This window comes from Salvia hispanica, chromosome 4, assembly GCF_023119035.1.
Source record: "Salvia hispanica cultivar TCC Black 2014 chromosome 4, UniMelb_Shisp_WGS_1.0, whole genome shotgun sequence".
NCBI lineage: Eukaryota > Viridiplantae > Streptophyta > Magnoliopsida > Lamiales > Lamiaceae > Salvia > Salvia hispanica.
In genome coordinates this window covers 23,640,596-23,712,684 of record NC_062968.1, presented here as the reverse complement: position 1 = coordinate 23,712,684, position 72,089 = coordinate 23,640,596, and the positions used below count along the sequence as shown (strand labels likewise).

The 72,089-nt window shown below is 36.4% G+C and overlaps 4 protein-coding genes across 5 annotated transcripts; all 4 read right to left on the bottom strand.

Annotated features, from left to right (window-relative positions):
* Window positions 1-11,064: 11,064 nt before the first annotated feature.
* On the bottom strand, window positions 11,065-11,673 carry LOC125220706. The gene has a single exon (XM_048122855.1). The coding sequence runs from the start codon at window positions 11,671-11,673 to the stop codon at window positions 11,065-11,067; it is 609 nt and encodes a 202-aa protein (XP_047978812.1).
* Window positions 11,674-36,442: 24,769 nt separating this feature from the next.
* On the bottom strand, window positions 36,443-41,168 carry LOC125223193. Of its 2 annotated transcripts, none has more exons than XM_048126214.1 (14): window positions 40,922-41,168; window positions 40,198-40,458; window positions 40,074-40,108; window positions 39,907-39,985; window positions 39,708-39,786; window positions 38,966-39,037; window positions 38,741-38,889; window positions 38,498-38,554; window positions 37,956-38,148; window positions 37,612-37,831; window positions 37,375-37,482; window positions 37,111-37,233; window positions 36,936-36,987; window positions 36,443-36,793 (listed from the first exon to the last, which is right to left on the bottom strand). In XM_048126214.1, the coding sequence occupies exons 2-14, from the start codon at window positions 40,453-40,455 to the stop codon at window positions 36,641-36,643; spliced, it is 1,578 nt and encodes a 525-aa protein (XP_047982171.1). In that variant the 5' UTR covers window positions 40,456-40,458; window positions 40,922-41,168; the 3' UTR covers window positions 36,443-36,640. The 2 variants fall into 2 exon arrangements, with proteins under 2 accessions (XP_047982171.1, XP_047982172.1); XM_048126215.1 differs by having other exon boundaries at window positions 41,011-41,165.
* A 6,208-nt stretch (window positions 41,169-47,376) lies between these two features.
* On the bottom strand, window positions 47,377-50,606 carry LOC125218334 (putative late blight resistance protein homolog R1B-16). The gene is made up of 2 exons (XM_048119985.1): window positions 47,847-50,606; window positions 47,377-47,713 (listed from the first exon to the last, which is right to left on the bottom strand). The coding sequence occupies exon 1, from the start codon at window positions 50,529-50,531 to the stop codon at window positions 47,862-47,864; it is 2,670 nt and encodes an 889-aa protein (XP_047975942.1). The 5' UTR covers window positions 50,532-50,606; the 3' UTR covers window positions 47,377-47,713; window positions 47,847-47,861.
* A 1,413-nt stretch (window positions 50,607-52,019) lies between these two features.
* Window positions 52,020-54,506, bottom strand: LOC125217981 (amino acid permease 3-like). Its single transcript, XM_048119566.1, has 6 exons — window positions 54,256-54,506; window positions 53,705-53,938; window positions 53,517-53,610; window positions 53,218-53,432; window positions 53,001-53,140; window positions 52,020-52,910 (listed from the first exon to the last, which is right to left on the bottom strand). The coding sequence occupies exons 1-6, from the start codon at window positions 54,362-54,364 to the stop codon at window positions 52,248-52,250; spliced, it is 1,455 nt and encodes a 484-aa protein (XP_047975523.1). The 5' UTR covers window positions 54,365-54,506; the 3' UTR covers window positions 52,020-52,247.
* Window positions 54,507-72,089: the final 17,583 nt, after the last annotated feature.

Here is a 72,089-nt window from a genome sequence, read left to right as displayed (position 1 = left end):
GTCAATATCACTATTTTAACAAAATGTCAATAATACAGTATTATCATTTCAAAATTTATAGCTATTGATATACTTTGTAATCCTCTGACCCTTCACATATGAATTCACGTTTGTTTTTACAGAACATATCTATTTTATTAGAACCATATGACTATGTCAACAGACAATTCAAACAAGCATACATTATGTTAACATTTATTTTATAAAATGTCAATACTACTATGTCAACAGACATCTTTTAATGTCAATAATCATAAAAATTTAAATACATACTACTTAACCTCAGAAATATTCTGCTGTTGTTTTAAAAAAGCAAAAGTCGAACTCATCAGATAATTAAATAATGAAACCTAAAAATAAAATCTTTTGAATAATCAAACTGTGTTTTTCAAAAGTGAAATTGAAGTCATACAATTAATAAACGAAAGAAATCTTTAACCTGAATGAGTCGTTTCAGTACTATTTGTTGATTTGCTGTTGACCTCCATTTCTGACGTCGTTTTTCCAGGAACGGTCGACGATACTGAATCACTTGTGTTTCTTTCTTCTGTTGACATTCCTAATACTCTAAATCGATTTAGAAACCTAGAAAAGAGATGAAATCGGTTAGACGAAGGGTTTGAATATGAGAGAGTAGCAGAAATTTCTTTGAGCGGTAATCTATGTGTGAGAGAGTAGGTGGTAGAGAAATATTTATTATTCTGCTTTTTTATGACTTAGCGGAATAGTTTGTAGAGTAGATGGTTTTGAATTATATTTTTTTTCATCCATTTTATTAGAAAAAAAGGCAGTTGACATTGTTAATATTTGAAAAAAAGGCAGTTGACATGACAATTATTTAGTTATTGGCATTACATAGAGTTTATTTATATTTTCTTTTTTGTTTTTCACGTTTAATTTGCTTTATACTGAAATGTATTGTATGACCATAATTCATCAATATGTTCAAAATATTGAGTTATCTGAAATTTTATATGAAGCCTATTGACAAGCTGTTCACATTTGTTGAGTTTTTATATGGAAACTATTAACATGTTTTTTATGATAATGATGCCAGTACATATTTAAAATTAAAAAATGAAGAAAAATAGTTGTACATTTTTTTAGTTAAAACAATTGTTTTTGAGCTGTTGACATAAAATTCAAGTTGTTGACATTACTATTGAAGTTGCTTTACTGATTTCATAGTTGATATATTATTACAGGCTGCGTAGTTCAAATCGATATATAATAATTGTTTTACACATCCATCTAAAAAACATGATAACATCAAATATTCAAACCAGTCTTTGTTCAAATCAAAATAAAACAGTTGTTTACTTATTGGTTCTACGGCTAAACCATTCCTTGTACTTGTTCTGTAACGCAGATAATCTTTGCTTGTTTGCATTCATCCAGATGTTAGCATGACATATCATATCCATACACTTCTTGTTGCTCTCTGATGTAAGCATTGCTTCGCAATATCTTCCTCTGAGTACCTGTAGAATCTTCAAGCCGCGTGGAGTAAAGCCAATATCCCAATCCCTTCCCTTCCTGCCAAAGTATGTCTCCATATGTCTCATCGTATAAACACCGCTGTCTTCTTTATTGGTGCTTGTGGCCCAATCTAAAGGAATAACCTTGTAAGGAGACTGTTATTCTCTATAAAGTATGCCTCAAACATATCTTTCTGCAAATATATAAACAACTAAATTAAAATTAGCATACAATGCATTTTAGCAAGATACGTAAATTATGTCAACAAAAATCAAAACATAATGTTAGCTATATTTAAAAAAGCATACCATTATTGCAACATCAAAGCTATACTTTTCCAAGGGATTCTTGTCTCTAGGTGGTTTGGCACTATCAATTATCTCAATTTGGTTCTACGGCTAAACCATTCCTTGTACTTGTTCTATAACGCAGATAATCTTTGCTTGTTTGCATTCATCCAGATGTTAGCATGACATATCATATCCATACACTTCTTGTTTCTCTCTGACGTAAGCATTGCTTCGCAATATCTTCCTATGAGTACCTGTAGAATCTTCAAGCCGCGTGGAGTAAAGCTAATATCCCAATCCCTTCCCTTCCTGCCAAAGTATGTCTCCATATGTCTCATCGTATAAACACCGATGTCTTCTTTATTGGTGCTTGTGGCCCAATCTAAAGGAATAACCTTGTAAGGAGACTTCTTTATATTTTGTGATAGATCTGTCATGTTATTCTCTATAAAGTATGCCTCAAACATATCTTTCTGCAAATATATAAAGAACTAAATTAAATTTTGCATACAAAGCATTTTAGCAAGATACATAAATTATGTCAACAAAAATCTAAACATAATGTTAGCTATATTTAAAAAAAGCATACCAGTATTGCAACATCAAAGCTATACTTTTCCAAGGGATTCTTGTCTCTAGGTGGTTTGGCACTATCAATTATCTCAATTTTGTTCATCCTCATCCAGAATACCACAAGATAGTAATAGCCACTTTTAAAAACAGGGAAGAATACCTGTATTATATGTTAGATAAAATTAGAGAAAAGAATTTGACAACTCCTGTCAAAAACTATGCAGGTGAAACTGTGAGATCTTTGCACAAAAATAAATTTGTTACCAAATCAATCTTTCTCCAATCGAAATCTTCACGAGTCCGTTTCTCTCTAGCTTCAGCCAGTGGAATCTCAGAGATCGGAACAGGGTTCGGATGCTGTTGTCAGTGAATTTAATGTTAGTTGCAATTACAAATCATGTCAACTATATTACACTAACTGTTTCAATAACTAATATGATTATGTCAACTACACTACATATTTTTTCTTTTTCCTCATGCATCTTCTCTTTCCCTTTATGTTCTTGTATTTGTATGTTGGATTCAGGAGGAGTGTCATCCAGTGTTTCAATACCCTCTCTCATCATATACTCAACAATTGAGCATGCAGCTGCATCCTCCCTGTCTTCCTGAAACTCCATGCTATACCATGTCAATTATATTTTTATCTATGTCAACTATGATATCCACAATGTCAATAACTAATATAAAATTATATAAAAATATTCAAGAGTTTAATATAATCATTATAAACTGTACCTGTTCATTTATGATATCAACAATAACATTTGTTGCCTTGATTGCTTCTTCATTGTTGCTGATTTCAAAGTCAGTACATGCTTTTGATAATAGATGCAAGGCATTTTGTGTTCTTAAGTCTATATCAGCTTCATCTTCTGCTTGAATTTCAAACTCACTTTTCCTGTTCTCAAATCCTATAATTGATGCTTCAATATTGACATGTGCAGGAGATTCATTTGTTGGTGATGTCCTATCAGCTTCATCTTCTGCTTGAATTTCCAACTCACTACTCCTGTTTTCAAATTCTATAAGTGATGATTGATTATTGACTTGTCCAGGAGATTCAGTTGTTGGTGATGCCCTATCAGCTTCAACTTCTTCTTGCATTTCCAACTCAGTTCCACTGTTCTCAGATTCCATAATTGATTCTTGAGTATTGACATGTCCAGCATATTCAGTAGTTGGTGATGCCCTATCAGCTTGAACTTGTACTTGAATTTCCATCTCACTTCCTCTGTTCTCAGATCCTAAAACTGATGCTTGATTGTTGACATGCTCTGAAGCATTGGCTTCTTGTTGTTGGAGAGATGGGGATGCTGTGTGTGGAGATCCTAATACGGCTGTCAAGATAGGAGAGTTTGATTCATTATCACCATCACACATCATGTTCTCCTTGCTTTGTTCATCTTCTTCAACAGTTTGTCTGACCTCTTCAGGATTATCAACTGGTGATGTAGGTAAATTTTCTCTATTTCTTTCTTCTACAGCCTGTTCAAAAATTAGTTCAACAATGTATCAACAAAATGATGTATTAATCTAAATATAGGTTGATTATGTGCTTACTTTATCGAAGAAATCTCCCAATCTGAAAGTTGGAAATTCATTCAAATCTTCAAGTGTTTCGTTTTCTTTTTCAGCATTCCGTATTGAGTCAAATACCGCTTTCCAGTTATGAACAGCAACATTGTCGTCTATATGAAATGACTGGGACAAATGCAGGAAAGTGTCACTCACAGATACAACCGGAGATTTTTGGCTTCCAATTGCGCTTCTAGCAATGTCACAAACAAATCCGAATAAATCATTATTCTTGATCTGTGAAGAAGCTTCTTTGAGGACTCTAACAAGATTGGTCCTTCCATCATTTATCTGATTGATGTATTTTAAAACATTTTTCACCATATCTGATGGGAGTATGTTCTGAGAAGAAGACCCCACTCCACTGTCATCTACATCAACTCTTTGTTCTTCATTCTCTTGCTGCTGCTCTTCATTTCGAATGTATCTCTTCTTTACATTTCCTAAACCAAAAACTCCTGCACTAATCTCTCTATCTTCTCTAGCCTGAAGATGCTCACTTTTCCATCCTTTCATTAATGGAAATGTCCGAGGAACAGGACGCTTGTCTTGTATAACTCTGTCTAAGTAGCAGAGCTGCATATGTTAAAAAATGCATGTCAATTACTATTGTGTCGTGTCAACTAAATACAAAAGCCACTTAAAATAACTAATACAGCTTATGTCAACTATAGTACGAGCTATATCAACTACACACACAACCTAATGTAATAATGTTAATAATCAACAATGCAAAATGTAAAACATACCATAAGGAAGGGAAGTGGTCCAGCAAATGCATTCTTCTCTGTGATTGACCAATTTTGTTTTGCAAATTTGAGAACAGATATTACATACGAACACCAATTTACATTTCTCACGTTATCCAGATCATCAATTATCTCTCCAATCTTAGATTTTACCATTCCACATGTTGATTGCTCAATCAATGTTGATTCTAGCAATAACAAAAACATTGTCTTAAACTGCCTTCCTCCTTGAAGATCATTCAACATAACCTTTAAAACATCGTTATGGTTCACACTTTCTTTTTTCGTACCACATTTCTTTGCTATCTTCCTCATGAAAGCTGCATTACTTTTACACTTATCTCTAGAATAAGTAATGTCACCTCTTGGGAATCCATATACAAGCTCCACATCCTCTTCAGTGATATGAATTTTTTTACCATTGTTAAGCTTTATCTTGCACTTATTCTCTTCAAAAATTTTTAATAATACTAATGCTAATCTGCTAGGAATGTAATCAATCTTGAAATGTAGGACACTCTCGAAACCCAACTCCTTCACAGAATTAATCTGTTCCTCATTCAGTCTGCTTATTGCATCAACAAAATACATCGGCTTCCTTTTCACTAGAAGTCTTTGAGATAGATTTTCAGCAATAACAATCTGTTTTCCATCCTCTACACTTTTCTTTTGCTTTTTGTTAACAATAATTAACTCTTTCTGAGATACTGAGGTACTCCTTTTTCGCTTGGATGTTCTTCTGTTTTCTGGTTTAAAATCAAACATAATAAATCTATATCAATTATACAAAGTATCATGACAATAACAAGTGTACTCTGTTGACATCAAGTGTGTGTATATTACTAAAATTATTTCATTAGATATACCAATCACAATTAACAGAATTTCAGGCATTAAGTATGCTCTGTCATTAAAAGGTATTTTCCATATATAGTTAGAACAATTATATTATTACTATTATGTCAACAGTTAAAGTTGACATAACCTGTTGATTATCTTATAAAGTTTATGGCAAGTATACTCTGTTTATATAAATATGACTATGTCAACTATTATTTAAACAAGCTTAGAATATGTCAATAGCTATTGACATACTACTACAACCATACATATGTTTTCTACAGCCATCCTAACAGCCATTGAAACAAGCATACCCTATGTCTATAGTTGTTGACATACTACTACAGCCATACATTTGTATGTTTTCTACGGTCACTCTAACAAGCATACAATATGTCAATACCTATTCAAACAAGCATACACTACTGTCATTACTGTCAACAGTATATTATTATAGTTATGTCAATAGCTAGTATATAGAATGTCAATAATCTTAAAAATTTAAACAAATCCTTAACTGGAAGGTGAAGCTTCTTCTCTTCCTTTTTTTACAGCAGCATTTTTCGTTGCCATCTTTTCCGATTCTACAATCGCAAATCAACAAAAAAATTCAGCAAGTATCGAATTCATAAAAAACGAAATCGAGATGTTTATTAAAATACCAAAATCAAAGCAATATACTTAAAATTTGAATCAATTTCTTAACCTGAAGAAGTGGCTTCATGCATCGCCGATTTTGACTTCTGTTCCTTAGCTTCAATTGATTTTTCAACCGATTCTTTCCGATTTTCCTCTTCATTCGTCATTTAGAGCAGCGAGATTTTGAATATCAGCGAGATTTTGCAGAATTTGAAGGGATTCGAATTGTATGAAGATCAGCGAGATTTGAGATTTTTGAAGAGAGATTTTAGAGAAACTTTTAGAAGCTGGTTTGAAATCAGTTTTGTGTTTTACGCTTTTTTTATTAATGAAATTACGATTTTACCCCCTTGTTGACATAATGTTGTATTTGTTGACATTTTGTTTAGCTTGTGGATTAGTGGCCCATATTGCATCTCATTTCTCAATTTAGCTAAATAATCTCAACCTAACAAGACCCTAATATATATATATATAGGGAGTTTTGATCTATGTAAAACTCATTCTTAATACAAAAATACAGAACCAAGCATACATATGTCATACATGACCTCAAACCCAAATTTTATAATATGACCTAAAACTGCTTTATAATGACCCACTGTGTTTTTCTTTAATTATTGACCATTAGATTGAAAAATCTCATGGTCATGATTTGGTCTGGATTTTGTATTGAGACGCATTTTGTATTGATCATTTTCCTACAGGGATGTATTCATATCCTTTTTCTATATATTGTTCAAACATTCAACTGAATTTCAGCCCCACGATTTTGTTATCTAACGGTTAGATTAATGCCACGTGTCATTTAATAATGCACATTTTCATTCTAATAATGTACATCGACTAATAATGTAGCATTATAATCTAATAATGTAGATTTTCATTCTAATAATGTACACCGACTAATAATGCAACATTATAGTCTAATAATGCATTGATCACAACCATCCAATTCAATGATCCAAGGGCTGTGATTTGTTTGAAGCTTAACACCAAAGAGCTGTGAAGGACCCTAATACACCCCTATATATATATATATATATATATATATATATATATATATATATATATATATATATATATGGGAGCATTAGGGTCCAATTCACCCTTAAGTGTTAAGTTCAAATATAATTACAGCCTTAGGATTAAGCAGATGTACGGTGTAGATTCGTAATGTACATCATGCTCCGTGTTACATTATTAAGACTTCCGAATTACATTGTGGGGGTATATTGGGAACATCAATTACATCAGACGGTTTTAATTAAGGAACCTCCGAAACAAGCGCCAATTAATTTCAACCAACCTCCCACATTCCCCTCACTCTCCATTTCTCACTCCAAAGAAGCCCAATCGATGCAAAAACTAATTCCCTAAAAATCTCTTCACATTCAACCCTAGTCTTCTTTCTATTGACGGCGGAAGAATCAACCGAAAATCATAGACAGAAATTGACGTTTACAGTTCGAAAATTCCTCCCACTTCGGTTTGAATCCTCTTATAATCAAGCAAGTCGACTCTGCAAGTTTAGGATCCGACCCATTCCTCAAGCTCGCTTCTCATTCGGGCCGATATTCCGGTAAATTTCGAAACTTTATATGGATTCGCAGTGTTTCGTGGTTGGTTGTTATTGATGTTTCTTGTAGAAACCCTCAGATGGAAAAATTTGGTTTTTGCCGGTTGAATTTAATTTTGTTTTTGCCAGTTGTTTACATTGTTGACATTCGATGAGTTGTTGAGGGCAAATATGATTACATTATTATAAATACAGTGTGAGTTGTAGCAAGAATTTGAAGCTTCCTCTGCGGACTGAGTTGTCGTTTTCAGAAGAAAACTGTAGTAAGATGTTGCGTAGGAAACCAGATTTAATAAGATTGGTTACATTATTCATTATAAATGAGGGTTGGTTGCTTGGTTGTTTTGTTTGAATTTTTTTTTCCAGCAATTTATTGTTCGAGTTTATAATCATTTTTCGTTCAATTTCAACAGATGGAAAAAGGGAAAAACGTGGTCAAAAGAGGTCGAGCCTTCAAGACCAATCCAAACACCGAAAATGGTAAGCTTTGTGTCTTTGAACTCTGAATAATGTAACATATTAAGCCTTTTGGATGCATTATTGGCATGTTCTCTGTTTCATTGTTCACAAATGTCTGATACATTATGCAATCGTGTAACCGAGTGTAATGTATGATACTTAATGCAATAATGTAAATTAATGTGTGTAACACTATAAAGCTCATTCAGTAAGTTAAAACAGAGCGTAGGCAGTAATGTATGATACTTAATTGAATAATGTAAATTAATGTGTGTTCAGTTTGATGTGTATATACATTATTCACTTAGTGTTGTTATATTATGCAGGGTCTAAGAGGGCAAGAGTAGGAGATGATAAAGATGATTCATGGGAAGACAAGCAACCAACCCTCATTTATAATGAATAATGTAATCATCTCCTACTCTTGTTGTAACAGCCCGAATTTCTAGGGTACAATAACTACGGGAGCTGCTACCAAAGCGGACTTAAAAGCACCAAGAATAAAGCCTAGGGTTTCAATTAAAGAGGTTTGACCAAGGTATTGAACGAACTACTAGGAATTTAGTCAACGATTAAATCGAGAGAAATAAATGAAGGATAAATATTATAATTGTGATAAAAAACAAGGGTTCAACATAATTCCAACGAAAAACCACAACAAGTCTCAAACTCCGAATTCAAAAGGAATAAGCTCAAAGTAACCAAGTGATGCTAAAGTGTTCAAAGATTCAGCGGAAAAAGGCCAAGAGAAAGTGGAGCCATGTATGAAGACATAACTACACTCGATTGTTCAAAATAACCATCTTAATTAATTAATGTGCTCAACACCCGCCACCGCTCGTCGCCATTCAACCTGCACATAAGGAAAACACATGCAGGGCTGAGTATTTTGAAATACTCAGTGAGCTCGTTGCCAAAACATTTTACAAGTTATGCCACCCTTACCATAGTGAACTCGAGGTTTTACACTTTTCAAAATAAATATTCAACGAGTATCACAAAAATATTTCCATAGATTGGCCAATCAAACAATCCCCCATTTTCTCATCAAATTCCACAATCACAATCATATCCATGGTGCGACGAAAGTGTGGCCACACTTTTCGCCCACGAGACCGGCCGACTAGCAAGGACGGCTCCCGATCCCCACGTGTACACAGCCTGGTAGGGTTTGCGGCCCGTACTCAGACCCGAATTCGTATAACATATCCACAGCCCTAGCCCAATGGAGCGAACTCACAAACTAGGCATCAGGCGCACAATATCACAACAAAACAAACATAGGCATGGCATAACAGTTAAACCACCCTTATAACACCAATCAATATTTTTGCAAGAAGTAAAAGAGTTTAAGAATAAAGCCCACCTCGACTGCTTAGATTTCAAGTAGTTTCGCTTTTCCGTTATCCGGCTTCGCAACCAAAGTTTCACCTTTTAATCACATAGGCACATATCACGAATTAGGTTCAACACTACTCTTACTCATGCATGTCTCAATACTTTTCCCTTTTCCCAACGATTTATCTTATCATTACTAATCAATAAAAATCATGTTTATCACACAAGAATATTTAGCCATCAAACACACACTACACAAACACAACACACACACACACGACACGCATACACACACACGCCACACACATACACGCCACACACATGTAACATATTCCCACATCCCTTTTATCCCACTTTCACTCAACCAAGATGCATGAGGGTTCAAGAAGACCGATTAATCGGTTAGAAAGAAGAGGAATCGAGTAGAAACGAAGAAGATGAATATAAAATACCTTATGAGAAAAACGATCGGTAGGAATTAAGTATTAGCCTTGGTTCTTCAAGATTCTTGGATTGAACTTCAATTCTTCTTCAAAAGATGACAAAAATATTGGAGAATGGAAGAAAAATTGGAGAGGGTGGGAGAGAGGAGAGGGGCGAAATTTATTGCAGCTAGGGTTAGGGGTTCTCTTATTTATAGTGCTCAACAAGATCTTTAGGTAATTAAAATAGAATATTTGGTAAGATTTTATTCTCCACAATTAAATAAATAAATATTGTGAAGTAGGGAAGAAGAATTAACAAAAATAGACTAGGGTATCAAGGCATGTAATTTTCAAAATATATGGCTCCCAATTAGCCAAGATTTTGTTTTGGTATATTTTACGGAGTAGAATAAAATATCACGGAGCAAAATAAAATATTAAATCACCCACTTAGAGATTGGAAATAGGCGTGTAGTATGGTTGATATATAAGGAATGGATATTTTTTTTTATATTAACTAAAATAAGATATGGCAAGATCTCTTGAGGTATGGAAAGATTTGGTAGAATATTTAAATTCTAGGTATGGAAGGAAATCAATAAGGGATCAATTAAAAATGAAATAAATTCCTCCTTTCCAAAGCTAGGTGATTTTCGAAAATCACCTTAATATTAATAGGGCTCGATTTTTCCCATTAAGAAATAGGGAAAAAATTGGGTTTTGGATTTAATTCGGATAAATATCCCAAGAATTAAATTAAATCCGGAAAAAATAGAATTCCTTCTCCAAAAGTCCAAAGGTTCGAAAATCTCACTATTTAGGTGGCTAGTATTTATGGAAAAAAATTTCCCAAATATTCTCACTCACCCTTAAACAAATAATTCACCTCATAATTTAATAAATCACATGCCACTTCACATAGTCAACAAGTTTGACTTTTCAAACTTCCCGGTCAAAGAAACTCATGCAATAAATTCATTTATCAAATAATTCACATCTCACATCTCCCACGTCATCAATAATAAATTTTAGGGCTCTAAAATTAGGGTTCGGAAATTCGGGATGTTACATCCTACCACACTTAAAAGAAATTTCATCCCGAAATTTTGGTACCTCTATGGAAAGAGTTTCGGGTATAGTTCTATCATCTTATCCTCAAGCTCCCACGTGGCTTCCTCGGGCCCGTGGTTTCTCCTTTGTATTTTCACGAAGGCAGTGGATTTATTTCTCGAGGTTTGGACCTTTTGATCCAAGATCATCTGGGGTTGCTCCTCGTAGCCCAGATCCGGGTGTACGGCAACATCCTCATAGCGAATCACATGCTTCGGGTCGAACACGTGTATTCGTAACTGCGACGCATGGAAAACATTGTGCACGTTCCCAAGGCTGGGCGGCAACGCTAATCTATAAGCTACGAGTCCTACTCCTTCAAGAATTCCGTATGGTCTGATGAAACGTGGCTTCAGTTTCCCTTTAACTCCAAAACGCGTTATCCCTTTCGACGGGGATACCTTGAGGAAAACTTTGTCACCAGCGTGGAACTGTAAGTCCGTCCGTTGGACGTCGGCGTACGATTTTTGTCTGTCCTGGGCTTTCTTCATTCGCGCACGGATTTGTCGAACGATTTCGACCATCTCTTCGACTGCATCAAGTCCAAGTGCCCTTCGTTCATCAACTGCATCAAGTCTACACTTTCTTCCATATAGTGCTTCATACGGTGCCATGCCGATCGTTGCTTGAAAGTTATTGTTGTAAGCGAACTCGATCAGAGGGAATGCGGTCTCCCAACTTCCGTCTCGGTCGAGCACCACGGCTCTTAGCATATCCTCGAGAGTTTGTATCGTTCTTTCGGATTGTCCATCGGACTGTGGGTGAAAAGTCATGCTAAAGTTTAAGCGTGTTCCAAGCTCGCGCTGTAAACTAATCCAAAATTTTGAGGTAAAATTCGGGTCACGATCAGACGTAATCGTCACTGGGACTCCATGAAATCGTACGATCTCTTGAATGTAGATCCGAGCTAGCCTATCCGATCCATGGGTTACGGGGATTGGTATGAAGTGTGCACTCTTGGTAAGTCGATCTATGATCACCCAGATCGCGGTGTTCCCTTTTAGGGTCCTCGGCAACGCCGTCACGAAGTCAATGGCGATGTGCTCCCATTTCCACTAGGGTATCTCAAGCGGTTGTAGCTTCCCGTACGGCCGTTGGTGTAAGGCTTTCACCTGTTGGCAGGCTAAGCAGTGCTCCACAAATGTTGCGACGTCCCTCTTCATGCCGTTCCACCAAAAGGACTTCTTCAGATCCTGGTACATCTTTGTGCTCCCGGGGTGAGCAGTGTATGGGGTTTCGTGGGCTTCGCTCATGATCACGTTCTTGAGTCCTTCGTCGTTCGGCACGCACAATCTCCCTTCAAAGGTGAGAGCGTTGTCGGAAGCCTCGCTGAAATTTCCGGATTCACCGGTTCTTACTTCGACTCGAATCTCCTCCAATCTCACATCTAGCCGTTGTGCTGCAACGATCCTCGTCCTTAGATCAGGTTCTACTACTAACGCGACAATTCGGCCCTCTACGGTTTCGGGTGTCCTAACTACTTCTATCTGCAACCTACTCAACTCATGTACTAACTTTCCTCTTCTGTCAGAAAAACAGCGAGTTGCGAATGGTCTCTACGGCTTAAAGCATCTGCTACTACGTTTGCCTTGCCAGGGTGGTAGTTGATGCCACAATCGTAATCCTTCACCAGCTCGAGCCACCTCCGTTGTCGCATGTTCAGGTCCTTCTGCTCGAAAAAGTACTTCAAACTCTTATGGTCCGTAAAGATTTCACACCTAACTCCGTAGAGATGGTGCCTCCAAATCATTAGGGCATGCACTACAGGGTTAACTCTAAGTCGTGGGTGGGGTAGTTCAACTCGTGCGGTTTCAATTGTCGTGACGCGTAGGCGATCACCTTGTTGTTCTGCATCAACACGCATCCCTATCCGACCTTCGAAGCGTCGGTGTAAACTATGTAGTTTGCTCCAAGCTCTGGCACAGCTAACACTGGTGCGGTGGTCAATTTCTCATTCAAGAGTTGAAAGCTCGCCTCACACTCCGGCGTCCAGTTCACCTTGATCCCTTTCTTGAGTTGTTGGGTCATCGGTCTCGCTATCTTGGAGAACCCTTTTATGAACCTTCGGTAGTATCCTGCCAAACCCAGGAAACTCCGAATCTCGTTCGGTGTCTATGGCGACTTCCATTGTTGCACCGCCTCAACCTTGGCGGGGTCCACTCGAATTCCTTCTGCCGACACAATGTGTCCTAAAAAGTTCACTTCTTTCAACCAGAACTCACACTTGCTGAATTTGGTGTACAGCTTCTCCTTCCTCAGCGTCTCCAGCGCGATTCGTAGGTGTTCCGCGTGCTCCTCCTCGTCCTTCGAGTAGACTAAGATATCATCTATGAACACTAAGACGAACGTATCTAGGTACGGGTGGAAAACTCGGTTCATCAAGTCCATAAATACGGCTGGGGCGTTGGTCAGTCCAAACGGCATCACGACGAACTCATAGTGACCATATCTGGTACGGAATGCGGTCTTAGGTATATCCTCCTTTCGCACTTTCAGCTGGTGGTATCCTGACTTCAGATCCATCTTGGAAAACACTCCGGCTCCTCGGAGTTGATCGAACAGGTCGTCTATCCTTGGCAATGGGTACTTGTTCTTGAGGGTCAATTTGTTCAACTCTTTATAGTCGATACACATTCTCATTGACCCATCTTTCTTCTTAACGAAGAGCACCGGTGCGCCCCATGGCGAAACACTGGGCCTAACGAAACCTAAATCCATGAGCTCTTGTAGTTGTATCTTTAGTTCCTTCAATTCCTTTGGCGTCATTCGGTATGGTGCCTTGGACACAGGTGCGGCTCCTGGTTTGAGATCGGTCGTGAATTCCAGTTGTCGATCTGGCGGCGGTCCTGGTAACGCTTCGAGGGAAAAAAGTCGGGAAAAATATCGTACGGCAGCGACGTCTTTGATCCTTCTTTCCTCCTTCTCCTCTCCGTTGAGATAGACAAGGTAGGCGGGGCGTCCTTTCTTTATCATCGCGGTGGCTTGTAGTGCAGAGATTATAGCGGTTCGCCGGTTCATTGAGATTTTATGGTATACGATGGGTTCCTTATTCGGGGCGTGTAGGGATATTTGCCTCCCCTCACAACGAATCGTCGCAAAGTTCGCGGTCAACCAGTCCATTCCTAAGATTACGTCGATATCTCCCATCGCCATAACTCGCAGATCGTGAGCAACTAACCTAAGTTCTCCTAGTACGATTTCTACGTTCGAGCAAGTTCGGGAAAATTCTATAACACGACATTCGATTTCCTAGCAGCTCGATATGAGCAGTTCGTAAATGCGAAATATTTCTCGTCTCGCTCTATTGGCCATGTCTACACCTCTTGTTGGTGAATCATTTCAGCGCGTGTCTGTCTGTAGAACTTATTTCCCACGTGTATCCTAAAAGATTTAAGCTTTCCCCTTCCCTTGCTTTGTCGCATCAAGAACTCAGAATATGTATTAAGAACTCAAATTTTAATCAAACAGTCTTAACTTGGATATGTACCGATTTCAATTCGAGGAAGCACCACAAAATGTCTTTCATCGGAAAGGCTCCAAACTTTATCAAGGAAACAAAATTAACATTTCTAACTTGACACTTTCAAATCTCATCATTGACAATTGGTTTGAAACTGAGCGAGGACTAAGTTCCATTGAACATAACTCGTCCATTCTGAGAATTAAATAGTTTAGAGGTATCAAGAAAAACCCATAGAGCTTGAGAATTTAATTCTGATGAGAGCTCGAAAGAACATGGGATGGGTCATGAAAACAGGGTGAAACCCATTCTGATGTACTTGTAAAATTATGATTCTTCCTATAAGTAGGGTTCAAGGAATGATCACACAGTAGCATTGAAAGAAGGCAGTTGCGCAAGAAAGGACATGGGACAGTTGCACAACAAGATGAAAGGTTCTTGGAGAAAACAAAATGGGCAAGTACATTCACGAAATAAGGTAGTAAAAAGTGGAAATGGCTTATTGCAAGATAAGATAATAAGAAGGTGCGAATTCCCACATTCACGCAATAAGGTAGAAAAGAGTGGGAAAAGCTCATTGCAAGGTAAGATAATAAGAAGGTGCGAATTCCCATAAATCTCAAAAATGTGGTCTCAAAGGGGTCTCAGTACAACGAACGAAAAGGAGTAATGCAAATGCGAAAGTAAAATGGTAAGGTGAATAAAAGCTTTAGAAATCTTAAATCTCATACCAGACTGCCCGATCAAAATTTGCAAAAACTTTGGACAGCGGTTATTGATCAAACATGTCAAGGCCGAAAACAATCAGTCGCGTCAGAATTTAGAAATATAGACAAATGTCATGAAGTAGCACTAATAATGGTTCAACGGGTTTGTTGAGGGCAACTCAAAGTGATTGGAACTTTTCAGAACCGTTAAGGAAGAAGAGAACATGATAGCCTTAACTTGGTGTTGAAGAAAGAAAAAAAAATCATTGGGTGTGAAACAAAATATGTAGTGGAACCGAGCTAAAAAGAATTTCACTTCTGCCAAAAAGAGCTTGCCACAAACATGGTTACAAAATAAAGGGGTGAACCAAAGTTCCAAGAAGAATATTCCATCCTTTGAAGAAAAACAGGTCTGGAGATGTGATCATACTGAAGGTCATAACTACAAACAACTTTAGGAATGAGGTTCAATGACGGAAGCTCATAAAATCAAATATCGTTCTATGAATTTGAAGAATACTACTCAAGCAAGAGGTCCAAAGTTATAAGGGCAAACACAAATTTCACGCCAAGTGAGTCATGACTCGATATAGGAAAAGAAATAATGGGTATCACTTGCAAATTGCGAGTCAACCAAGGTGTTTAAATAGATAAGGGCTCATGGTTATTCAAAACTTCCCGAAAAGAACTTAGGATCCAAGTAAGTACTGTTGATTTAAAAAAAATCGGTCATTCTAATCACGAAGGTCGCACTCCCTTGCACATTTCTCCCGAGCCTGATCATGGTAACGTCGTTCTATGAAACCGTGGATTCCAAGTTGAGATTTATCGTATCGTCGAAAATAACTATTTTTGATGGTCGCATCTTCAAAGTCTTCTTCTTGACGTGTCACATAGTCTTTTCGATTGCCATTATACACGTGGTCTTAATGTGTCGTAAACGTCGTCGTATTTGTGTCGCGTCGCCACTTTGGCATGGTATGCAAGACTGCATAGTTTTATTTGATCTTGGTATGATCTCGCCATTGTAAGGGTACACCAAGGCTCGAAATATACTTATTTTCGTTGGTTCTATCACTCAGGAAAGTGATACTGCAGTTGTCAACCTACAACTAAGTTCTAGCACGCTTAGTTTGGCCTACTTCTTAGGCACTCTATAATTTCAAGTATAGCTTGAAGTCTCGTATATTCGATCATTACTTAAATGCTATGTAAGCTTCATAGGGTTTCTACGTTCGCAACAAAGTTCAAAAGTTCCCCATTACCACACAAACTTCATCCACATATTGCACAATTAACAAGCATATTTCACCACGTAAATCATTTGATGTTCCATAGCATATCAAGCATCGTACATTAATATATATATATATATATATGAATATCAACACTTAGTCAATCAAATCATTCATGGAATCGCATTTCATAAATCATGCAGTTCATGCTCATCTGTATCCCAATCACAACTCGCAACTACACGCGTACCATGCTTTGCATTTCACAGTTTCATAGTCATGAAATTTCGATCACATTGGCATAAAGGGTGGGAAGGAATAACAAGTGTGTGTGGTTCCAAATGGTGCAGCGAATAGGATGGACATGTATAAAGCAGAAGATGGCGGTACGAAGATAGTATCGTCGGATGTTCTCGTTCCTAAGGCAGCTATTCGCGCGTTCTCACAATTCGTCGAGTCCTCACATACACTAATGGCCTCATACTAGTCATTTCGCGTTTCTACTGTTAATATAAGCGCTGTGATTGTATAACTAAGGCATGCTAGGTTCAAAAGTCCGGGTCTAAGAATCGCAACATTATAATCTCACGTAATCATATTCGCATTTCACAATTGTCACAAGCTCGCATAGAATACTTGACAGATCACCATTCGGGAAGCATCGCTTCACAATCACACCATATATCCAATTTCTAAGGCATGCTTTTCACAAAGAAATACATTTTCCACTGAAATTCTCAAGGACATAAAATTTCAATCATAAATCATAGTAATACATTGTACCTCTTTCTCCATGGTTGAACGGGACGAGGTGCGGTGTTGAGCCTTCCATATTTAGTTCATTAGTAGAAGAGTACAAGGAATAGTTTCTATATTTTGAACAAAGACTCTTAGGTCCAGAGTGGAAAGAAACTGAGGCTCTGATACCAACTGTAACAGCCCGAATTTCTAGGGTACAATAACTACGGGGGCTGCTACCAAAGCGGATTTAAAAGCACCAAGAATAAAGCCTAGGGTTTCAATTAAAGAGGTTTGACCAAGGTATTGAACGAACTACTAGGAATTTAGTCAACGATTAAATCGAGAGAAATAAATGAAGGATAAATATTATAATTGTGATAAAAAACAAGGGTTCAACATAATTCCAACGAAAAACCACAACAAGTCTCAAACTCCGAATTCAAAAGGAATAAGCTCAAAGTAACCAAGTGATGCTAAAGTGTTCAAAGATTCAGCGGAAAAAGGCCAAGAGAAAGTGGAGCCATGTATGAAGACATAACTACACTCGATTGTTCAAAATAACCATCTTAATTAATTAATGTGCTCAACACCCGCCACCGCTCGTCGTCATTCAACCTGCACATAAGGAAAACACATGCAGGGCTGAGTATTTTGAAATACTCAGTGAGCTCGTTGCCAAAACATTTTACAAGTTATGCCACCCTTACCATAGTGAACTCGAGGTTTTACACTTTTCAAAATAAATATTCAACGAGTATCACAAAAATATTTCCATATTGGCCAATCAAACAATCCCCCATTTTCTCATCAAATTCCACAATCACAATCATATCCATGGTGCGACGAAAGTGTGGCCACACTTTTCGCCCACGAGACCGGCCGACTAGCAAGGACGGCTCCCGATCCCCACGTGTACACAGCCTGGTAGGGTTTGCGGCCCGTACTCAGACCCGAATTCGTATAACATATCCACAGCCCTAGCCCAATGGAGCGAACTCACAAACTAGGCATCAGACGCACAATATCACAACAAAACAAACATAGGCATGGCATAACAGTTAAACCACCCTTATAACACCAATCAATATTTTTGCAAGAAGTAAAAGAGTTTAAGAATAAAGCTCACCTCGACTGCTTAGATTTCTAGTAGTTTTGCTTTTCCGTTATCCGGCTTCGCAACCAAAGTTTCACCTTTTAATCACATAGGCACATATCACGAATTAGGTTCAACACTACTCTTACTCATGCATGTCTCAATACTTTTCCCTTTTCCCAACGATTTATCTTATCATTACTAATCAATAAAAATCATGTTTATCACACAAGAATATTTAGCCATCAAACACACACTACACAAACACAACACACACACACACGACACGCATACACACACACGCCACGCATACACACACACGCCACACACATACACGCCACACACATGTAACATATTCCCACATCCCTTTTATCCCACTTTCACTCAACCAAGATGCATGAGGGTTCAAGAAGACCGATTAATCGGTTAGAAAGAAGAGGAATCGAGTAGAAACGAAGAAGATGAATATAAAATACCTTATGAGAAAAACGATCGGTAGGAATTAAGTATTAGCCTTGGTTCTTCAAGATTCTTGGATTGAACTTCAATTCTTCTTCAAAAGATGACAAAAATATTGGAGAATGGAAGAAAAATTGGAGAGGGTGGGAGAGAGGAGAGGGGCGAAATTTATTGCAGCTAGGGTTAGGGGTTCTCTTATTTATAGTGCTCAACAAGATCTTTAGGTAATTAAAATAGAATATTTGGTAAGATTTTATTCTCCACAATTAAATAAATAAATATTGTGAAGTAGGGAAGAAGAATTAACAAAAATAGACTAGGGTATCAAGGCATGTAATTTTCGAAATATATGGCTCCCAATTAGCCAAGATTTTGTTTTGGTATATTTTACGGAGTAGAATAAAATATCACGGAGCAAAATAAAATATTAAATCACCCACTTAGAGATTGGAAATAGGCGTGTAGTATGGTTGATATATAAGGAATGGATTTTTTTTTATATATTAACTAAAATAAGATATGGTAAGATCTCTTGAGGTATGGAAAGATTTGGTAGAATATTTAAATTCTAGGTATGGAAGGATATCAATAAGGGATCAATTAAAAATGAAATAAATTCCTCCTTTCCAAAGCTAGGTGATTTTCGAAAATCACCTTAGTATTAATAGGGCTCGATTTTTTCCATTAAGAAATAGGGAAATAATTGGATTTTGGATTTAATTTGGATAAATATCCCAAGAATTAAATTAAATCCGGAAAAAATAGAATTCCTTCTCCAAAAGTCCAAAGGTTCGAAAATCTCACTATTTAGGTGGCTAGTATTTATGGAAAAAAATTTCCCAAATATTCTCACTCACCCTTAAACAAATAATTCACCTCATAATTTAATAAATCACATGCCACTTCACATAGTCAACAAGTTTGACTTTTCAAACTTCCCGGTCAAATAAACTCATGCAATAAATTCATTTATCAAATAATTCACATTCACATCTCCCACGTCATCAATAATAAATTTTAGGGCTCTAAAATTAGGGTTCGGAAATTCGGGATGTTTAGAAATTCGGGAAATTCGGGAAATTCGGAAATTTAGAAACGCGTCTGTGCTGCGTATGTTCTAAACTCAAAGATTATGGGCAAGTGACCAATATATCAATCCAAATGACATAAATAAATATATATAACAATAATCATGTATGTGGAAAATAATGTTTTAATCTTTATTAGTGTCCTGAAAACAAGAGTGCAAGTATGTTATATTTGATTTTTCTTCAAGTTAGTGCATTGTGTTTTAAATAATTTAAAGTCAAGTATCAACAAGTCTTTAATTATAGTGTTTACCATATTTATTTTTAATAATTCAATCCATATAAGCATACTAATATATTAATGTTGATATCAACACTATCATTCGTGATAAAAAAAGAAAACTTAATGCAAACTAGAATTATATCCAAATTTGTATCTCTATCCATTAAAAATAAATAAACCAGGGCTGTGTTGACGTGACTAAAAAAATCAACTCAGGTTGTATTGGCGTGATGGTAGAGTGATTAATTACTGAGGTCAAATTAAGGTACCTTGTTCAAGTCCATCGTGACACAACCTTTAAAATTCCAATTTATATTATACATCAAAAAAGAAAATTCAAATAAGTGTACGCGTGTTGACTTAGTGGTTGAGCAGTTAATATCTGGAGTCAAAGATTTCATGTTCGATTCTAAGAAATGTATATGTGTGATCTAATTCCCGAAGCCATGTTCAAATCCACCTTAACACGACCTTATAAGTTTCTCTTTACTCGTTCACCAATCCAAAATTGATTGGGCTTTGATACTCGCATTTGAGCCCATTAAGAAATTTCGTTATTAGGGGTTAATTACGCTGACCTTTCGAAATTAGGGGTTAATTTCACAGACCTTTCAGAACAAGGGATTTCTGATTTTTTATCCTTTTTCTATTCTTTTTTCCTATTATTTATTTCCCATCATTTATAAGTGGACTAAACTACCCTTTTTTATTTTTATCTAAATTCTAATAAATCAATAGAATCATCTTTCATATTTTTTCCGTATATTCTAATAAATCAAACAGAACATGTTTCAGTTGAGAGACGCCAAACTCCCATCTCTTTACTCTAGAAAACCAGACTTGCCTCCACCTATTTCATCCATCATGCATCCACTCTCCACCCTTTGCTGCTTCTTTTCCTTACTCCAGACCCGTCCCCACCCTCCTCGACGGGCACCTCCGCCGTTCGCCGCCTCCGTCTCCACCCTTCTCTTCCCGCCATCTCTTACGTATTTTATGTGTTCGATTAAATATCGTCTACTTTTTTCACATAGTTTGTTAGTTAATGATGATAAATTGTTTAGTGAACAAAATTGTTATTTAGAATAGTTCACGCAGAAAGACAACATGGAAAAGAGAAGATATTTCAAATCAATATTTTAATATTATTATATCATTGTATATGGAAAAGATTAAAAGAGAAGCTATTCAAAAGATTGACAAATCGGCTGATTTATTAGAGTTTAGGTGAAAATATGAAAAGGGTAGTTTAGTCCCCTTATAAATGATAGAAAATAAATAATAGGAAAAAAGAATAGAAAAAAGATTAAAAAAATCAGAAATTCCTTATTCTGAAAAATACGCACGCCTCGATTCCATATTTTGAAAGGTTGACGAAATTAACCTCTAATTTCGAAAGGTCAGCGTAGTTAACCCCTAATAACGATTCCATATTTTGAAAGGTCGGCGAAATTAACCCCTAATTTCGAAAGGTCACCGTAGTTAACCCCTAATAACGAAATTTCTCTTTATGCTAATACATTTACTTAGCCCAATAAATTCAGGCCCACTATCGATTAAGCAAAAATATCGTTTTCGTTTATTGAGCTGAATTAGAACTTCATGATTGTCGTCTTCGTTTGCATGTTCAATTTGCTTCAAAAAGTTCAACACACGGTGTCGTTTTTCTCTGGCATCATCAACGAATGTTCTTCAGTTAGGAGCCCCTCAAATTTTTTGTAATTAATACACACGCAGTTGGTAAAATTCGGCTTGAATTTCTCAATATATATCTGGGCAATCGATGTATGGATCTCTATTTCAAGTCGGGATCACCGAAAGATGCTTTGAAGATGTTCGACGATATGTCAAGCTAAAATATCGTTTCTTGGAACTTATTATACTTGAAAGTCTTGGTGAAATGTTTCGACATGGCGACGGCGCGCCGCGTGTTCGACGAAATGCCTGAACGAGATTGTGTGAGTAGGAATGATTGTTGTGTTTTTATGATTGTTTTTCAATTTTGTGAGGCGGGCGAGAATTTTATCCGAATTTTCCGAATTTTTTGGCAGTTTCTCTTTAACGAAACGACATTTTGAGTATCACTAAGAGATGTCATTTTGTACATAGACACACAACTGAGAAACATTGAATTTTCATGATATTATATTCCGCTTTCAATTATTGAGGAACCGGAATTTAATCAAATTTCATAATTTAAATATAAATAACCAAGTTACAATACTCCTAAAGACAAAACAAAATATCTAACAATAAAAAAACAGATTTTAAAGTCACATTTATTTATATTGTTGCCTAGACTAGTTGCAGAACTGTCCATCATATATATACCATTTTCACGACGGAGTTTTAATATTTCAAAGAGTCCAACGATTATGTAGAGATATTGTTTTGCAAAAATAAAACGCTCCAAATCAGACGTTGTTTTGTACTCCCTCCGTTCCATAGTAATAAAGGCGTTTCGTTTTGAGCTCTCGTTTTGAAAAAATGATAATAAATAGTTAAAGTGGAGAAAGAGTAAAGTAATAGAGAGAATAATGTAGTGAAGAGTCTTATCTACAATATTCCATTTCTTACTTTACTATTTCTCTACTTTAACTATTTATTATTATTTTTTCAAAATGAGTGCTCAAAACGAAACGCCTCTATTACTGTGGAACGGAGAGAGTATATATTATTCTCTCTATTACTTTATTTTCTCTCCGCTTTAACCATTTTTTATTATCTTCGCAAAATAATGGCAAAAAAAAAACATTTCGCTTATAGTGAGACAAATGGAGTAATAAATAAATTAAGTTTGACGCATACATTTATCAATTAAGTTTGACGGATACATTCTTAATTTATACTACCTCCGTCCCCCAAAGCTTGACACAGTTTACCATTTCGGTTCGTCCCCGAAAACTTGACACACTTCACTTTTTCCATTTTTGATAGTGGACCTCATATTCCACTAACTCATTCCTACTCACATTTATTATAAAACTAATACTTAAAAAGTAGGACCCACATCCCACCAACTTTTTCAACACACTTTCCATTACATTTCTTAAAACCCGTGCCGGGTCAAACCGTGTCAAGCTTTAGGGGACGGAGGTAGTACTATATAATTTGCAACAGGAGAAATAATCATTACCTATAGGATATAGTTACATATGTGACATATTCAAGGTTAGTTTGTCATTTTACCTTCTATGGATAATATACAAAACAAGGGGTGTGATCAAATACTAACTAAGTTACAGTAATAACAAATAACTAATATCAATTTTGTATGTTAAAATTATCAACACAAAGATATAAATTTATCAATCTTCTTGTGTTGATAAACTTATGTCTTTGTGTTGATAATTTTAATACACAGAATTATTGAAAGTTATTACTCCCTCCGTCCCGGATAATTCGTCCCAGTTTTCCATTTCGGTCCGTCCCACATAATTTGTCTCACTTCACTTTTACCATTTTTGGTAGTGGACCCCATATTCCACTAACTCATTCCTACTCACATTTTATTATAAAACTAATATATAAATGTAAGACCCACATTCCACTAACTTTTTCAACCCACTTTTCATTACAATTCTTAAAACCCGTGCCCGGTCAAAGTGACCCGAATTATCCGGGACAGGGGGAGTAGTTATTACTATAAATTAGTTAGCACACTAACGCAATCCTACAAAACAATGTAACAAATCTTGTCTTGGGACGATCACCTATGCGGCTGCGACGCCTCTATCCAGTATACACGGAGCACCAGTAGTGAGTAGTGGACAAGTCGGGCACAGCACGAAGCTGCCGTGCATGAACTGGACATCACATATGAAGGGGCTGAACAGGAAATCAGCTGAGATTACGGACATGAGATTCAACTGTGTTAAGTTAACACGGCAACTCTACAAAACTCCACAAACGACCCACGTGTCAGGCAGTCATTCAAGAACCTCGGACTCTCCGAAGCCACGTCTCAGGTCACCAGATCAAGAATCCTTCCACAAGCAGCAGAGATAGCCAATACTAATCCTTGACATCTGCAAAAATACTCCTTCCGACTGATAAAAATATATGCACTTTCTATTTTCTTCCATCCCATAAAAATATAAACATTTTCTTCTTTTCTCATTTACTTCACCAATTGTCTTAATTTCCGTGTAATATTATATGTCCATATTATTGGGACGGAGGGAGTGTATAAATCAATGAACTCGTTATATAGAGTAATTTAAACAAACATTGAGCAAACAATGACACAATATTAGTACCATAAACTCATTTTGAAATTAACAGTTCGCACCTAAAAAGATAATACTTCAAAAGGGTCCGAACAGTTAAAACTAAGGATTCATGCCAAGTATAAAACCTACGCAACTTAAGTTAAGAGCTAACCATGTGTAGTGCAAGCTCACAACAAAAGGATAGCAAAAGTTAGAGCATCTCAAAGGGAAAGATGAAGAGGTATTATATCTTCTTTCATTTTGAGAAGGTATCGTTACCTCTTCTTGGTGCAAAAGGTAAAAACTTGGCAATTTTTGTTTGCCTTTTTAATTCACCTTCTTTTCTCAGAGTCTATTACTTTTTGAGAAGGTAACAATTACCTACTTGGGAAGGTAAATGAGAAAAACACATTCTCAATTTACCTTTCCCCTTGGAGATGCTCTAATTAATTTATACCTGTAACAGCTTCTGTATCAGCAGCCGTACCAGCAACAATGAGGCCTTCAATGGCTTATGTGTCAGCTCCATAAATGTCACCATCCTAAAGCATATAAATTTTGTCAAGGAAAACATATAAAAGCAAATAATAAAATCATTCTTTGTCTTTAATAAGCTTCTGGCAAACAAGGAACAGCCAAATAGGAAGTATATAGACACTCATTTTCAATATTCAAGCAAATAATACACTCATATTCAATATATCAAGTTATTGTGTAGGAATTGCACAATTTAATATACAACTCGCAGCAAAGACTAAGTGAAGACAATTGCAACCTAGTGGAAAACATACTCATTCCATCCCACAAATATAGAGATGAATAGAGACTAAACAAGGTAAGAGAATAAATTAAAAGAGAAGAAATGAACTGTTTTTTGCTATAAAGGAAAATGACTCATGCTAAACGGGGATTTGGCTGCACTAGACGGTATAGACATAATTGAATGAAGGCAAGGGGTACTGGAGGCCAGTGGGCGATAGTTATTGGCAGTGGCGGACGCAGGAATTTTACAGTGGGGTTCCAAACAACATAACCCAAAGCCAAGAAAAATGAGTAATAAAAAGAAATTAAACAAGGAAAAACAGGAAATGAGTAATAAAAAGAAATTAAACAAGGAAAAACCAAAAAACAAAAAAACCAAAAAAAAAAACAAATTTTTAGATTTCTAGTCTAACTAGACAACCACTTAAGCTACAACTACAATTGGGAATTTTACATGTAATATATATAGATCATATGAAAATTGGTGGGGGTTCCAGTGGCCCCCCGCCCTAACATGTAGGTCCGCCACTGGTTATTGGTGGAGGTTCCGTTAGGGCTGATTTTGGGTAAGAGAGAAAAAAAGATTTAGAGGCTTCATGATATAATGGAGTTGAATGGAGATTTACTTCCATTCTTATGTTTCTTAAGTGCAATGAATACGAATGGAATGTAATTGTTACTCCTTGATTACATTCATATGCTTTAAAAACTACATATAATATAGCAATTGAATGAAATGTGCGTGTACAATGTACATGTGCAATGTATTGTGTAGTGTGGTGATTGTGTGCGTATAGTATGTGTTGTATGTGTGTGCAATATGTGTGTGTGGTGTATTATGTGTGTGCAATGTTGTTGTGTGTATGGGAGTGGTGTAGTGTATTGCGTATGTGGAGTGTGGGTGTAGTGTAACGTATTGTATGTAGAATGTGTGGTGTGGTATAGTGCAGTGTATTGTATGTGGAATGTGTGGTTTGGTGTGGTGTATTGTGCATGTGCAATGCTTGTAATGTGTGTGCAATATGTGAGTAAGTGGTGTATTGTAAGTGAGTGTGAAGTGTGTAGTATGTGTTATATGCATGCAATGTGTGTGGTATGTGTGTTGAATGTGTGTGAGTGTGGTGTAGTGTATTGTGTGTGTGGAATGAGTGGTCTGGTGTATTGTGTGTGTGTAAGTGGTGTATTGTAAGTGAGTGTGCAGTGTGTATTATGTAGTATGTGTTATATGCATGCAATGTGTGTGATGTGTGTTGAATGTGTGTGAGTATAGTGTTTTGGTGTAGTGTATTGTGTGTGTGGAATGAGTGGTTTGGTGTATTATGTATGGAATGAGTGGTCTGGTGTATTGTGTGTGTGCAATGTGTGTAAGTGGTGTATTGTAAGTGAGTGTGCAGTGTGTATTACGTAGTATGTGTTATATGCATGCAATGTGTGTGGTATGTGTGTTGAATGTGTGTGAGTGTAGTGTTGTGGTGTAGTGTATTGTGTGTGTGTGGAATGAGTGGTCTGGTGTATTATGTGTGTGCAATGTATGTAAGTGGTGTATTGTAAGTGAGTGTACAGTGTGTATTATGTAGTATGTGTTGTATGTATACAATGTGTGCTATGTGTGTGCTATGTGAATGTGAGTGTTAGTGTGGAGTGTGAATAGTATGTGTTGTGAGTGTGGAATGTGAATAGTATTTGTTGTGTGTATTGTATATGTATGCAGTGTGTGTTGTAAGTGAGGGGAGTGTGTGTTTGAGTAGTGTATCATGTGTGTAGTAAGTGGTGTGCATTTGTTCAGTGGGTAGTGTGGATTTTTTAATACCAAAACAATCATGAATACGCATCGGAAGTTTTGTGTGAATTGAAACCTCAAATTCAAAACATCGTAAAGTACAAATCTAGGAAACACTAAATTTTTTTTGAAACATTGGAGCTTGCATACAGAGGCAGCGTCTTACGAGATTTAGGCAGATGAGAAAGACAACAGCCGACACAGTTGAGAAGGGGGAGCAGCAGTGAAGAGTGGGAGGAGAAAGCATGAGGAGAGATTAGACATTTGCAGCATTGGAGGAGGGGAAGAAGGGCAGCAGAGGCAAGGAAGTAGAAGGAGCAGCCGCAGAAAAGACGAAAGGGAGTTGCGGCATACTGCAGCAACATCTACCTTATTCAACCGAAGAGAGAAGACATCTCTGGCAGAAGAGGGGCGACAGAGAGAAGTAGGTAAAAATAGCAACCGAAGCAAGGATAAGGTAATTTGCTGCATACGGAAACATCATCCTTGTTCGAGATATCATCAAAGAAGAGAGACACCACACTCTATTAAAGACCTATATTTAATATATCATCTTCTAAAGTAGAAAATTCAGGAGAATTAAATGAAAATAAGATAAGAAGACGAGATGAACTTTAGGTAGCATTACTACAATATGATCTCCATTATAGTGCAAAATATACGAAAGGTATTTCAAGAATACTCAAGTAGTATCATTCACACTTATATTTACACAACGTCAAAAAAACTCACCTTTACTCAAAAACATTCATTTCTCTCCGGGATGATCCACTGAATCCTCATATTCAGCAATACAAGCCATCATTGAAGCCTCATATACCACTTGCCTACAGAAAACAAGGCAAACAAAATGTGAAAAACTAAATCCATGCAGCTATACTTTCTTGTGCAATTTCATAACATATCTATTTAGTGAGTGTAAGAGGTGTATAGTAAGTGAGTGTGCAGTATGTGTTGTATGTATGCCATGTGTGTAGTGTGTGTGGGTGTGGTGTTGTGGTGGAGGGTATTATGTGTGTGGAATGTATGGTATAGTGTGTGTAAGTGGTGTATTATGTGTGTAGTGTGAATAGCATGATTTGTTTGTATGCAATGTGTGTTGCATGTGTAAGTAACATATTGTGCGTGAGTAGTGCAGGGAGTGCGTAGTAAGTGGTGTACATTTGTTCAGCATGAGGGAGTGTGGATTTTTTATATCAAACAATCATGAACAAAAAATGAATACGCATCAGAATTATTGTGTGAATAAATCTCCAATTCAAACAATGTAAAATACACGTTATCAAGGAAACACTAAATTATATTTAAAATATGGGAGCATGCATACAGAGGCAGCGTCTTACAAGATTTTAGCAGATGATATCGACAACAGCATCTCGACACGCTCCTCTTGCTCCCCACTCTCGCAGGAGATTCCCCCGGCCAGAGGTGGAGCTACGGTGGGGCCAGGGGCCCTTGGGCCCCTCACCCATTGACGTAATACCTATATATATTATATGTATGCAATTTCAAACATGCTATGAGCTAGCGCAGTTGGTCCGAATTTCAGCCTCATGTCCGGGAGGTTGTGTGGGTTCATTTCTATTATGGGTTCATTTTTGTTTATTAAATTCATATTTTATTAGATTTATAATTTATAATATTAGTAAAATTGTTTTTAAAGCTATACTTGCAGTTCATTTGCTTTATTTTTTCTTTTCTAATTAGTACCTTTTTGTTGATTTTTTCACATTCATTTATATTTCATGGATTTGCTATGCTTGCATTTCATTTGTTTTATTTTTTCTTTTCTAATTATTACCTTTCTGCTAATTTTTTCACAATCATTTATATTTCATGGATTTTCTCACGTCAGAAACTTCCATTAATGTTTTTTACAAGTAATTTTTTATAAATCATTTTATCAAAAAAATGATTTTTATAGTTTAAGAATAAAAAATAGTTCTTCTATTGCATAAATATTTTAAAATATTATATGATTAGTAAAATCAATTTTAATGTGATGCCCTTTATTACAAAATATTTGGAATAGAAAATAACACTTTGATGTAATAAATATATGTTATTATTAGTAAAATTGGTGCTATGCTCTAAAACTTTTAATCACTAATTACTTTTCTCGTCTTTCATTTTTCACGCGTGGCTTTTTATATTGCTCACATTCAAGTTATTTTCGTGTCGTTTGTATTGAACACACTCAATAAATTTTTTAGTGGTAGTTTGGGCCCCCCACCATTAAATTTCTGGCTCCGCCACTGCCCCCGGCAGCGGCGCGTGGGCCCCACTCCGGTGGTGCTCGACAGCTCGTATATTGATATTTTAAATTCTTTCATATGATATTTTTGATACAATAATGATACAAAATTTTCGATACAATATACTGGATTGACCCAGCCCTATTTATAACTCTATTTGTTAAAATACTAGACAGTGATTATGATGGCTACTCCTATTATTAACTCTTTCTCAATTGAATTCACTCTTATTAACTATTTTTAAATAAAATGTACACAATTAATTCACAGCATATGTGTTATAATGCAGTAAATGATTAAATTTTGAAAAAGATTGGCCAACCAAAGTGTCTATTTTAAATCGAATGTGAGGTCTCTTCTTCATTCTTAAGATTAATTATCATAAAAACAATTTATTGACATAATTCCTTGAAAATAAATCGTTTTCTTCTTCTTTTTTTGGTATTATACACCTCACCTCTGACTCTACTCTCTAAGCACTATTTTGTAAATCTTTTAAAGAAACGGATTTATATTTAGATGAGTAAAAACAATGAAGGCTCACTCACATATACAACAATGAAAATAATAAAATATAGTTTTTTTTAATGATGGAAAGGAGAGTTGAAAATTATGCCATGACAGGCATTAACGTTACCAATATTATTAATTTAAAAATTGATACTGTTGGCCCAAAATTCGGTGTGCCGATCATTGACATCCCTAATTCTAACGAGCTACTAGTATATACACGTATGTACGAAATTATATATACACAAACAATTCAAATTTGGTTCAGCCTTAATTTGTAAACTAAGAAAATAAAATCTTGGCGCTGAACCGCCATATAAGATTGAATTTTTGTGAGTGGATCAATCATTCTAATTTATAAATATATTAGACAAGATATAAGGTTGACACTAGCAAAATATTGAAAGCATATGAAAAAGCCACATTGAAGTAATGGAGATTGGCCGATTGGGTCATAAAATTAATTTATAAAATCAAGAATCGAAAAATTAAGTAGAAAAAATTATGTAATTAAAATTTTAAAAATATGAATTAAGAAATAGGTCCAGGCAATAATTCGAAAGTTCATTCTCACACTTCGACGGCGCCGTTCTCCCTCTCTCACTTCGGCGCCGTTCTTCGAGCGGCGTTAAGCAGAACGAGAGCTAAGCTTGTTGTCGTCTAACCCTAGTTTATTGGTCGAACGAAGAAACCCTAGATGGAGAAGGAGAAGGAGACGGAGAACGAGAAGGGGGAGGGGAAGGGGAAGAGCACCTGCCTCTCAAAATCTACCGCGACCACCACCTCCGACTGAAATTCCACCGCTTCGAAGACGTAATGTATGAGCCCCAACCGCTTATTTTGAAGGTGAAATTTTAATTAAAAGTAGATGATTAGGGTTGTTTCAGTTTCAAAGTGATTAAGGTTTCACTTGTCGGGGAAAAATTTTGATTTTGGATTCTGGGGCTATATATAGATGCATCAGCATGAAATTTTTTTTAGGAATGTGGATTGTGGAGGAATAGTGAACTCGAATTTGTTGTTGTTGTGTGTGTATGGCTTGTCAGGTGGGGTTTAATTTTTAGGTGGTGAGGGAAAATGTGGGGTTTATTCTTTTGTTTTTCTCAGCGAGGAAGAAGAAGCGAGGAAGAAGAAGTCCCGTCGGCAAAATGAATCTCAGATTCATTTTTTCTATTTATCATAAATAATTTATGATATTATTTTTAAAAAAAATTGATTATTAAATAATTAAAAATTTCTTAAGTTGGTCAAAATTGTGATTAAAATCGTTGACTGTTAAATATTAACGGAAATGTTGACAGAGGACCAAAATGATCAAATTTCCATATATGCAGGACCAAAAAATTCAAAAGATAAAGTTTAAGACCAAAATTGTAAAATGATCATAAGTTCATGACCAATTTTGGCCTTTACTCTCATAAATATTATGCAAAATCTCAAACAAAACTCATCAACCTAACAACAAACTAGCAACAACATAGACAAAATGGAAGATCAAGATACAAACAAGTAAATCTCAATCGTTGAGGAAAAAAATTAGTGGAACGTAAAATTCATTACTTAAAAATAAGATAGAAAAATAAAGTGAAATAATTAATAAAAATAGAAAATTAGGATCCAAGCTGTAAATTGGAGGGAGGGAGAACAACATACTCACATTTTGCTTAGGTTTCATGAGGCCATGATGACAAATTGTGTGCTTGTTTTTCCTCTTTCGTATTTTTGTTACATTAGTATTATTAAACAATATATATCCACAATAAGAAAATGTAAATATTAATATAAAATGCAAACGGAAAATTCCATATCGAATTATTTAGTCATAAAAGAGAGTGTCCGTTTTAGTTGGTGATCTTGTATTTTAGCTGATGAATGCAACATGTACATAATTTTTGGTAGACTAAATTAATAAATTTAAATAATAACAATAAGATCATACTCAACTTAACCCCAAAATTTGATATACAACTCTTATTAGAAGAGTCAGGATCTTTTCCAATTTAAAATAAGAGAAGAATAATTGAGATGAAATGCGGTAAGAGATCAATGAGGATCAAATAGTTATAGATAAAAAAAATAGGGAAAGGTTAGAGTGTCACAACCTCTTAAAATAACATTATACCACTATTTCTAGTCAATTATTTGTTTACGTGGACGAATAATAAGCTATCATGTGGCAAAAAAAACCTAAAAAAGACGGTCAGCAATATGGTATACACTATACAACAATTTTTCTTGGCCATCAATATCTGACACACTATACAGCAATCTATAGATTGATGTGTAGCGTTTATAATATTGTTGTATATGTGGTGTCACGGTATCACTTTAAGAGGTGTTGTTATTTTAACACAAACCTCAAAAAATATATTGATAACTTATTATAAATAATGAATTTAATTAATTCAATTTGTTTTTTTAAGGACATTGTGTGGCTGCCTAGGGATGTCAATTGGGCTAACCCGTTCGGGTTCGGGCCAACCCACTTGGGTTGTCGGGCTATTTGGGTGCGGGCTATTCGAGTTATGGATTTTTCGGGTTATAAATTTTCAACCCTAACCCTAAACCGTCGGGTTTTGGGCTAATCCATCGGGCTATTCGGGCCTAAAAGCTTTCGAAAATAATTTCTTGTATCTAAATTTTCTTCTATAATATGATTTTAAATTTTAGATACTTTTTTTTTTCTTTTTAGTCAGAATCATATAAAATCTTCATATTTTCATAGTATTCTATAATAATACTTGGAAAGAAGCATTTCATTTTGATCAACTACAACATAAATTAAAGCTTGTGTTGTCATTATTTTGGCATTGTTTCTAAATAATTCTTTATGATAATTAAAAATCATATCTTACATGAATCATTATTAAAATGATAAATATATTAAAATTTTGATGACTTATTTCTTAATTTTGTCTTGATTGACTTTGGTGGTGGTAAGACACTAATGGCAGATGATGAATGGTGGAATAATGAGTTGATGTGGAACTTGAAAGCTGACAATGATATTGTGGGATCAAGTGGAAAAGTATAGAATCAAGATTGAATGAGACTAATGATTATATAGAAAGATTGACCATTCAAAAATATAAAGAAAACCCCTAAAACTTAATAATTTTTAATTAAAAGTTGCAACCCATCGGGCCGGCCCACAATCCGTTCGGGCCAACCCTTTTAACCCGCCAACCCATTCGGGCCAACCCGTTTAGCCCGTTTTGTATTCGGGTAATAAAATTACAACCCTAACCTGCTCATTTTACCGGGTTATTCAGGCCGGCCCACGAATTTCAGGTTGGATTGACATCCATATGGCTGCCACCGTGCCCGCAACCCAGCCGCCCCGATTTTCCTTTCCTCGACTTTTCCTAACCCAAATCATTTATGTTTCTATTAGTTTCTCTCCAAACTTATAGCAACTTATTATATGGTTTATTTTAGACAAAAAAATAAAGATTGGAGACTATAGATAATTAAATGAAAATTCAATTTGTAGATATGTATATTATACAATTTAAATAAAATAAAAAAAATAAGATTAAAAAAATGATAAAAAGAAATATAAAAATGTATTCTTCAGTTTATGACCGTTTTATTGTGGAAATGGAGAAGTAAACACCCATGGATTCCGACCAACCATTTTCATGGTAATTCTTTTTTCCTTTCCCACATTTTTAGTTTTTTACTGTGAGTTTGTATTTACTAGTATTATTAAAATAATTTTAAAATATTGTTGTTTAGAATATAAATTAAATAAATAAATTAGAAACAATATCATTAATTATGTGAAAATTGTTATGAAACAATTAATCACAAACTATAATATTCTTATGTCAAATCATAGGAGATTAAAACCTATCAAAATAAAGAACTAAACAAAAGAAGAATCCACCCATAAAGTTTGGAAAACTTATTTATCACTACACTACTTGTAGAATTAAACGAACATTATTAAAGTTCTTTATCGATTAAATAGATCCATTCGCGTTTTCTATAAAATTCGAATCCAATTAATAATTAAAACATTAATTTAATACCATAAAAATTACAGCAATATTAGAAATAATCAAAATAAAACACATCTCAACGTACTACATTTTATATAAAATATTACCATGCAATAAATACATACAGTCACAGACATGTACAAAATAAATAAGAAACTGGTCAATTATAATTTCAATGTATTATTCCATACGTACATGCAATTTATTATAATTATAATTATGCTAAAATCATATTATAAGGCCAAGCATCAATACAGAGTAAATATAGTTCTTAAACAATATTTGTTTGATGCCATAAATAAACATGAAAATTTTAAAAGAAATTGAACAATAAAAAAATACTGATTAATTTTTATCCAACTACTATATTAATTTCTATACGTCGATGGTCCAGCGATGTTTCCATTTGTTGAGAGCTTTGTTCAAGTCAATGGAATTTCATGTATTGAGTAGGTGAAATCAAAACTTTTTCTGTCATTTTTTGTATAAATAAATTGTTAAGGTTTGCCATGTATGGATGAGTATTAATGTGTAGTATATTATTGATTCAACTTGATCATAACTCATAAGCAGGTGAAAGAAGAAAAAGATGGATGATGGAGACATGACTATAGCAGATGGACTCTATTGATTCGTCATGTTCGTACTCCCTCTCGGCTTTGGAAATCTCTTCGCCTTGGTTGTCCTCTTCACCTTTGGATTTGCAATTATTTTACGTATATATTTACCGACTCTTCTTCATAGCAAGTCTCCTATTGCTCATATCTCAAAGATCATATGAATTTGAATTGTGAAAATTCTGAATAAAATTCATTGTTATACCAACAAAAGATATCAAAATAAACCAAATCTACTGCCTCTCATTTTTGTTCATAGAATTCCATCCCTAGATGTCAACCCTACCAAACATGAACTAAATTTATAGCAAGTCTTATCTCACAAGTTTAAACTAGTTATAGAGTGGGGTTAGATGGATAATCATGAGATACAATGTATTTTTGATACTATGGTGACAGAGTGAGCTTTTGAGAAAAAGGCAACCGAAAATGAGATAAGATTAGACATGAGCTTTAGTCGCAAGTAATCAAACAATTAAAGCAATCTAGTTGCAAATTCAAAGAGCAATGTGATTAAGCAATCTAGTTGGAATGCTTTTCAAGAAACTATCCCAACTTGATTCCTCTTTAGGTAGCCTCACGGATGAAATCATGTGCAGCTTCTTCATAATACTATAGTTCATTTCCTCATCCTTTAACAATCTAAATTCTGGCATCTTGAGATTTCTTAACACAGGGAGCTGACATAGCTCAGACGGCACATCAATCTCGAAAAATGGAGCAATCAAGGTTTGTAAATTCTTCAACCTTGATATTACTCTAGGTATATTTACACGTCTTCTAACAAATAATACATCTCTAGTATTATATAGAACTCCTCTGGCAACTAAGAAGCGTAAGTTGACAAAATCAAATATTTCAGTTGGGAACTCAGTGAACTCGACCTTAATGAAATACAATACCCTTAGCAATCTTGACGAGGAAAAGACACCAAATGGTAGCTGATTGTAGCTAGGATCAATGTACATAACAAATCGAGTAAGTGACATGATCAACACATTCCAATTTTGGCTGATGTGTCATTACTCACACGGCGTGGATTAGAGAATGTGACATTGGGACCATTCTTCACATGCAGAAACTTGTCTTCATCACATTTCCTGATGCATAGTTCCCTCAGCATATCATGCATGCTGTAGCTCTTTGGTTTTCCACTCTTTTTGTATTCTCTAACCATAAACAGATTTCTCTCTATTAGAGACTTTAACCAAGCTCTTCCTCCAAACTTCTTTCCTCATTTGATTTTACAAATCCTTATGCAATCCATAATTGTAGGAGTTTGGAGCCACTAATCTGAAGTCTTCAGGGAAAGCTCCCATGTATAAAAAACATGGTCTCAAGTGATTCGGCAAGTGGTTATAACTTAAAGTCAATATACTAGAGCATTGCCCATCTTATTCACCGATTGTTGCTATTACACTGTCACCAATTTTCTCCCAAACACCTTTTGATCTTTCCATCTTAGATAGTAGCCCTCCAATCACACTAATGGCTAGAGGAAGCCCCCAGCAATCGCCTGCAATCTTTTGACCAATCTCTTGCAATACAGGGGGGCAATCCTCTTCTCCAAACACAAGTTGGTGAAGTAGATTCCAACTTTCAGATTCGCTAAGTAGTTGCACTTGGTGTTGCGAACTCAAAGAGTATGCATAATTAGCCATCTAGTTTAGTGAATGAAGATTTACTATTAAGGAGCTTTTGAAGAGAAGTAGCTTTGTTGTAAAGGGATTGGAGTTGAGGGTTGTATTCATCAACAACCCATCGAGGTTGGTCAGGATCAAGGATTTCTTCAAGAATGGTGATGAGTGGCTGAAGATTGTAGGCCATTTTTTCTGATTTACACAAAGAAAGGAAAGCTTGTTTCAAATTGCAATCACACAACAAAAGGAAAAGATGATTGAATACAAAACAACTCAACTGAAATTAATGAGAGCCAGCAACTTGTGGACCTTGGTTGCACGGATTGATTGACTGAAACTTGACTTTGAGTGTCATGTTTGGTTGTCGGTCCATTTTCATGACAGATACTTTTACTGTTTGAACATTAAGCTGATTTCCTTCAAGAATGTTGATGGGGGGTTGAAGCTCTTCTCCAGCTCATTTCTATGATTGTTATTGACTTTAACTTTACTTGTATATGAGTGAAAATTATATAGTACTATTCATATGCAAAGAAGTCTGTTATCATCCAAATAATCAAAGATAACATTAATTTACCCACCCTAAAATTAACAATAATTAAACTCATAAATCGATTTGGAATAAAATTTGTATGATTTGATTCTGTGCAAGATAACAAACAGACACCTGACCTACTACAACCTTCAACATACCATCTGCATTTTATGCCAAAGCTTCAAGAAAAGGGGAACATCAAAACTGTGCACTAAGTCTACGCATTCAACCCGAGACAAGTGCATCGATACGTAGCCTCATTCAATCAGCCTCACCAAGACCATCACTCCCATCCCCTCTCTTGGATATTTGAGAATAATTAGAATTATGCTTTTTCTTCTGAGATGCAATTTCAGCATTTTTACGTAGGACTGCCCCGGGGGATGGATAAGGCCGCTGCTGGAAAAGAGGGCCCTGGAATTCGAAGTTTGCAGATTAGAGAAAGGTGGGGAGAGGCACACACACCAAGCACTGAAGATCAGAGAATGGTTCTGCTCTTTTGAACTGTGCTTGATCCGAATTCGTACAAGGAAAATTCATAATGGTAACAACATACCGTGGCAGTGGTATCTGCTGCTCTTGGCTGTACACCTTTGAGGCCTACAACCCTGTGGAAATAGTGACCATAAATTTGTTAAAAGTATTCACTGAGAAACCATTTTGAGGCTACTTTTCTGATCACAATAAGGTATCGTGAGTTTGCACTTGTTGATATAAGAAAGGTAACATACCAACCGCCACGAGGAGCATCCGAATATGAACTTGGATCCATGGGGTCCAGGTCATCTTCGTCATTGTGTGCACGCTTCTTGCTGTCCTTATAGCTTTTCCAAGACGGGGGTTTCGTATCAGACCTGTATCAGTCCCTCAGAATCATAACATTTTGACAGCAGACAATATCACATGAAATTCATAACCACTCTAACATGCAATTGGATATATGTCCAAAAATATCACATCAAATTCACTCAACAAAATAGACGGGGAAATATCACCTTTGTTGGGGTGGCTTCTTCTCCAAGTGCCCTTGATTTCCAACAATATTTGGTTGGTTATGGTTTTGAGAGATTGACAAGTATTGGCTCTGTGGAAGATTGTGAAGTCTGCAAGCAAGAATGTTAAATACCACATTAAATTTAGTATCACCATAATCAACATTATTACTTTTGAATGGTTTCAATGCAAGATTATTCAATAAGATAAACCATAAAATAATTTAGAAATTAAAGTACCGAGTGCAGTGATTGCAATAGCCCCAAGACTGCACCAGACCCACTCCCCAACCACCACATCCCAAGCACCTAGGAAAAGGGGAAGCCTTATCTTCCGAATTTCCACCCATTGCATTAGGGGAGACCATCATCTCATAATGCTGTGGAGCCGCCTGCTGCTGTGCTCCTGGATGTTCCCATTGTGACACATTGGTCTTCCTGTTATAATAATACTTTTGACCTGAGAATGTAAATAGTTAAATTGCTTGCTTATGACCTGTAAGTCTATAGCTCCAAATACAAAAGGTCCATCAGAAACCTGGATTTTACCAAAATGCAATAAGCAAAGGCTTATAAGAATGTACCTGTTATTTCGTCAAGTGCCTCTATCCAATCCTCGAGAAGAGATGAGGTTGCAAAGACAGCAGCAGGAGCCACTTCAATTGGTTTTTCCACTTCAATAGGTTTCTTCACTTCCATAGGTTTTTCCCACTGGCTTTTCCCTGAACTCGCATGGTGATAAAACACAGCACCATTTTCAGGGTCCCTAGCTTCAATCTATCACCGAATGCAAGAATATTGATGAGCGATGAATAATAGGATGAGGTACAAGCTTAGTTACGTTAAAAAGAGGCTGATTGTGATACAGAAACTGGAAGTCATACATTGTCTTCCAACTGATGAAATAGAATAAATAACAAAAGTAAAGGCAAAGAGTCCAGAAAGTTGATCCTATATTTTTCTCTCATGAAAAAGAGATTGAAAACCAAAGGGGATGTTATATGCACGGTCAATAAAAGAACTACCATTGCTTTTATGAATGCCTAAATCGACATACTTTTACTAGGAGAGAGCCAGATGCATAATTTAGCAAAAAATTATCCCATTGATAAAGAATCATACTCACCCATCCAGGGGGCAAATTTCCAGGTGCCGTTGCTTGAGTTGATTGAGCATCCGATCTCTAGAGTTCAAAATCCCAATCCAATATGAAGACATAATGAAAGAGACGTCGGTTAGTGGGTAAGAAAACTCAGATGAGACTCAGACTAACTCGAAAAACTCTCAACAAACATCAATAACAGATAGTGATATCAGATAATATAGGAATAGCAGAGGGCTTTTGTACACAAACATCATAATAACTTACATTTTCTGATTCTGACAGATATCCTATGTTTTTGTCATCTTTTAGGATACCTCTTGCTCTCAACTTTCTCTTAAGATATTCAGGTAAATCTTTAGAAGCTGAATTCTGTCCAGACTCCCCATTAAGCTCGGCATTCTTTTGGCTTTTTTCTAATGATGCAGATCAACTGATCAAGTCATGTCACCCATTCTAGCGAAAGCCACTTTTTGAGGGAAACATTCTTACCATTGTGTACCGGAGCACCATAATAAGCACCTCCACCAGGCACACCATACCCATTCCCTATTTCCAGATTGCCTGACATGAAGTTAAAATAGAACATTAATCATTAGGACAACCATATGAGAGAACTATAATTCTGACTTTGGTCATTCGTGTTGTCGATAATTTAAGTTAAAGAGGCTTAGAGGAATAATGAATCTTAAGGCTTCTAATTTGTGCAACCTTACTAAGTTGTAACATCTTCAATTCTCCACTATGAATAGCAATTCCAATCAACACCACAAATATAATCTACGATATAATTAAATTAGATTTACTAGGACATAATCAATTATAAGTTGTCAGTCATCCATACCATAAGTTTAGAAGAGCAATAGTGACAATATATAACAGTATTATAAGTAATGGTCCTTCACCAGAAGTCTAGTGGAGCAAAACTTGTAGAGATTTCATAATGTTAAATCTTGTTGATCCCTTCATTTCATTAGTAATAGAATTTTCTTCTTGTAATTACAAGAAAAAATTTACTATGGATTGAACTAAAGGATGATATGTTCCTGTCTCTTGCTTATTTAGAACAGCAAAGAGCATCTCAAATAGTTATTAACAAACTAAAATCCTTGTGATCCTAAAGGAACATGAAAATAAACCCCATATAGAGGATCTTTAGACAGTTTTATGATAGCTTCATATTGTACACCAAAACACTTGAGAGGTAGAAAGTATTTCATGGCAGCAATTTAACCTTCCTCCACGGAGGTGGGCTTGCCCCGTTTAGAGGCCATTTCTGTTCGATGTGTTGAGGTCATTTGCAGAAGATGCTCCTGTTTGATTGGGAAAACATCCAATTTATTACTGGAGATAATTGAAAAACAGAAAGATGTCACAACTCGCAAAAGAGAATAAGATAAATTTTATTAAGAATAATGGCAATATCAAGGCACCTTTAGAGCATTTGGGTCATGGCGTCCAGACAAAATATCCTTATTATCCTCCAAATGTTCACTTGCATTATTTGACCCTCTGTGTAGTGTGTTGACACATATACAGATGCAAAAGAACCCATGATTAGTTTTGATGTCATACAGTTAAAGATCGGGTTAGATCAAACCTCTGGCTCTGAAAGATCCTTTGAGTGGCTATTTCCTGAAATGATAAAGAAACATCGCATACAGATGAGCACCGAGGCATAAAGATGAACCTTATACAGTGAAGCAAAACTAAAGACCAATTACTTGCTCATGCAGCACAGCCGTCTGAGCAGCAGCTTCAATATTACTAAATCTTTCATATTGCAGACCGGAACTGCCGGTATGCTCACGAGTCTGCACGATTGCTTCTTCACCAGCATCCACTTTGGACGCCTCTGAAAGGCCAAGAGGGAAAAGGCTGCTTCTTGAATTGGAACCTGGCATCGATGCCGTGTTATCAAACGATGAGCGCGGCAGAGATTGTACTCCTGGAGGAAGCGGCTCATCGGACTGGTCACCCATGAGCTGAGAAATCAAATAAAGTAAATCAAAATATACACAATTGAAACAACTAATTATGATATAAACAGCACAAACTCTGCATTACAGATACTCAAAACATTATTCTTATTCCCCAATTAAAGTGGCCACTACTTCTACAAATTCATCCAGAATAAAATAAGATAAGCATATCTATACTACTAAAAGGGAGAGTTGATTAGAACCGATATTATTGGACAAATGAAACTGTGGCTTCTCAAACAGGATAAAACACCTATACATACACACAAGGAGGTGGTACATATTCCAAAAAGATTTGTAATTTACAAGACATCAAAAAAGGCTGTCAATCTGGATTTATGAAAAAGATCTTCCACGCCAACTTTCAATTTGACGAGATTCATGAGGTGAGGAACAACAAATTACTACTATTATTTAAAATTTGAATTCAAAATTCCTAAATGAAGCCATATTTTTCTATAAATACCGAGCAAGATCTTCAAAATTCCATTAACGAAATGTCAATTTCCTCTCATTTTCATTTCGAGAGAAGTTCTTCAAGTGCAGAGAATCCACCTTCTCCGCGGCTGAAGGGAGATGCAGAGACGCTGCTGTGCAGGAGTGGTGACGTCGGCGGCGGTGGCTGTGCCGGATGGTTAACGGCGAGAGAGGCGTTAATGGGGAGAGACGATGAGAGAGAGTGAGAATTCAGTTAGGGTTTCATAAAATAGGGCTATTGGGAGTAACTAGTGTTAACACCTGTGTATATGCTATGCACAGGATAAAAGATTTTTATATAACGAAGATATAATATTTTAAAATAAAGAATATAGAGTAAATAAGTATAAAAATATATTTACAAATAAAAACTAATTAAAATAAGTAATATTATAAACAACAATAAAAAATTATTTGTACAATGGTACTTCTCTCAACCCACTCTCAATGAAACATTTCACATTTAAGCAGATAATTGTATACTTTTTTAATATTTGATATGAGTGCAGTACAAAATAAAAGAAATAACAAAAGAGGAGATGTGTGGATGAAATAGAATAAGATATACAAATAAAGAAAAATGTAATACTACTATTTACAAAAAAAAAAATAAGCAAACTATTTGAACAAAAAAATAGCTCACCAATTTCGATTAACAAAATCAATTCAATTATAACTATGTGTATTTCTAATAATTTAAATATAAATATATTTATAAATTATATATCTTGAATATAAATATATATACGTATTTATAAGTAATTTCAACAAATTTAATTAAACTAATATATTATATATAAAATTGTATATTACTATACACAACAACAATTAATGTTATGCAACATTGTTCTTTTATTGATAATAATATTAATTTAGTTTCACTTTACATCATTATTTATTGGTGTTTCATATTTACTTGGTTTAGCCATATTTGAATTCAATATGAACATATTTCAAACCCCTCTCCCTCGTAACTCTCAGGTATCGGGCTTGTCGGTGTTCAAGTCAAGCCGCCACTGCCGTCGGCTCTCCTTTCCTTCTCTTTATTTGGTTACCGCCGCTGTCGGTCCTCCTGCACCGCCGCCGGCGAAGTAACCCATCCTGCACAGCAGCGTCGCCACCGCTTCATCTTCATTTTCAGCATCTCTTTCGTCGCCTCACCCGCCAGTTGTCACCGGAGCCGTCGTCGGATTCCACACCTGTTGTGCTGCAATCGCAAAATCAGAAAATCAGTCCACAAAATATCATATAATTAGTCCTCGTCATCCATCGGTGGAGGCTTGGAGCTGTCGCTGATTGCAATAAAAAAATCAGATAATTAGTCCACTAAAATGCAAATTTAATTAATGGTGTAGGTATATATAAATGTTTAATCTTATTTGAGAAGTCAATATTGCTCAATAGGAGCTGCTTTTTTTCTATCAAGTGATTGGCATTTTTCAAAATGACCTTTTGGTAAACAAAATAGCTTCATATTTTTCCTAAAAAGGGCAAAAATATCTTTTCAATAAACTCTTGAGATTAGTAAGATAAGATAAGATTCATTTGTTAATTTTGCTAGTATAGATATAACGGAATTGTATTTCCTATATGTAACGAAAGATTATTCAATTCTTGATAATTAACAAAAATAAAACAGCATTTAAACAAAATAACCCCATCAATTCAATAAATCATAAATCAATTCAATTAATCACGGAGCAATACTATGCAGGATTATGTTATAAATTACTCTTGGAAATTTTATAAAGTTCAAATAGCTTTCACTTATTGTCTTTGATTATTTTTAGTGATGTTGAAAACTAAAAATATAGTACCCTTCCGTCTCATAATAGAATTAAGAAAATAATATCATTATATATGATACACTTCACAAAAAGGAAAATGTATTATAAAGATGATTAATAATTTTACTATACAAATAATTATACATATTTATATTCATTACAATAATTTAATTATACCACAATAAATTTGATTTACAAACCAATAAGTATTTCTTACATTGACTCAACTATTTTGGCACAACCCGAAAGAAATAAAAATTGTTAGTTAGTATAGTTTGCTAACATGAATTTATTTGAAAATTTATTATAATCAAAATAAAAAGTAATAATAATAACATTTAAAATTTAGGGTTTGGTATTCTAGTTTTTATTTTTAATTTTAATATATTAGTTTTTATTTACTTCAACTTACTTGAAGTATTATAAAAGGCAGTAGTAATTTATTAGAATAATTTCTTAAATATCAACTTTCTTTAAATCTCATTCTAAAAATTTATTACTACTCCATAACTTTGTAGAGTTAATAATAAATATTAATTATTTTTTAATATTATAATATACTAATATCCATATATATATATACGATCATTGATGATTTAAAATATAGTATAAGATCATTGATGATTTAAAATTTGACAAATGTATTAATTTATGACGATATACTAATATTTATGGTACTAAAGAAGTCGTAACCGTATTTTCATTAATTAAATATCTTTTTTCCAAACCTGTTTTTTCTATTTATTGATGACATGAGTATTTCTCAATATATATACGTATGTGTCATGTGACTAAAGTCGTAATCTAAATACCAAATATTATTAGTACTATACATAAATTACTCCATTTTTAATTAACCCTAATCTTCAAATCTACAGAGGTGCCGTCGTCATTTCCCTCTCTCCCTGCTAGGGGTGTTGAAACGGGTAGCGGGTATTGGGTACCCGCACACCCGACCCGATACCCGTCGGGTATTGGGTACCCGCTACCCGATGGAAACGGGTAACGGGTCGGGATCGGGTAATCATATTTTGGATTTTGCGGATATCGGGTATACCCGATACCCGCTCGGGATACCCGATAATCCCGAAAATTACCCAATTAGTTTGATATTTTGTAATTTTCAATATTAATAGTATAATTTTTAAATTATCTCGGTCACTGACTCACATTCAACATATAACTTTTTTTTGTCTTTTTTCCTCTATTAAGAATAAATCGTGTTTTTCAACATACAATTACCAATATTATATACTACTATACATTAGCATAAGTATTTTATTAATGTATACAGTAGCATATGCTACACACACATATTCAATATATATACAGTAGCCTATATAGATACTTATTAAATTATAAAATTTCAATGTTTAATAATTTGTGGATTTATTTTATGTGTTTTTAGGATGCATAAAAATACTTAATCATGGATGGCGATCAACAATTTTGGAATATACAAATAATAAAAAAATGATTTACAAAAAAAATCGGGTCGGGTCGGGTACCCGCCGTGTCGGGTGCGGGATACCCGAGTCGGGTATCGGGTATACCCGACACAATGCGGGGCGGGTATCGGGACAACAATTTCGGCTGAAATCGGGTGCGGGTACCCGACTCGTCGGGTGCGGGTACCCGCGAGTACCCGTTTCGACACCCCTACTCCCTGCTCTGTTTCTCTCGTCTACGCCACCGCTCCCTCCGCCCTACTTCCTGCTCGCCAAGCCTCTCCACCGCTGTGCATCCCTAGTTCTACCGCCTGCTTCAGCTATCCCACCAACCTCGGGCAGCCGCCGCCGCCGCCCACACCGGCAGTTCTCTCGCTCAGCCGCCTCCCGCCTCCCACTGCTTCTCTTTACCTCCTTCGTCTCCTTTTCTTCTTCTCGCCATTATCTCAGATCTCTCTCGCGCCCCTAAAATGCAGATTTTGTTTACACTAAAATGCAAATTTAATTAATGTTGTGGGTATATATAAATGTGTAATCTTATTTGAGAAGCCACTGCATTGCTCAATAGGACCTGCCTTTTTTTATCCAATGGTTGCCATTTTTTAAAATAACCAAAAGGATAAATAAAACAGCTTCATATTTTCCCTCCAAAAAGGACAAAAATGTCTTTTCAATAAACTGGCACTTTAGATTAGTAAGATTGAGATCTAATTTGAGTTGTAAGAGCATCCATAATGGTAATAGGCCAACCATTCTCTCTCCCTGCCACGTCAGCAGCACTAAAAATTCACCTGCCACATCAGATTTAGGTCAGCCATAGGCCAGCCGCAATAAAAATAATTCAAAAACAACTATATTTTACGGAATAAAATTTACGATTAAATTACGGAATAAAATATACGGAAAATTCATTCATTTTATTAAAAAAAAAAAGGTACATAGATTAAAAAAAATACATGATTTTTTTTTCGTGGCGGGCGGTCTTCCGCATTCTAATTTGTATTTTGTATAATATATATTTTATTTAGTTAAATTATTTTTAATTGAATAATTTGAGTTTTAAATTGGGTGTCATGACTATAATATTATGCTTGAAAAATTTGGTTTTTATTTTACTACTACTATTTTTAAAATTTTATATAATATGTTTTTTTATTTGACTACTACTATTTATTTGTTTAAATAGTTTGCTTTTTTTTTCTTTTGTAAATAGTAGTATTACATTTTTCTTTATTTGTATGTTTTATTTTATTTCATCCACATATCTACTCTTTTGTTATTTAAAGTATTTTATTTTATACTACTACAATCATATCAAATATTAAAATACTCCTAGTATATAATCAGCTGCTAAAATATGAAATGTTTCATTGAGAGTAGGTTGAGAGAAGTACAAATATTTTTTTTTCTGTTGTTTATAATATTTTTAATTGTTTATAGTATTAGAAATATTTATTTTAATTAGCTCTTATCTGTAAATATATTTTTATACTTATTTATTCTATATTCTTTATTTTAAGTTAATACTCCCTCCGTCCCAGAAAGATTGTCCTAGTTCATTTTTTGCACTCGTTTTGCAAAAATAATAATAAATAGGTAAAGTTGAAAGAGAGTAAAATAAGAGAAAGAATAATGTAGGTAAGATTATTCTCTATATTATTCTCTCTTTTACTTTACTCTCTCTCTACTTTAACTATTTATTATATTTTTTGCAAAACGGGTGTGAAAACGGAAATGAGACAATCTTTCTGGGACGGAGGGAGTATATCTTTATTATTAAAAAATCTTTTGCCATGTGCTAGACTAGGGGTGGGTCGATACGATATATCGTATCGAAAACGTTGTATCGTGTATCGTATCGAAAATATCGATATGAAAGAATTTCATATCGTTATCGTATCGAAAGTTTCGATATATCGAACTTTCGATATAAAAAAAAATTCATATCGTTATCGTATCGATATTTCGATATATCGTACCGAAATTCGATATATCGTTAAATATCGATATATATCGAAAATAAAATATCGATATATATCGAAAATATCGATATATCGAAATTTTTTGATATATATCGTATTTTCGATATAAAACGATATATCGCGATATAAGGAAATTCATATCGTTATCGTATCGAAAACTTACGATACGATATCGTATCGTATCGAAAATTACGATATATCGAATATTCGATAATTTTTCGATATTTTTCAATACGATACGAGCGATATATCATTTTTTCGATATTTTTCCCTAGCCCTATGCTAGACACTAGTCGTAACAAAAGCAGCATTCATGAAATTACCTACTACTATAATAGAAGATCAACATACAAACCCGATAAAATTTTTATTAAGATTGGAGTACTAAATTAGACTAAATAAAAGCATGGACTTTTCATTTTACCTTTTATTTTACTCCGTACTTGCAAAATCACTACATGAGACCCCGCAATTAAATTTAAATCAAAATTGTTACCACTATATGATAAAAATAAAGTATGAACCATTATTTACTTAAAGTGTTCAATTTCCTAGATAAAATAATACTAAGATATATAATTAGCTATGACTAATTATTTTATGATTATTCATTTCCGATTGAGTTCGTGAGATTGAATCTCATAGACCAAAAACAATATATATTTAATTCAAAATACAATCTTGCAAATCGAACACCCCCTATGTTTATATCGATAATACCTTGTTTTGTTCCCGTGGAGATACTATATATGATTGATATTTGATTTTAATGAATATGAAATCAAGTCTTAAATAATTTATTTTACTTAAAATTTCCCCTTCCCTTTGCATTTCTTTCTACATAATGTACGTATAGAGTAAGTGGTAAGACACAAAGTTGCGTTGCATCAGACCTTACACTTGAAGAATTAAACGAATAAGATTAAACAGAAATGAAGTTGTCAATCCCTTCACCAGTATCACCTATGACCTTGAAAGAAGCATTAAAAATTCCACTTATAAAGCAAGTCTTAACTCCACTATAGGAGTGGATCTAGATGTATAGTCATGAGATATAATGTAGTCTTGAGATTGTGGTGACGGATCGAGTATTGAGAAAAAGATAACTGACCATGAGAAAAGATTAGAATTTTGAGCCTCTTATAAAAACTGTACTAAAGAAATCAATTCGGATAAAGTAATCAAGCAATCAAAACAATCTAGTTTCAAATTCAAAGTGCAAAGTTATGAAGTAATCAAGAAATTCATAAAACCAGTGAAGCTCCGGAGATGTGATGTATTAATTTCATGATGAAGCTCAAAGTCGATATTCAAGAAATCGAATGCATCAACATCTCCACATACACATCATAGTAGTGTTAAGAACAACACAATTAGATGATCAAAGACATAAATAAAGAAAGTTGAAGACACAACAAGTAGCCTAGATAACAAGTCAAAAGTGTTGGGAAGTTGGCCTCATCAGCTTGCAAGAAAATAGTGAGTTGTGGCGTGCTGGCTCGTTCCATAGTCTCTCCTGCCCTCCATCTGAGGATAAAAAGCTTGTAGCATCCGACTCCTTACACTTGAACATTTTACGAAGAAGGAAAAAATGTACTTATAAATAAGATATTAATCATAAATAAGATACTTAATCCCCACATGTTGCTGAAACCGCATTGCATTCATAATACTATTCAAGTTGCAGAAATGGTTACCTTTTGGAAGTGCAATCAATGGATACTCAGTTTGAGATCGTAGTTGCCATTTTCATATTCCTCCTCCATAATCCTTTTTGCTGATGCCACTAGGGATTCGGTGCAATCATGTAAATCGATTAGTTGGAGCGTTGGGATTTCTCCAATGCTGCTAGGGATTTCCTTTAGCTTCCGGCAGAAAAGAATATAGAGGTGGCGGAGTCTAGGGAAGTTGGTCTCATCAGCTATCCAACGCACAACATCCAAAGATCGAAGAGATAGAATCTGCAGTGAACAGAACACATCTCCATCTGCTAACTCCCACTCATCTTCACGTATCTCCTCCTCGCTTTTAAACTTGCAACCAGCTATCTTGAGCACTTCCAGCTTGTGTAAGGCACACAGAGTCCTCAACACTCCTGAATTTGTTACACACCCATCCAGTACTAGTTTTCTGATATTACGAGGAAATATTACTTTGGAACGACAATCCGAACTGTCAGGACTGTCTATGGTGAAACCTTTGCATCTTAATATTTCGAGTTTGTGAAGATGGCTGAAATCAGATGTAGTGGATTTCATTCGGTGGCGACCATTAATTGCCAATTTTTTTATATTTGGAATGCTTTTGAGGAAAGCATCCAAATTAGTTGCCTCTTCAGCTACACCCACAACTGAAATCATTTGCAGCTTCTTCATAACACTATAGTTCATTTCCTCATCTTTTAACAACTCAAATCCAAACACATTGACATTTCTTAACTCAGAGAGCTGCAATAGCTCAGATGGTACATCAAACTCGCAACGAGGAGCAATCAAGGTTTGTAAATTTCTCAATCTTGATATTCCTCTAGGTATTTTTACACGGCTATGTGTAAAATACCTTGAAATGAGGGTGACAACTAGGCCGACAACTAAGAAGCGTAAATTGACGAATTCGAATATTTCAGTTGGGAACTCAGTGAACTTGACATTAATGAGATACAACACCCTTAGCAATCTTGACACGGAAAAGACACCAAATGGTAGCTGATTGCGGCGATTATGAATCCATATAAAAGATCGAGTAAGTGACATGGACTCTATTAGAGCGTTAGCATTGACCTTTCCATTTGATGAGTCAAATCTGATGCGGCGTGTATTAGAGAATGTGACATTGGGACCACTCGTCACATAAAAAAGCTTGTCTTCAGCACATTTCAGAATGCATAGATCCCTCAACATATCATGCATGCTGTAGCTCTTTGGTTTTCCATTCTTTTTGTATTTTCTAACCAAAAATAGATTCCTCTCTATTAAATACTTTAGCCAATCCTCGGCCTCTTCCTCCAAACTTCTTTCCCCATTTGATTTTACAAATCCTTCAGCAACCCACAATTGTACGAGTGTGGAGCCACTAATCTCGAAGTCTTCAGGGAAAGCTCCCATGTACAAAAAACATGGTTTCAAGTGATTCGGCAAGTGGTTATAACTTAAAGACAATATACTAGAGCATTGCTCGTCTGATCTAGAAATTGCTGTTATTACATTGTCCCCAATTTTCTCCCAAACATCTTTTGTTCTTTCCATCTTAGATAGCATCCCTCCAATCACACTGATGGCTAGAGGAAGCCCACTGCAATCGCTGGCTATCTTTTGACCAATTTCATCCAATTCGGGAGCGCAATTTTCTTCTCCAAACACAAGTCGGTGTAGCAGATTCCAACTTTCTAACCTGCTTAGCAATTGCACCCGATGATGCGAACTCAAAGAGTCTGCATAGTTTGCCACATCGGATTCCCTAGTAGTTATCACAATGCGACTCCCATTGTTGTTATTTGGGAAGTACATCCTTATCTCATCCCAGAATTTTGTGCTCCATATGTCATCTAATACAATCAAGTACTTCCTACCGTACAATCTTCTATATAACATATCTTTTAAATCATCACTATGTTCATCACATTCTTGTCCAATTATGCAACTAAGGAGGCTTTTGAGAATTTGTGGCATATTGTAATCTTGTGAGATTGTGGCCCAAGAACGATATGCAAAGTTATCAACAATCAAAAGATCTTCATAAAGCTTTCGAGCAAGAGTGGTTTTACCTACTCCGCCCATACCAACGATGGGGACGATCTCCAGCTTCTTCTGCATCCCGGTCAGCCTATCCTTGAGCTGCATCAGATCTTCATCAATTCCAACCACAACACTCTTGGAACTTGACGAACTGCTAGACTGCATCGTATTATCTTCCATCTCCACGAGCTTCACTTGTTCCATAGAAGAATCAAGTTCTGGAAGCTTCTTCTTATCCTCCATTTCCATGGGCTTCAACACTTTATCCACAGTAGAATCAAGTTTCTTATCCTCCGTCTCCATGAGCTTCTCGGCTTGCTCCATAACAGAATCAAGATCTTGTGCTACTTGCTGCAGACCTGGTGTTGAAAGAGTGAATCTCACACAATTAGATCCAGAGAGCACTTGATCAACCATGTGGGATTCAAGGATGTCTTCAGCTTGATGTGCTGCTTCTCTGATTTGACTCTCCAAACTACTATCTATTTTGGTGAGTGAAGATTTACTATCAAGGAGTTTTTGAAGAGAAGTAGCTTTGTCAAGGAGGGAATGGAGTTGAGGATTGTTTTCATCGACAATCCATCGTGGTTGGTGAGGATCAAGTATTCCTTCAAGAATGGTGATGAGGGGTTGAAGATTGTAAGCCATTTTTTCAGATCTAGGAAAACAAAGGAAGAATGCAGCAGCTAAGTTGATCTTCAAATGACATTAGGGACAGCCAGCTCATTGTGGACCCTGGGCTATTAATTCTGTCTCCTACCTTCAATGAACTTAAAAATGACTTATACTAGTAATATCGGTGAGCGACAATTACATGAGTAGTTGCTATATTAATATGCAAGGAATAAAATTAGTGTGATTTGATTGGGCACAGAAGAGAAGAAAATGGTTCTGCTCTTTGGAATTGTAGTTGATCCGAGTTCGTATAAGGAAAATTCGTAATGGAAACAACATACCGCGGCAGTGGTATCTGCTGCTCTTGGCTGTACTCCCTTGAGGCCTACAGCCCTGTGGAAATGGTGAACATACATTTCTTAATAGTATTCACTTAGAAACCATTTCATTTTGAGGCCACTTTTCTGAACACAATAAGGTAGTGTAAGTTTGCCCTTGTTGATATAAGAAACATAACATACCATTGCTTTTGTGAATGGCTAATAGACTTGTTGGTGTAGGCTGTAATGTATGCAAAAATTATCTCATGGATAAAGAATCATACTCACCCATCAAGGGGGCTTATTATGAATTGAGTTGATTGAGCATCCGATCTCTAGAGTTGGAAATCCCAGTCCAATATGAAGGAGCCACTAGTCAGTGGGTAGAAAAAAAATGTAAGGCACAACCTAGCTAGGATTCTTCACTTAAAAGATCAAAGTGTTTTAAAAAATTGGTCTCTCTCTGTATCCATCAATTTCTTGCATTGTGGTGGGAGCATATGCACACTCTTTGCTTATTGATGTGGATGCATGGCCAACTAATTGCAAAATCACTAATGTTTTTACTATTTATGGTTTACACAAAAGAGTAGATTTAATGGCCTATTTTGTGATTTGAATATTACTTTCTTTGCTAGAGATTTTTATATGATTAGGAAGGTTTCCTTCTTTATTTTCCATCAGTAGTAGTGTCTTTGGGAAAGAAGAGTAGACACACTTTTCATGGTGTATGTTAATGTACAACAAGATTTGTGTGACACTCCCATCCATCATAGACGAATAATATAGATACTTCCATCACTTGTCATCATTGAATTTCCTAGACGTTGTTGTATGGAATATACAACGCCTAGGAAAAATGAATATGTTTGTTGATCGGATTAACATATATTTTAAGATACAAACGTTAATCATTTGTAATTTTGATTCGATCTCAACATCTTTTAAAATAGAATTTTGACCAGTTGCTTTTCACTATAAAATAAAATATGACTTCACACTAATTTTAGTATTTTCCCTATAGTCTTTATGAAATATTATAGATAATGTGCTCCATTCATTTTCAGCCTAAAAAGATTTACTACCAAAAATCCTAATAACTAATCTCTCTTTCTCATAAATTGCTATAAAGGAGAAAAAAAGAACAAATTTTGTGCCACAACCTAATAATCCAATCCACAGCATATAACAAGAGAACTCATTCATAAAAAAAGTCTCTGACTTTGAGGAATTTCATTAAGTAACAATACATAGTATATCACCTAAAAAATAGATGAAATTACACTTAAAATATTACATATGTATGGATCCTTAACTCCCCCCTCTCTGTCACACAATGGAGCTAAAAACAACCCATTTTTGGGTTCAATTTACTGAAAAAAAAAACTAATCTTGCAACTCCTCATATCTTAGAATCAAACCAATGATCTCAATAGCTAGTCTTGAAAGGCTTATAAACCTTGAGATCAGAAACAACTCCAGCAACTGAGCCAGCAGCAGCAGCAATAGATATGATCAAACAAGCCCCACTCAACATCTGCAAACAGATCCATCTTGAGCTCCACTTAGGAATCTTGTGGCTACTGATATACATCTCGACCGGGAAGAAGACCGTGAGGGGCCAGAACCCCAACGCCCCGAGTAACCCCACGACGTCATTGAAGAACGGCATGATCATGGAGATCACGGTCGTTGTCACCACGAACACGGTCCTCCACACAAGCCTGAACAGGTTGAGCTTGAAGGGGCTCTTTAGGCCTGGGACTGGGACCGGGATCTCCTTGTTTATGACGGAGAACGTGTTCTCTGGGAGGTGTTCTTGTGCGAATTTCTCAACGAAGGCAAATAAGGGCTGGCAGAAGACCTGGTAGGCACCAACGAGGTGGATGATTATGGCTGCGTTGGCGATGTCCAGGAGCCAGAAGGGGTTGTAGAATCCGAAGCCGGTGAGGAGGTTGCCCGGGGACATGTCACCGAAGGCTGCGTAGCCGAAGCAGCCGCAGAGCATGTAGAAGATGGTGGTGACAGATACACTTATCATGGAGGCCTTCTTCATTGTCTTGTACTCAGATGGTGGGGATTTGATTGTGTCCTGTCATGAATAAACAATGTTTTGTAAGATTATTACATGATAGTAGTATGATTTAAGTAATAAAAGAGGTTTCTTTTTCAAGAAATGTACCTGAATTTCAATGAGAATCATTGAGTAAGAATAGGCAAAAGCCATTGCTCCAAGTGCTTGGAAGCTTCTCCAAACCTTCTCCATTTCTGTGACTTCACCAATGCTCACTCCTGTGAGGCTTCCTCTGATTTGCCCATTTTCTAGAAACACACATAACAAACACTTTAGAATCAAGAATCAAGAATCAAGAATTGGAGATGGAAATTAGTATACATACCAGCAACTTTGGAGATTCCAAGGCCTAAGCCAATGAGGGAGTAAGTGAAGGACATGACAGCAGCAACAATAGAGAGCCACCAAATCTCATCAAAATTGGGGATTTGTGAGAGAATCACTTGCAACACACCAAATGCAATCATGTAAGAATTGCTAGAGACTTCGCAAGGATCTTCATGCCCTTTTGTGTGGAAGCAATTTGACCTCTCAATAGCCCTATTCCACATTCCAAATATTTCAACAAACACATCCAAACACTAACATATCCAATAATCTCAAACACACATACACAAAACTTACATCATGCTTATAGAAGCAGCGATGGTGTAGCCAATAGAAGTCCCAAAGAGATTCAAGTACTGAACTGCCCCACATAGCTTAACATGCACCCCACCTGAAAATCCAACACAAAATTACTCCCAAACTCACATTTTTAGCCAAAATTACCACATTTCCACAAATTTTCCAAACATTTCAAGAACACAAACCTAGGTTGGACCTAACAGCATCCATGTAAGTATAGTTCCTCTTGCCGGTGTCGGGGTCGCCGGAGCGGTAGCATGAGGCGAGAAGGGTGGAAGCGTAGTATGTGACAAAGGAGAACATGAAGAGCATTGCGGGGCCCGCAATCCATCCCAATTGAGCAGTGGCCCAAGCCAGAGACAGAACTCCCGATCCGATCACGGCGGTTATGACGTGTGAAGTAGCCGTGAAAAGGGTTCCTATACATATATATGCCAACAAAAGTTAGCCATTGAGGAAAAAATCGACAGAGACGGCACAAAAATTGAATCTTTTTTGGAGGGAAGTGAGAAAAGATACTATAAAAATTGAATCTTTTTAGGAGGGAATTCAGAAATGATAAGTACTTATATAAAAGTTGAATTTTTTTATGAGGGAAATAAGAAATGATATAAAAATTGAATCTTTTTATGAGGGAAGTGAGAAATGATATAAAAATTGAATCTTTTTACGAGGGAAGTGAGAAATGACTATAAAAATTGAATCTTTTTTATGAGGTCTTTGTTTGTGGGATTACCAGTTCGCTTGGGGCGGCCATCGTCGTCGTAGAGCTTGGTGGCGCCGCCGTGGGGGACGTCGATTGAGATGTCGAAGATTTGGTTGTTATGGTGGTATAATTCCCCCATTTTCGTGTGGTTTGGGAAACAGCACGAAAGAGGAATGGGATTATGAAGTGTGTGAAGACAATGTTTCGAGTTTTCCGAGAATTCTGTAAGAACAGAAGTCAACTATCACAGTCTTTTTCTTTCTTGTAGCAATTGAAGATGAAGGTATTGATTGTTGATGAATCTGGCATTGTGTTGGTTGGTATTTATAGGAGAAAATGTTGGTCGAAACGCGTGTGTGGACATTCTTGAGAGAGAGATTGGGTGATGTGGCACAGTGGAGCACATTGGCTGAGGATTCATTGTAATCAATTAGTATCTCATTATGGCACAAATGTTTAAAAGTTGGCATCTTTAATTCTATGTGAAAAATTAAATTATGGGGAAAATTGAATTAAATTCTTAAATTGTCTCTTTCGTTACAACCAGATTCTTCATTTAATATGACCAATTTCTTAACAGTACTAGTATTAGTTGGAAAAAATTAAAAAACTTGTTACTTGAATTTAGTGACTACTTAGTATAAATGGTGAATTTGCAGCTCGTCACAAACATTACTGATTCTTAAAAATGGTGAGCGTTTGGAGCTCTCGTGAAAAATAATTCCTCAATTAACAATGCAAACTAAGTTTTAATTTAGGAGTAAAGCAAAAAAAGTAAAAGTAATACTCCGTATCTAGTTAAAAGCAATTAGAAGATATACGTAGTTGGCAAAAGTTTTCGTATTAATTATATTCATAAATGCTCGTTTACTATGCATGGAAAAGTCCGAAATATAGTACATAGTGGTACTACATTTTTATACCCAAATAAGGCGTTTGCTAGAAAAAAAAAACAAAGTTCGTTTATAAAATTGTAGATATACGTAGTTGGTAAAAGTTCTTTTATTCTTTTCTAGTAACTAAGTCATGTTAAACGAATGGATTTTATTCCAATTCAAAAAGTCAGAAAAATCAAAAAAATCATGCTCTTAGAAGCAAGAAGAGGTCAAACAACTACCTAAATAAAAGATCAAGAAAACCCAAAAGACAAGAAAGATCATGTACTTCATTAGTTGATAATGTAATTTTAGTTTGTTCTAAAACTTAAAACTTAATAGATGTTCCTCGAGCAACACATTCATAAGTACTATATTTTAGATAAATGGAAATCCATGAATTATAGAAGTGATTGTGATTTCATGTCAATATAAGTAAGTCAACAATCTAGGTAGGAGTAGTAGTGAGTGGCATTGGCACTCATATCACAAGTGGCACTCAATGTGAAACACGTGTTTTATTCAAAGAAGAAACGTGTGCCCTCATTACCAGCAAAAGTAGTTGAATCAGATATTTTTTGAGCTATGGTTTAATTAGATATTTTCGTTATAGTTAAATTAGAATGTTGGTTTCCACAAATGAAAAATGAGAGGTATCAAAATTGGGGTGAAAATAGTAGGGTAGTTTGGTCAATTTATAAATGTTGTGAGGGATATAAGGTCATCCGCAACGCTCTCTTTTATCCGTCTCTTAACCGTCTCATCTCTTCACTATTCATGGGCCCCATTGTACTTTTCAGCTCATCTCTTAACTAAGAGACAACACCTGCATCCCTCCATCTCTTAACCATCTCTTAACTATTCATTCAATTTCATTTTTTATTTTTAATTCCAACAAATTCAATTAATAAAAAACACACTTCATTATAAATAAAATAAAATTACAATTTAAAATACCTAAAAAATAAAAAAAGACATAATTAAAAAACTAGAAATTACAAATTGCACACTTAAACTCAAATAAAAAAAAATGGAGGCAAAGAAGCAGAAGAAGGAGTTCTCTAGTGACGATCATCTTTGTTAGGGGGCCCCCCAAAAAACGCATGCCAAATCCAAACCGGTAGTCCCGGGCCCCGAGTATAACGGTGGGGGGGGTGCCTTTTGGCCGCCCTGTATGACCCTTAAGCCACGGCAATTCTTCCATTGCCAATGATGCAACGCACTCCCCAGCATCCCGGGAATCCGTGCACTTGTTCGGGAAAACGGGGGGCGGTAAACCCCCCGGGGGTTGGCTTCTTCAAAAACCCGGGAATCCCGGCGCCTTTTCGGTTCAAAAAACAAAATCGCCCAGGGATTCCCGACGTGGGGCGTCGAACGCATGCCCTTTTCCCCGAAAACCCCCCGCCGGACATTTCCGGAGCGGGTCGCAGCGGGCCCCCGCGAACCTTCTCCGAAGAACTCTTCCCGTCCCCAATGTATTCGCGATATGCAAAAACCGGGCGTGACATAAAACCACGGGAAATAGATACTCCCCACACCGGGTTGAGGGGAATCACGTTCCAACCTTTCGGGGGCTTCCTCCCGGTTAGGGGATGTATGTCCGCGCGCCCGGGGGGCGCGGGGCTTTTCCTCCCCACGCGATCTTTTCTAGCGATTCTTCCATTTTCAGATTTGCTCAAATAGATCCATAATTGATTAAATTTGGGGGAAGAAAAAAAAAAAGGAATGATTTTATAAGGATTGGAGAGGAAAGAAAAAAGAGATGAGAGAATAGATGTGTGTTTTGTGTAAAATGGAGAATGGAGAAAGAATTTTAGAATATAAAAAAAAAAAAAAATAAAAAAATGACCCTTTAACGGCATATTACCTTTTTTTTTTTTATTTTTTTTTTTTAAAAATCTGATTTTTTTAAAAAAAAATTTAATTATGACGCCCAAAAACCGACGCCCAAAAGCGGGGCGGCAGTGGGCGCCCGGGGGCCCGCGCCACGTGGGCCGGGACGCGCGGCGTCGGACATCTCGCTTGTCCCCAAGGGGGGGCAATTTGCTCGAAAGGGGCTCGCTCCGAGACGACCGGGGGGAACGGGGCTTGGATGCTCTAATAAGAAAAAAAACGAAAAAAAGTAAAATATAACAACATTTCTTATTCCAAAACTTTGTATACCAGATCTCATATTTCAAAAATCGCAAATTTAATCCGAATTTTAAATAGAATTTATTCCATTTTTTATGTAATCTCTTATATTTTGACACGACCTTCCTTTTTCTAGTAAGTAGTTGTGTGTTTGGTAAATAGTGTTCAAGCAAAAAGGGGAAAAATAAAAGGAAAAAAAATTTCTATAGTTTGTAATTATATAATGATGAGGACCTATGAGTAATTTCGTTATGAATTTAAAATTACCCAAACGACACCCTTTATTTATTCTAGGTTTAGAATATAATCTAAAATTGGTTAAATTGATATTTCCCTTTTTTATAGCATAAATAAATAAATAAATACAGTTGCCATTATTGTATGGACATTTAACAAATCCTATTCAGTTCCCTAACTATTAGGGAAGGGATTGCAAAAGAAATTAACGCAAAAGAACTTCTTTCAAAAAATTTATTTGGGTTTTACATAATATAAACCCTCTTATATCTTTTTTCTTGGTTTTTTTTTATTTTTTAAGGCAAAAAGAAATGTTTATTTTACACGTTAAGTCAAAATAGAAACAATTTAAAATTAAAATTTTTTTAATTAATCCAGTTTATAAAAAATTAATAGTTTAAGAATTTAAAAATAAATTTTATATGCCAATTAAGTTGCAAAATTAAAGAACTTACAGACAAATACGTCGTATTCGTAGTACACCCATTATATTCTACTCCTATTACCAAACCATCCACGAATAAGGGTAGGCATATGATGGGTCAAATAAAATTTGTAATATAGCATACTTTAATAATAATACTCCATCCATGAAATATTGTCACGTTTAATTAGTCAGGAATTTTAAGAAATGTAAGAAAAGTAATGATAAAAGTTAGTGGAATATAAGTGGCACATTTATATACTAGTTTTATAATAAAAAATATATAATAAATTAGTGGAAAGTCCATTCACCAAATTTGGGAAAAAAAGTAAAGTGAACAACATTTAGTGGACGGATCAAAATGCCAAAAGTGGACAACATTTCACGGAGAGAGTATAATCAACTAACATTTGTAATATCACATACTTCAATAATAAGCATAGATCGAATTGATCTATCGGTCTATAATATTGATTGATCATTAGAGCATCCCTAACGTGAAAAAAATTTCGTCCGTCCGTCCGGCCTGAGCAGGCTCGTCTCGTCTGCCGCTCACTCATCCGTCTGTAGCTGCATGACGCTACTCTTAGCTAAGAGCACGTCCGTGCCCATGAGCACCTTACGTGGCGCTCGACAAATTTCGATTTTTTATTTTTATTTTTTAAAATTCGAAATTCATTTAAAAAAATGTTTTAAACAAAAAAATATTTTCCCACTTCCCAAAAATTTATATCCGTTTTCTACCCACTTTTAATATATTTTTCAAATTTTTTCCCCAAATATTCACATTTTCAACTATAAATACCCCAACTTCAACAAAAAAAAATTACATTCTCATCTATTCTATCATCTACATTCTCTCATCTTCTTTCTCATATTCTCTCATCTAAATTCCCACCACACTACACAATGATCGGCTCGCCGATCACCCCCCCGGGCAATCACGGTTGGAACCACGATTGGTTCGACTCCACTCATTCCTAGCCCGAAACGCAATTTACGCCCCTCCTCAAACCCAAGGTTCGCAAGCTCCGGGTGGCTACCCTCCTTACCTGCGCACGCCCAAAAATGCCTCCGGTTCGGTGGGCACCCGAACCGGATCGGGAGGGTGCGGCCCTCTCTACTCCTCTTCTATTGCCTCTCTACTCATCCTGTCGGCACTTCGCCCCCGTACACCGGGTGAGATAATGGCGATGTTCAAAGCCTACTTGGCAGTCTCGAAGATCCGAGATGGCACGACTAAACCGGGGAAACGTAGTGGTGGCGCATCACTCGTCTTTACAATGAAACCCGGCCTGGGAACCATCTATCGCAATGATAGTATGGTGCGCAATGCATGTTCGTATGCAAGAGGCAATCGGAAAGTTCCAAGGGTATTACCTCCGGGAAGAGCGATCGGCGGGAGCGGCACGAGCGAGCTCGACATCATCATCGCCTTGGCGACCTACCAACGCATGGAGTTCAAAGCGTTCAAGTACCTGATTGTTGGCAGGAGGGCGCTACATCCGAAGTATAAGGGCGGCGTAGTAGCATCCTCCCGCTCCTCCACAAACGGTCGAGGTCGGTAGCCTATCCGACGGCGCCTCGATGATGTGGCTACCTAGCTTGCCGGAACAACTTGGGTAGCCACGCCGCCCGGGGTTCGCACGGCCGCAAGGAAGGAAGAAGACGGCCACCCGCCGTCGCGCTCGACTCCATCCGCCCCCCCCGCTCCCGCTCCTTTGTCCTCCTCCACCCCCGAACAACACGTTTGGACCCTCTTGAGGGCCAACTCTATTTGACGATACGTCTAAAATGACTCGGGGCAACTTGCAACACATGAGCAAATGATCCGGGTCTCAAGGCGAATGGGATAGAGACAGTCTTCCACGTGTGTAATTTTTAATTTGTAGGATTTTAATTATGTATTTTTTTTTTTTTCTAGGATTTTAATTATGTATTTTTTAAGATTTTAATTATGTAATTTTTATTTTTTAGGATTTAAAATTATGTAATTTTTTTTTTTAATGTATTATTATAATGTAGAATTGTTTTTAGTAATTGAAGTATTTAAATTGAATACTGAATGGTAGGATGATGTCCTTGTAAGAGCCGGATGTGGCGTATCTTCTGCTAAGACAAGAGTAAAACGGGCCCTTCCGTGTCTTAGCTAAGAACACGGATGGGGATGCTTAATGGTCGTTATAATGTTGTATTAGTACCAAACTAGTTTTAAAACGGTAAAACGTCAAAAACATTATTATAAAATAATGGAGTTCATTACAACTATATTTGTAGTTAATTATAGGGAATTTAGAGACTTCAAAACTATGACGTCATATAACGTAGTTTAAAATCTGGAATTAAAAGTTTGTGATTATTAGTTCATTATAACGAACTCAAAGTTATCGTATAACCATGTTCTTCGGCGTTTAACATTTTAGAATGGTGTGGTACTATTAATTAGAGTCCTAGCTATATATATATATATATCAATACTCTCGAAAAAGAAACCAAATTCAACTTTATCTTCGATTTTATATTCCTTTTTTGCTAGAAGTACTATATGTTTTAAACATTTAATTTATTAATTATTTTCCAAAAGAATTTTAATTTCTTTTCTTTTTACGAACTTTAAACTTTATACCTACATTAGTCGGCTAATGTGTAGCCAACTTTTCTTACTAGAAATGATTCATGGAATCTAACTCCTTGGTTGAAAGAAATTCTATCTTATAATGGTATTGTAGACCTTTCGAGATGCCAAAGCAAATAAATTAATGTTATGATGTCCAAGTGGAAGAAGCATTCTTTCTAGTATTTACCTATAAATTTGGAGATAGCATAACTTTTCCACTTAACTATTGTAAAGTAATATTATTTTTAGCAAAGGAATGATTAAAGATCACGAGAATATACCAACTTATTAAATGACTTAGGTAAACTTATTGATTTTAAGATAAAAAGCATTTTACCTAATCATGGTAGATTGAAAGATATTTAACTTTTTTCCTGGTGGGTTGGTATTTTCTGTTACATATGCATTTTTATAATGAAATGTAGTTTAGTTATATGGGGTATGAATTTTTAATCAGTTAAGCGGTTATATATAAAGATGTATTTGGTGTCAAATTACATTGAAAATTATGTTTAGTAGTTTCTAGAGAAAAATGGTTAAACCAGTGCGTCTAATTATATCTATGTAACTTATTTTTTTATTTTTTAAATTTATTTGGATAGTTTTCAATTTAATTATAGCATGTATTTTTTGATAGTTATTTGAATAGTTTTCTATACGAGATATATGGAGATATTAATAAGTTACACCTTCTTTTTTGGCATTTATCCCTAAAATATCGAAAGTTAAGAATAGGGGTGTGGATTGGGATACCCGGGTACCCAAACCAAAATCGAAAGTACCCGAACCCTAAATCTCAAAAATTTCTAATCAATATCCGCCCGTATGTAAATTTCGGGTACCCTAATACCGATTGGGTACGAACCCAACTAATCGTACCCATAAACCAAATTTATTATATTTAAAATATATTCTTTTATATAAATTAAATTGTGATAAGAATATAAATTATTAAAAATAACACAATACTTATATATTTATTGATTATAATTCTATATTATATAAAATAGACATTAGACAAATAGACACTACTTAATTTTAAAATAATTGTTTTTTTGGTATAAATTGAAACAAAAAAAAGAGATTAAAATAATTTTTTAAGACATTAAATGAACATGTAAATAAAATGGAAAAGCATAATAATTAACTATATATTTTCAAAAGATAACAAGTAAAAACATAAATAGTGCAACATGAACCGAACTATGAATGTAAAGTATTACTGAGATAATAGAACAATAAAATGTCAAAGCAACCAAACTTAATCTAAATAATGTCAAAGCAACCAACATAATCCAAATAGTAAACTAAGAACTTTATAACCCAAAATATTTATCACAAATACATAATTAATCGGTTTAATCGGGTATTATCCAGGTACCTAATCGGGTTTTGGGTACCAAAACCCAAAGAATCCTAACATTAACTACCCAAACCCATACCCAAACCCATAATTTCGGGTTTGGTACCCAAAACCCTATCGGATTGGCAGGTGGAATAACCAAATCTGGATTAAATTTTCGGCTTTTAAGAATGTATACCTCCAATCTTAATTAAATCTAAGATGAGTGGTTGTCATTGATCTCATATTATGGAAGAGATTAATTATAATGGGGTTAAACTATTTTGAAATGTATGGACGTGATTAAATTATGGAATTTTCAATAATAAAATTTCACACTTTTTTGCAAGTTGCTACCTTAATAGTTTATCGACCCATCTTAATTCTAAAATTGTGGATGCCATTGATCTCATATTATGATCCACAAACAATTTAACATGCGCGATGAATAATCAAACTAATACTATAATCCAATAATAAAAAAGATTAAATTATTGGAATTTTCAGTTAACAAACTTCACACTTTTTTGAAAGTTGTAACCTTAATGCTTTGCATATCACTTGAGATAAGAATCTAAAAAGGGGATCACTGCGTGATTCTTTTTTGATTAACTTATCTTGAACATATTAATAAATAGGCTATTTGGCACCGAACCATGTTTTTCATGTCTGTCGAAGTACTAATTATAATATCACCACATGTTTCAAAATAAATTTAAGGTAAATAATAGTGGGACTAAATTATTTGAATTTGTATGAATGTGATTAACATATTACCTAAGAATTAAGATTCATATGTATCATTAGATTTCCTAGATTTTGTCAGCTAGAGATTAATAATAAATTAATAACTCCAAGTAATGTGAGACACTTACTTACCCCTTCCATTAGTTATAAATAGAGATTGTGATAGTTTATCCTCCCACGACCCACGTTCTTCCCATCAATGGATTTTTCTTTGAAAAATTTTGTTTACTTTTATTGTTAGCGGTTAAATGGTAGCATCAATTAGTCACAACTAAGGGGTGCTAATGGTATAGGGTTGGTTTTTTGTTTCATGGTTGTTGGGTGTGTTTGTTGACGTGTTTTGTTAGTGGTTGGTCGAATAGCTCTTGAGCTGTCGTTTTAAGTTTTGTTATTTGAGAGTTTTGGTCGTTGGAAACGCCCCTTTTGCCTTTTCATTGAACGTTTTTATACATCCAAAAACAATAATTAGTCACTACTTCATTTCTTATCACAATCAATTAATCATACAAACAATTAAATCCACGAATTCACTAATAATTTTTTTGATGGTACTTAGAATCTAGCACCCTAATTAATTTTTTTACTTTATCAATTTATTTTGATTTAATATTTTTTATTTTAAAATTATTAATTTTATAAATAACTATATAAAAATAAAATTTACATTCCTCTAAATTTTGAACCAATTTTTTTTAAAAATGGGTACAAAGTTAAATGAGATTTTAAACGGTGAATGAAAGGGTTATTTTGAACGAAGATTATATTTTTTCATAGCAAGATGAGGAATATATTTTGACTGTATGATTAAAAAGAGGAAAATGAGAAATGGGAAAATTGGTGAGATATGACAGAAGCCTACTAATCTCCTGTCAAAAATTCATTAAACATTGGTTAGGTCAACACTTGTTGAAATCCTGGGCCCACAAAGTCAAATGTCATTTCGCGCTAGGGTAAAGTCCGCTACTATTTTGACTGCAGGTCAACTTTGGGCTGACGAAGTTGTACGGCCATTCGTTGCACGTGTTTTCAGTTTAGGAGCTTTGACTGCAGGTCAAAGTATATTGGTAACTAATACTCTCCGTCCCATATAATTTTACCCCTTTGATCCAGACGAGTTTTAAGAAATGTAATTGAAAGGATTTAAATAGTTGGTGAGATGTAGGTCCTACTTTAAAAGTATTAGTTTTATAATAAAATGTGAGTAGGAATGAATTAGTGGAATATGAGGTCCATTACCAAAAATGGTAAAAGTGAAATTGGTAAAATTATGTGGGGCCCCAAAATGAAATATTGGGTAAAATTAGTGGGACGGGGGGAAAAGATGTTTCTATAACTAAATCGACCGCCACAAATCAGCTTCTCGATCAAATATGATTCAATTTTTAAAGCACTGATGTCCACAGCCTTTGTCCTAGCGGAAAGAGCTTAGACATCAATGTATGTGGTGCCGAGTTCGAGTACTCTTGACATCGTTGTAATTTCCTCATTTCTTAGGAGTTTATTTGTAATTTCCTCCTTCATACGATTTAAATTTTAAAAAAATAAAAATAAAAATACAATTTGAGTGATAAGACAATGTAGAGTTTAAAGGGAATATAACATTAACTGTTATAGTTCCAATTGTTTAAGTTCCTAGGAGCATTTACTTTTCTATTCCTATAAATAGGAATGTACATTGTATAACAAATTATTCAACTCAATACAAACTCTTCGATTTCTATTACTTTCCTCTCTAAATATGATGCATGAACCATTTAACATGGTATCGAGTAGTTAAGACTCGATTAGGTATAATCTTTCTCACTCTCCTGTTTTACCTTTATTTACCTTTCCACATCTTAAACCCCCCAAGTAGCGTACAATGTCGAAGAAAATATCTTAACCGAAACCACAAACACAACCATGGCCACGATTTGCCTAATTCGCCAATTTCATGCGCAATAGTTTTGCGATGAATCAATCCAACACAAGTCCACTAGAAGCCGCTGTCGTGTCATACAAAATTGACACACCCTCGACATCGGGGAAACAAATTGAATGGAAAAAATTACGCTCTTTGGTCCGTGCTCATGAAGACGGCGATAAGCGGACGGGGAATGGTCTCTCACGTTACTGTAGTGCCTCTTTCCCCACCGCGAACCGATCCAGACCTTTCGAACGGTGGCAACAAGCCGACCACTGTGTTTTCCCATTGCTTTCGAACATCGAGTCTCGACGGTTAGTCGAATCCCCCAACATCCGAAAGCCAAGCACATCTCGGGATGCTTTGGCTGTCACGTACGAGAGTGGAGGAGATAAAATCCAGTGTATGATCTCCAGTTTAAAGCAAGCACACCGAGACAAGAGCAGCTTCATTAGATGAGATATGGAGCAAATTGCAACAAATCGGATCTCGATTGACCAAAAGCGTAAGAACCCAATGAAATACCAAGAAGATATGGAGATTCACGATAAATTCATACAAGATCGTAGAGTGTGTCAATTTGTCTATGCAATTGATAGCAAATATGAATCAACCAAGAGAGAACACAGTTAGGTCCACTTCCCCGTAGACTTCCTATATAATCTCGTCCGACGAGGAGACGCGCTCCAAGTGCTACACGGCGAACAAGCGTGGAGCGTCCCACCGAGGAATCTGGGGGGTCTCGCCGTCCGTGGGTGGCTATACAACACCGGCGACTCTGGTGGAGGACGGGGCGGCAATGGTAGAAATCGGCGGAGTGATGAAGAAGACAAGTCGAAATCAGTTGGCTCCCACCGCAAACGAAAAACACAAAGGATTCATGCTTTGAGCTCATCGGCTATCCAGATTGGTGGGAAGAGAAACATGGCAAGCCACCACCACCGCCGCCAGCACCATGGAACCGCGGCGGGTGCCGCCGCAGCCGTCGGAGGAGGTGGAGGAGTAAGCGCCCATGTCGGTCGGAGCGCACCGATCGGCGCCATTGTCCAGCCGGCGAGCATCACAGGGCGGAGAATTTCGTCGCCGGGGGAGTGAAGCATTATCCATGGCTGGAGTGATGAATTATTGGGAGAAGAAGGAGGCGGCGCATCATGGTACATGTAATTGGATTGGGGGCTCTTTAATTAGAGAACCCCAAGTTCTAAAAAATGTCAAAATACTCCCAAGTTTTCACAAATGGCGTAATATACCCCACCAAAATATTCAGCCACAATTAGCCCCTAAATCTCCTAAAAACTCCAAAAAGGCCCGATTTTGTGCAAAATAAATTTCGCCTCTCGAGAAGCTTGGTTTTGCGTGTTTAGTGTCCAATAATCATGAAAAAATTATAGATGGATATTTGACTGTGGGCAACCAATACAATAACATATGATGCCTCGACCTCACCGATCTTCAAACACCTCAAAAATCTTATATCTAGATCGCCAATGGAAAATTTACTTGGTTGAGGGGGGGACGGCCAATATATCACCCACTCTACAATTATCAAATTGTCTCTATATCCCTTCGATGTCTCATAAACTCATATCCACGGGTGTCACTAAGGAGTTGAATTGTACGTTACTAATTCAGCCACAATTTTGTCTATTACGGGTATCCGAACCGGGAGATAATTGGGCGTGGCACGAACGTGATGGACTCTACTACGTGGATGAGATAGCTCAAAAAGGACTGCCATGTTAACTCACGGTCCCGATCGGAATTTGGCTTTGGCATCGCGTCTGGGACATCCTTCATCGCATTACTTAAAAATGTTATTTCCAAATATTATTCCTAAGCATGACATGTATTGCGAAACTTGTTCTCTTTCCAAAAGCCATCGAAATTCTTATCCTTTAAATCAAACCCGTGTTGAATCCTTGTTTTCTTTGGTACACTCGAGTTTGGAGGCCCGCACCCAATTATGGGGCAAGGTCTTAGATCGTTTAGTGTTTGTAGATGATTGCACTCGCATGACTTGGGTATATTTCATGAAACATAAATCAAGTTTTTTCACACTTTACCCACTTTTATAATCTCATCTAAACTCAGTTTCAAAAAAATCATTCGATTCTTCACGATAAGGGGAGTTCAAATTCGAGTAGGACAATTCTTCCAAGAAAAGGCCTTATACACCAAACTACTTGTGCTTATACTCCGAGAGCAAAACAGTGTAGCGAAAGAAAAAAACCGATCTCTCCTTGAAATGACTCGCTCCATGCTTATAGAGTCAAAAACCCCATAACATTTTTGGCCCGAAGCCATTGACACCTCAAAATACCTTTTAAACCGATCGCCCAAAGTATCCTTCACACCAAACTCCGCTACAAATCCTATTCACCCTTACTAAAATTCCACCACCATTGACCCTCGAACCTCGTGTCTTGGGTGCTCGTGTTTGTCCACATCCCTAAACACGAAAGAACCAAATTATCTCCAGTGCTATTAAATGTGTTTTTTTAGGGTATGGGTAAATCAAAAGGGGTATAGGTGCTTTGATCCAAAATCCAACCGCATTTTCACTACAATGAACCGTAATTTCCCGAAACCAGTATTTCTTTACCCACCTTGGCAAATGTGGGGAGAATAATATTCAAAGTAACAAGAAGACGGACCGCTTTAGTTGGATCTCGTAATGCCAATTTCAAGCAATCGAGGGGACCTAACCGAGAAAAAGCAGAATTATGCCGAGCAAGTCTATGATGTGGTAGGATCTATTGTGGAAGGTGACATCACCTCAAATATTTCTCCGCTAAGGTTATCTAATGTAAGTACTCCTGGATACGATAATTGTTTGCTAACACTATAAGTGCGAAGAAAATTCAATTGAGGCCGCAGAAAGGGAAATCGAGGAAGTCGAGGTCGAAGGAGTTGACCCGACACCGGGAGATACATACTTCCACCAAGGCCAAACAGATGAGTTCCTCCCAAAAGGTATACACCGAAAGGATTGAAAGAAAAAGCGCTACCTATTGTGAACCTAGCCAAAGGCCATTTGTCGAGATGGCTCGGCTTTCGAGGATGCACTAAATGAGGAAGAACAAATACCACGACATGGGAAGAAGCCATGCAACACAAGCATTGGAGGGAAGCAATGAAGAAAGAGATTGATGCACTAAATCGAAACCACACATGGGAGAAATGTGCTATACCGAGAGAAAACGACCAGTTGGTTGTCGATGGGTCTTCACAGCAAAAGAAGACGATGGCTCGATAGAAAGGTACAAGGCGCGACTTGTCGCGAAGGGCTATACTAAGACATATGGAGTAGACTATTTCGAGACCTTCTCTCCAGGGCGAAGATGAACACTGTTCGAGTATTGCTATTTGTTGCTCGCTATAGTGGACGCCATTACATCGTTTGATGGGACGAATGTCTTCTTGCATGGTGAGTTGAAGAAGGAAGAAGAAGTTTACATGGAGGCACCTCCGGTTTTGCAACAAATTTTAAAACAGATGAGGTGCCGATTGAGGAAGACCTTGTATGGATTAAAGCAATCTCCAAGAGTATGGTTTGGGAAGTTTGCTCGGCAATGATTAGCTATGGATATACACAAAGCAATTCGACCATACTCTATTTCAAGAAGCGAGGTGATAAGATCACATGTTTAATCATATATGTTGATGATATGATTATTACGGTGACTGACCTGAAGAGATTGAGGATTTAAAGAAGAATCTATTTCAGAATTTTAGATGAAGGACTTGGGGAATCTCAAGTATTTTCTTGGGATCAAGTGATAAGGTCGAGAAATGAATTTTTGCGACAAAGGAAGTATATCTTGGACATCTCGACTCGATATTTTTAGCTGCTGCACAATATGGAATATCAAGCTTCCGGGTCCGAGAATCCACTAGATCACAAGGTCTAGGAACTCGCGGAACGCCTGAAAGATCTCGGTCGTTGGACACACAGTTTATCACTTCAAAACCCTCAACCCGCGTATACTTGAATTAGTATAGGGAAGGGGATCGACCCCACGAAAAAGATAAATCATGCATTTAAAGGGCTTTGGGTGGTTTGGGCCTGAAATTGGGGGTCGGGGAAATTTTAAACTAGACAGGGAAAAGAAATTTAACTATCTCTAGATCTAGGAAAAGGGAAAACATCCCGTAACACGATTGACATTATATCATCACATCTTCAAACCAACTTCCGGATCTAGAATATTACTCCCTAATCTAGTGCGACTCGATGCAGCGGGGGACCATTTTCCCAAAATAGAATTTAACCAAAAATGCAAAATAACCTTCTAACCCAAACTACCACAAAATGTAAAGCATCATCGAATTTTAAAAAACATGAAAAAACAAAATCTAGTAATTTGGGGGCCCCCGGTGCGCGAAAACCCCGGGAAAAACCGAAAAACTCGATCCATCCCCTAGATGAAGTAAAATAAAAACGAGGGGTTCAAAATCCTGCATAATTAAATTTCCCCCCGTTCGATCCCCTTGATGCAAATCCATTTGGGGATCCAAGCATTGAGACAAACCCCCGTCAAAATCTCTCCATAACTACGATTCCCCAAACCCCAAAGGATCAACAACAACAACCACAGTCAACTCTTTTCCCCCGATCGTCGCAAAACACCCAACAAAGTGAATAACAATCAAACCCCCGGAAAAACCCCTAAAAACCAATCAACAAAAATAAAAAGAATCAACATCATCTAACATGAAATAAAATTCATAATAAAAAAAAGAAAACGAAAAATCGATTAACCGGTTCACGAACCCAAAAACAAAACGTGAAAAAGTAAATGTTTTATCTTGTCCCCCCTGGGCGGTGTTGCCAAATTTTCCCCAAGATTGACCCCTTTTCCCCGAATTCCCTTTTCCCCCAAGGGTGGTGTGTGAATATCGTGTATATTCTGTGTTGCATGTCTTCTTATAGGGTGAAAGTGGGTCCAAAGGCTTTGGTGAATTGTCCTTTGCCTTGCTTCCCCCCCTTTCCCCATTTTCTTCTGCCCCGTCATTTTTTTCTTTTTGCTAGTCCACCCCTTTTTCCGGATGGCGTTTTCCTTCACCCCCCGGCTTAAACAATGTGTTAGCCCCCAAACGGTGACTTTTTCATAGGATGCATGAAATTAGTCTTATCAAACCCCCCTTTAAACCATTTGTCCTCAAGTATAAAGAAAAGAAAAAAAAATAAGGCAATTTAAACCATTTTCCCCACTTTTCTGACTCTAACTTAACAAAGACCCTGCCCTGAAAAAGGACACAAAAGAAAAACATTACGAAAAAAAAAACACAAAAACAATATGTAACTAGTTCAACTTTTAGGCCCGCCCCAAAAAGTTTAAAGGGTCAACCCAAGGCGCACTTCTCCAAATTACCCCTTTTCCTTTCTTCCACCTAATCAACGTCTTCCAAGATGCCTATTATTTTCCCAATTGTTGGATTCATCGATCACCATTCCTCCGGGATGTTAGGACCAATTCTGAAGTTATTCCCAAACCCGGGTCGGGTTATGAGATTTTCTTTCCCTTCGCCCCCCCTTTTGTTCCCCTGTTATATTGCCCCTCCCGCATTTTTCCTGATTTTCCCCCACTATACCCCCTTTTTTCATGGACTTCGCCAACTTATTCCTCCATTTTTTTCTCCTTTTTTTTTTTTCTCGCCGTCCACTTTAAACCCTTTATAACCCAATTTCCCCCCCATTTTTTCTCCTTAGCTTTTCCCTAACCTTATGGGGGCCCCCTTTCACATGTGTTAGCTCAAAATGTTTTAGGCTTATAACTCGCCTTTTAGTGGGGGCCCCAACTAAGTCCCAAGGATCTTTTATCGTTTCTTTTCAGTACCCGGGTTATTAAAGGAAAAAGGCTTAAAATTGAAATACATCCCCCCTTCAATTCTTCCTGGAGATCATGCCGATTTTATTCACCACCATGGGAAAAACAAAACCAGAATTAACGACTCAACATTCTAAGCACATACAAGGGCCCCCCCCTTCCCCCCCCATACCTGCGTCCCCGCCACGGAAGGGGGAAAGGGACAAACCCAAAATCCAAACAATATATCCAAATAAACCTTTACACTTGACGAGACGGGGTGGGGAGAAGAAAAAAAAAAACTAACTTTACACTTCCGGGGGTATGGGAAAAAGACAATATAAAATTTTCAAAAAACAGAAATAACAAAGACATACTAAAAAAAAAAAAACAAAATTAAACTAATACTAAAAATAAAAGATTGGTATTGGGGGAATTCTTTTTGGGGCCGCCCCCCGAGAGCCAGGGGGGGTTCCGGGCGGGCATCTTCACCTTCTTCTTGCCCGGGCCGGCTTTTCCCTCCTTTTTTTGCTCTTGGGCCGGTTTCTTGATCATTAGGGGGTTTCGAATGGGGTTAACACCGGGTTGGGTGCGGATGGGGGACCCCGTGAGCGGTGGTGGGGGTTTGGGGTGGAAGAAAAGGCCCGGCCGGCTTTTACCCCCGGATCCGGAAGCACCTTTTGGGTCGGGAGAGTGTCTTTTCCAACCACTTTAACATTTTCAAACAACTCCCGGCCTGCATTTGCTATTCGCGAGGACTTCCCCCCCGTTGCAATGTTCCCCCGGCCCTTATTCCCCTCCCCCGCTTTAAATTTTTTCCGCATTCCACCGGTTCCTTCGCATCTCCTTCCTCATCATTTTTTTCCCTTTTAAATTTCCCCAACCTCCTCAACGGGGATAACCTCCACGCCCCCCATTTCGTCTTCACCTTTTTTCCCCTCGTAGAAGAAGGTTTCCTCCGGTTTCCCCCGGGACCCTTTGTTGAAGAAATATTCAATGGAAAGGTCTCGGGGGGTCACCCTCCCACGAGGAATGGTCTTGGCTCTTTATTTTAAATTTTAAATAAGGCCAAGGAGGGATGTGTACATATGTCCCCGAGATTGCTTGTTTTTGATGGCAGCCAAAGGCGCCACCGAGATGTCCACACCCCCGCCATACACCATGTGAAGTAGAGGTCGGGTGTCGGGGTTTGCCTTCCCCCTCGTTGTAGTAATGAATGTTGGGGGGAATGGAGGATGCGTCTTCAATGTGGGAGGCCTTGGGTCCGGATTTGAAGCCCCCACATTGGGGGGGTGACCACCCATCCGCCCCCTACCTTTAAACCGGTGTTTTTTGGGGCCTACCTTCTCTCATTCCGATGCCCCCTTTCTACGGCCCCCAAAACAACCCCCCCTTCCCAAAAACCCCCATGCTCATTTATATTCTTCATTAAAAACCAATGTGAATGGAGGAGTCCCGTTGGGGCAAATCTGGTCAACATTGAGAAAAAATTTTTTGACTAAGTCCCCCGGGACCTCTCCTTGTCTTCCCCCAAAATTTACGGCTGTCCTTCCTAATTTTTCCACTTTCCCCGCGGCTTCTCTCGATGTTCGGCCCTTTTCGATCATCAAAGCGCTTTATGACTCCAACAATTCCCTATTAGCCAAATCTCCGGGGCCTCAGTTTCGTTAGGTTTGTATACTAGAAATCACCTTTAAAGTGATTAAAGTTAAAACTCTTATTTTATTTTCCAAATGAAAAAAAAAAATTTTTTTTGTCATAATGTTGTTTTGTTTT

What these genes read in the sequence shown, in the direction of transcription:
- LOC125220706 (XM_048122855.1), bottom strand. Translation starts at nt 11,673, where the DNA reads ATGGCACCGTATGAAGCACTATATGGAAGAAAGTGTAGACTTGATGCA.
- LOC125223193 (XM_048126214.1), bottom strand. Translation starts at nt 40,455, where the DNA reads ATGGGTGACCAGTCCGATGAGCCGCTTCCTCCAGGAGTACAATCTCTG. An exon ending in CGGCTGTGCTGCATGAGCAA is followed by an intron (nt 40,109 to 40,197) that starts GTAATTGGTCTT and finishes TTATCATTTCAG; the next exon opens with GAAATAGCCACTCAAAGGAT. An exon ending in CAGCAGATACCACTGCCACG is followed by an intron (nt 36,794 to 36,935) that starts GTATGTTGTTAC and finishes TTCGAATTCCAG; the next exon opens with GGCCCTCTTTTCCAGCAGCG.
- LOC125218334 (XM_048119985.1), bottom strand. Translation starts at nt 50,531, where the DNA reads ATGGCTTACAATCTTCAACCCCTCATCACCATTCTTGAAGGAATACTT.
- LOC125217981 (XM_048119566.1), bottom strand. Translation starts at nt 54,364, where the DNA reads ATGGGGGAATTATACCACCATAACAACCAAATCTTCGACATCTCAATC. An exon ending in GCTGCTTCTATAAGCATGAT is followed by an intron (nt 53,433 to 53,516) that starts GTAAGTTTTGTG and finishes AATGTGGAATAG; the next exon opens with GGCTATTGAGAGGTCAAATT. An exon ending in TGGAATCTCCAAAGTTGCTG is followed by an intron (nt 53,141 to 53,217) that starts GTATGTATACTA and finishes GTGTGTTTCTAG; the next exon opens with AAAATGGGCAAATCAGAGGA.